The sequence below is a fragment of the Carcharhinus amblyrhynchos genome, chromosome 2 (assembly GCF_965287045.1).
Source record: "Carcharhinus amblyrhynchos chromosome 2, sCarAmb.v2.hapA, whole genome shotgun sequence".
Taxonomy (NCBI): domain Eukaryota; kingdom Metazoa; phylum Chordata; class Chondrichthyes; order Carcharhiniformes; family Carcharhinidae; genus Carcharhinus; species Carcharhinus amblyrhynchos.
The window spans coordinates 74,165,222-74,237,310 of record NC_137325.1 but is presented as its reverse complement, the minus strand read 5'-3'; the positions used below and the strand labels follow the sequence as shown (position 1 = coordinate 74,237,310).

At 39.8% G+C, this 72,089-nt stretch overlaps 1 protein-coding gene across 6 annotated transcripts; it reads left to right on the top strand.

Annotated features, from left to right (window-relative positions):
* Nucleotides 1-41,912: 41,912 nt before the first annotated feature.
* tmem106ba (transmembrane protein 106Ba) lies at nucleotides 41,913-67,620 on the top strand. Of its 6 annotated transcripts, none has more exons than XM_080207455.1 (9): nucleotides 41,913-41,951; nucleotides 45,033-45,073; nucleotides 45,832-46,064; nucleotides 51,486-51,549; nucleotides 55,052-55,211; nucleotides 56,716-56,856; nucleotides 57,295-57,344; nucleotides 62,435-62,488; nucleotides 65,545-67,620. In XM_080207455.1, exons 3-9 carry the CDS (start codon nucleotides 45,845-45,847, stop codon nucleotides 65,699-65,701), a joined length of 846 nt encoding a protein of 281 aa, XP_080063581.1. In that variant the 5' UTR covers nucleotides 41,913-41,951; nucleotides 45,033-45,073; nucleotides 45,832-45,844; the 3' UTR covers nucleotides 65,702-67,620. The 6 variants fall into 6 exon arrangements, with proteins under 6 accessions (XP_080063581.1, XP_080063589.1, XP_080063551.1 ...); XM_080207425.1 differs by lacking the exon at nucleotides 41,913-41,951 and adding an exon at nucleotides 41,959-42,093; XM_080207446.1 differs by lacking the exon at nucleotides 41,913-41,951 and adding an exon at nucleotides 41,959-42,093 and having other exon boundaries at nucleotides 44,980-45,073.
* The last annotated feature ends 4,469 nt before the right edge of the window (nucleotides 67,621-72,089 follow it).

The window sequence follows — 72,089 nt, the reverse complement described above, 5'->3', positions numbered from 1 at the left end:
AAGGCCAGGTGAGTTCGTTTGAAAAACAAGGATAAAAAAAAAAAAATTTTTCAAAACTACTACAGTGAATAATGGAGGGGCATGTGATGTGTGGTTTCTGTATGATGTGGGAACTGGTGGACCCCAGGGTCCATCCCAGTGACCATGTCTGTAGTAAGTGCAGGTTGCTGGAGGAGCTCCAGCTCAGGGTAAACGAGCTGGCCTCTGAGCTACAGACACTGAGGCTCATCAGGGGGAGAGAGGGTGCCATTGTCAATGGGGTGCAAGTGACATCCACCCCCCCTAGACTGGCTAACTCTAAGGGTCAGGGACAAGAGGGGGCTGCTGGGAGGAGGAAGGGGGGTGAGGAGCGGAGGCCTCAGCCTCTTAATCTGCATAACAGGTTTGAGGTTCTTGCTTCCAGGCTGGACGAGAACGAGGCAGGTGAGGTTGGTGAGCAAACTGCACACGGTACAGTGATGCAGCAGGACATAGGCAAAGAGAGGGGGAAAAGGAACGTAGTAGTGATTGGGGATAGTGGGGTGAAGGGTATTGACACTGTCCTTTGTCACAATGACAAAGTGCACAGAAGGGTGTGTTGTCTGCCTGGTGCTCGGGTACGGGATGTCGCAGCTGGGCTGCAGAGGAACCTGGAGTGGGAGGGTGAGAATCCGGTCGTTGTGGTACATGTGGGTGCCGGCGACGTAAGCAAAATGCAGACTGAGGATCTGGGGAGGGAGTATGAAAAGCTGGGAATGGAATTAAAAAGTAGAACCGACAAGGTGGTTATCTCTGGGCTACTGCCTGAACCGAGTGCAGACGGGTGTAGGGTTGACAGGATTAAGGAAGTGAATGGGTGGCTCAGGGATTGGTGTGGGAGGAATGGGTTTGAATTTATGGGGCATTGGCACCAGTATTGGGGTAGGTGGGACCTGTTCGGGCAGGATGGGGTTGGTCTGAACCGTGCTGGGACCAGAGTGCTGGTGAATCGAGTAAAGAGGACTGTAGACAGGGCTTTAAACTAATTGGGGGGGGGTAGGGTGCGAGGGTAGGTGACGTTACGAGGTCTAAAGTTAAGGAGAGGGTACAGGTAAGGGAAGAGGCCGAGGATGTCCCAATAATAGAGGGAGTAAGGGGCGTGAGTATGGTTGGTGGCGTTACGGCAAATAGGGTCCAGGTGAAGGCTGGGATGAAAGCGCTTTATCGATGGGTTTTTGATAAGAGAGGGGATTAAGGGTTATGGGGAGAAAGCGGGAAAGTGGAACTGAGCAGCGACAGATCAGCCATGATCTTTTTGAATGGCGGGGCAGGCTCGAAGGGCTAGATGGCCTACTCCTGCTCCTATTTCTTATGTTCTTATGTTCTTATATTGCAGTATTATTTAAAACACACACTATTTGGTCTCACAGCATGTTATTGAGGGCTGACACAAACTCACAATTCTCCACTATTTGTCTCAATCTTGCCACAAAGGCTGCTATTGTTTCTCCTGGGGCACTCCCCATTGAGGTGAAATTGTACTTTCGCAAAATTATCAAGTGCTTAAGATTATAATAACTAGGTCTACTAGCTTAGAAACATTTGGGTATCAGGGGCATCCAGGGATGTCAAACCTCTAATCAAATTACATGTCTGCATCCCACATTCAGTGAGCAATGTAATCTTCTTATCCTCCCCCTCCATCCCATTAGTTGGGAAAAAATATTGCAAACACTCCATATACTGTACCCAGTTTTAGGAATTTTCATACAATGGCTCTAATTTGTCAAAGATAGGCATGTTGCTGATTTCCTCTTTGCAGGTTAGACCTGAGTGGACTTATGCCAGACCGTTTCAAATGAGGTCTCCTTTGTACCCTTCACTAAGGTTTCAGGTACTTCCATTTTCCTCATCGTCGATATGATAATCGTAATGATTGGCACACACCATGTTAAGAACAACAGCTTCTTTTTAACTAGCTCAAGTTATGTACAGAACGCTTCAGTATGCATCTGCTCTATTCTGCTCAAGGATCAATTGTGATGGTAACCTGTGTTCAGCCTGGATTCGCGCACTCCCCCCCCATTGGGCATTCGGGTCACATGACCCTCGAGACACTCGTCCCATAAGAGGCTCATCAGTACACTCACCTTCTAAAATCCATGACTTCTATCATCTCGAAGACAAGAGCATCAGATGCATGGGAACACCATCACCTACAAATGTCACTCCAAGTCACTTGACTTGAAAATATCTTGCCATTCCTTCATTATTGCTGGATTACTCTCAACCTAACAGCACTGTGGGTATACTTACATCAGAGGGACTGCAGCATTCCAAGATGTTGGCTCACTACCACCTTCTCAAGTGCAGCTGTGATTGAGCAATAAGTGGTCACTTTGATAGCAATGGCCAGATCCCATGAATAATTAAAAATAATAAACCAGCAAAACTGTAAACCTAGCAACAATGCGTAAAAGAAAACGTCTTCTGATGCAACAAATTCTGTAAAAAAATAAGATCATGAACTATCCAAAGGTGTCAGGTTAGGTTGATTGGCTATGGTAAATTGTCCCTTAGTGTCAGGGGATTAATAGGGTAAATATGTGGGATTACGGGAATAGGGCCTGGGTGAGATTGTTGATGGTGCAGGCTTGATGGACCGAATGGTCTCTACTGCACTGTAAGGATTCTATGATTCTATCAATCTTTATCAGGCATGAAGATTCTGTCAAATTACTGAAATTTGGTTGTAACTATTAAACAACTTTGGAATACTTATAGATTTACAGATCATCCCAATACAAGTTCCCATTTGCAAATAAATGTTTGGGGTCAATTCTAACTTCTAACTATATCATTCTGATCCCGATCTGCAGTGATAAGAGACCTTCTATTTATCTTAGGCATGCATATCAGTTTGTCAGTAGTAGCACTCTGCCAAAATGTCATTGGCCTATCCTTCAGAGTTAATAGGGTGACAAGAGTAACCGGCTTGGCCGAGCTATGGAAATCAAAAGCGTTTTTAATGAGCATATATTTTTATCTTGCAAAGAGAAAAATATCCAAGGAACTGTCGTGAATGCAGAGATGTTACCTCAATAGACTACCACCAGTGGGTAAGTGATGCTCGTTATGACTTTCACATTTCATGCATCAAGCATGAAATATCTTCTACAACACTAAAACACCTCAGAATAGATAAGTAGATTAGTCACTGTTTAAATAAACTTCTAACCTCCATTTACTTTACCAATATATTTTGAACTATAGTTAAATAACTGGGAAAATGCTGAGAACTGTTCCAATCAGGTAAGTGCTATTTGTACAACACTGACACTGTGCAGTGTTGCAGTCAATGGTAGCTCCTTTAAATCACAAGAGAAATATGATCCTTACCATTTTCACAGTGAGTGATTGCAGCAAAGAAGGCTCTTCTTTCAGCTTGCAGTGATTCTCATTTAAGTCTTGGTGCCTTCTCGTATCAATCCATAGTCACTGGAACTGCTAGTGTTCGCCTATTTGCATAGTGATTTCTGGTCTTTACTGTATCTGCAATGCAGCTGTGCTTTTTTTTTCATGACAGGCATTTGATCAGGACCACAAAGCTAAAGGAATGGACAATCCACAAGTTTAAATTTAGATCTGTTCCACCCAATAAATGAAAACTCAGGGGGGTAACATAAGAAGCAATTGGTTCTTTAGTATAAAACAGTCTGCCAGTGCAATGCTACCACTGCAAAGGGCACAAACAACATTTAAATGTGTGGCGAACAAGAGCACATAAACTGTCACTGTTAACTACATGTGCAATGCCACGGGTTATGGAAGTCAGCTGGGTATTATGTTATAATTGTGTCACTACTTACCACTGGATATATAAGCTGCAGCTAAGAAGAGGTAATTTTAAGGCAGTTAGATTTTTAGAGAAACAAGCACACTCAGAGATCCTGTTGTGCTGCAGCTTAAGCTTACTTTGAGAAGAGCTGATCAAACGTTTATGACTGCTTAGGATTTGAGCCAAATAGGTTAGTTGAGGTTGATTGCAGTATACAAACTGCAGTGCTAAGTGCACAGAAAGACCAGTTGTGGGAAAAATCTATCTTTTAACATTAACTGGAAAAAAATATACTCTAGGTTACATGATTTGCCAAAAAACGGTTACAATACTTGAAATATCCTAATCTTCATTTAGAATTGCCTTAGAATACTGTTGTATTCAAAATGGATTTAAAAGTAACCTTTCTTAAAAAAACAAAAAAAATTCAGAAAATTTGCATATAAGCCCAGTGATTGGCATTAAAACTATTTTTAAATAATTTTCAAAGTGAAAATAAGGAATTAAAGTGTACTTTTTTTTAGAAAAATGTTACTGCAGCAGGTTACAGATTCTGTTCAAAGTGTGCATCAACATTTGGTCTGTCAGCTTGTCAATCAATATATTTTCAGCAAATGGTATTTATCTATTTCATGAAATAGATAAATACTGCCCTTTCCAAGACTAAGCAAAATATCTTAGTATGAATCTGAGTAAGATTCTCTGCTGCCTTCAGATTTAATTAGCTCTTGTTTTCCTTCAATGCCAAATCTTCGTGATTAACTACACTTGTCTGGGAAGTATGTGAACATTTATAACTAATCAGGCAGTGAGTTACATAGATTAAAAGCATGTCTGCTATACCAGTTCAATTACACTGTTAAATTTGAACAACTTCTCCCTGTTGACCCCTGCTCTTGGCATCTCCCCACATTAGTCTAGAGTCAGCTTCTCTTGTTCTGGATTTGATTTATTATTGTCACATGTATTAGTATACAGTGAAAAGTATTGTTTCTTGCGTGCTATACAGACAAAGCATACAGTTCATAGAGAATGAAACGAGAGAGTGCAGAATGTAGTGTTTCAGTCATAGCTAGGGCATAGAGAAAGATCAACTTAATTCAAGGGAGGTCCATTCAAAATCTGATGGCAGCCGGGAAGAATCTATTCTTGAGTCGATTGGTGCGGTTTCTCTCCAATTTGATTTTCAAGTTTGCTGACGACACCACCATAGTGGACTGGATCTCAAACAATGACAAGACAGAGTACAGGAAAGAGATAGAGAATCTGGTGAACTGGTGTGGCAACAATAATTTCTTCCTCAATGTCAACAAAACGAAGAGATTGTCATCGACTTCAGGAAGCATAAAGGAGAACATGCCCATGACTACATCCATGGGGATGAAGTAGAAAGGGTCAAGAGCTTCAAGTTCTTAGGTGTCCAGATCACTAACTACCTGTCAATATGATAATCGTAATGATTGGCACACACCATACCAACACTATAGTTTAAAAAGCCTACCGACGCCTCTACCTTTTCAGAAGACTAAGGGAATTTGGCATGTCAGATACGACTCTCACCATCTTTTATAGATGCATCATGGAAAGCATTTTTTCTGGTTGTATCACAGCTTGGTATGGCTCCTGCTCTGCCCAAGACCGCAAGAAACTACAAAAAGTTGTGAATGTAGGCCAATCCATCATGCAAACCAATCTCCCATTCACTGACTCTCTCTACACTTCCCACTGCCTCTGCAAAGCAGCCAGCATACTTAAGGACCCCATGCAACCTGGACATTCTCCCTTCCACCTCCTTCCTTCGGATAAAAGATATAAAAGTCTTGAGGTCACATACCAATCATCTCAAGAACAACTTCTTTCCTGCTGCTATCAGATTTTTGAATGGACTTACCTTGCATTAAGTTGATCTTTCTGTACACCCCAGCTATGTCTGTAACACTATGTTCTACATTCTCTCGATTCCTTCTCTATGAACGGTATGTTTTGTTTGTATAGTGCGCAAGAAACAATACTTTTCACTGTATGCTAATTCATGTGATAATAATAAATCAAATCAAATCAAATCAAACATGACCTCAGATTTTTGTATCATTTTCCTGATGGAAGAAGGTGGAAGAGACAATGTCTGCGGTGCGTAGGGTCCTTAATTATGCAGGCTGCTTTGCCAAGGCAGCAGGAAGTGCAGACAGAGTCAATGGATGGGAGGCTGGTTTGGGCTACATTCACAACCTTTTGTAGTTTCTTGCAGTCTCGGGCACAGCAGGAGCCATACCAAGCTATGATATAGACAGAAAGAATGCTTTCTGTGGTGCATCTGTAAACGTTGCTGAGATCATAGCTGACATGTCAAATTTCCTTAGTCTTCTGAGAAAGTAGAGATGTTGGTGGGCTTTCTTAACTATAGTGTTGGCATGGAGGGGACCAGGACAGGTCATTCATGATCTGGACACTTAAAAACTTGAAGCTTGAAATGACCTCATCGTCGAGGCATGGTGAATTTGAGATTGTTTGTAGCTTTCAACTCACCCCCTGATATCACTGTGTCAATATGTGGACCCTTTCTCTCCAGCCACATTTCAACCCAGGAACACCTGGTAGCACTGGAAGAAATATGAAAACTAATCCAATGATCAGGTTGAAAAGATCATTAATGCTTCCTACACACCAGCAGCATTTCTGCCAGCTACGAAAATGGATGAATGAACACTGCTCGACAATCACCAGGCAAGAGTGTTCTTTTCCTGTCGGGGAACACTTCAGTGGTCATGGGCATTTGGCCTCTGATCTTCAGGTGGGCGTTCTCCAAGGCAGCCTTCACGACACAAAGCAATACAGAGTCACTGAGCAAAGACTGATAGCTAAGTTCCGCACGCATGAGGACAGCCTCAACCAGGATCTTGGGTTCATGTCACACTATCTGTAACCCCCACGACTTGCCTGGGCTTGCAAAATCTCACTAACTGTCCAGGCTGGAGACAATACAGATCTCTTTAACCTACGCTAAACCCTCTCTCCACTCACACTGTCTGTACCTTTAAGACTTAACTACCTGTAAAGACTTGTATTCCAATCATTATTTTGTAAATTCAGTTTGTGTCTTTATACGCTCTGTTTGTGAACAGAACTCCCACTTACCTGATGAAGGAGCAGTGTTCTGAAAGCTTGTGGCTTGTGCTGCCAAATAAACCTGTTGGACTTTAATCTGGTGTTGTGAGACATCTTACAGCATTTATTGTCCATCCTTAGTTGATCTTGAGAAGGTACTGCTGAGCTGCCTTCTTGAATCACTGCTGTCCATGTTCTATGGGTTGACCCACAATGTGGTTAGGGACAGAATTCCAGGATTTTGACCCAGAGACATTTCCAAGTCAGGATGGTGAGTGGCTTGGAGCAAAGCTTGCAGGTGGTTGTGTTCCCATTTATCTACTGCCCTTGTCCTTCTAGATGGACATGATCGTGGGTTTGGAAAATGCTGTCTAACAGTATTTTAAGGTCATTGTTGCACTTAACGTTTATACCTCTAGATTTTTTCAGGGGTCAGTGAGTCTCCCAGTCAGCTGCACATAGCTGTGTCAAGCTAGTGGCTGACACTATGTCCAGGCAGATGAGCTCATTCATCCATTTCAGGGCAGATGTCAGATTGAATGGGCCAGAGGCTTCATTGCTATTGCAGGGTTCCCCACATCTAGGGTGCCACTGTAAAGGTGGCAGCATGAGGGTGTCTTTTTCAATAGGAAGGGGTTTCACTCTATGAATGTCCAAATTGTCTGTGAGGAAAGGACCCATATTCTACAGGCTTATGCAAGATACCCAAGCAAGCTCCGCAATGCCTACATACTGAGACACTCACGGGTGCCAAGGTTGTTCACAACTCCAGCTCATTTGATGGATGGTTGATTGGTGACAAGAGGTATCCCTTGAAAAGGTGCCTGATGATGCCTCTCAGGTACAGTAGAGGCAGAGGAAAGGTACAATCTCTACCATTTATCCACAAGGGCAGTAGTGGGGAGGATAATTGTCTTGATTTCAATGCCTGGAATGCTTCAGGGGCAGCTTGCAAAATCTGCCAGAGCAAATGTGCTCACCCTGGTTGTCTGCTGTGCATAATCTTGCTCTCTCTAACCAGGGGATCACTGGACCAGGAGGACACTGAGGCAGGTCCACCTGCCTCAGAGGAGGAATCCAATGTTGGCTTAGCCTGCAGATCTCAAACAGACAAATAGCGAGAACAAAGAGGCTGAAATGAGGAATCTTCAGGGAGGGAGAGTCATGAGGGATGCTTTGATTCTGTGTTCATTCAGCTAGGTTCCCAGGACTTGCCTTCTGTCTGAGACTAAAAACACGAATTTCTTTCCAAACCATGCCATAACCCCAATGTTGCATCACTGCCTCTGTAATAAAGTTTGCTACCCCAAATATCTTTCATCAGGCACTAATGATAGAAACACCCACTGAATACACAGGACACCTGGTGAGCAAAGAACTCATTTTTCTTTATGGCATTTAAGTGAAAAATACAGAAAACTTGCAATGTGAGCTGATTTATGTGATATTTACAAAAAAAACATAAGCTACCCACGCAAATCTATTGCTCTTTCGCTGACAGTGGCATTAGAGGCAGATGGCTGACTGTGGTGTCTTATTACTATAGATGGCGGTCGTCTTCCGGCTGGCAGGGCTTGAGTAAGGACACTGAGGCAGGTGCATCTGTCTCAGAGGAGGAATCCAATAATGACTTAGCCTGCAGATCCCAAACAAGCAAATGGAGAGAACAAAGAGGGTGAAGTGAAGAACTCCTAGATGGTGGTTGTCCTCTGGCTGGCAGGGCTTGAGTAAGCTCTGCCCGAGAGGGCGCACTCAGCGACATGGCTCGGCACTCCTCAATCATCACAAACTCTAAGGATGGTGCGGTGAATGGCAGAGAGGTGAAGGAGCTGCAGTCCTCAACTGAAGTGCTGAGTAAAGACTCACAGAGATGACAGCCAGCTTCTCTGCCTTTGTGAGTTGTGCCTGGACCTTCTTGCTCACCAATGATGGATGGGCACCAATCTGAGAGACTGGGTGCCGCATTCTTCTCCCACACTGTCAGTGAGCTCCTGAGATCAATGCCTGTGTGAGGATCTCCATGAAAGTCACCACTCTCTCAACAGATAAGGCTGTGTCCTCATGGTTCAGAATCAGCATAGCACTCATGCACCACATGGACTTATCCGTGGTAGAAACTATGGCATATAGATCCTCAGGGATCTATGCCAGATCGCCCTGCACATCCCACTGGACATCTAGCATTTTCTGTCTGATTATCTATTCAGAGGCTCATCATCTGCCTCAGATTCAGGTTCCTACACCTTTGAGTGAAATTAGAAACGGGCACCGTTCCTCAGTTCTCCACACTGGACAATGCCAACTCAGAACTCTTCTGCTGAGCGCAGAAGGTCGTTGAACCTTTTCAGGCATTATATCTACGTGTGTTGGAAGAGATGGTACCGTCTGACCTCAGTTATCACCTCTGCCCAGGTCTTTCTGGTTAGGTGGGGTGGCCTCATCCTCCCATTGGTATTGAGTTGCTTCTCCTGGCTTTACCACCCCCACAAGGACACATAGATAATAATCAGAAAATCTGGGAGCTTGTGACTCCTATGACTGCTGGTGCACTGAGCACTCCCTGCCTCCACTATCTGCTCAAGTGAGCATGATGCAACCTCATCACTGAGCACTACCAATTGGTCTGACATGTTGTTGCCCACTGATGTGCCAGTATCTGAGCTGCAAGAGGGTGTGCCACAGGCGTATCTACGATCAGTACTTCCTCTTTTGTCAATGGAGAGTTGCCAGCTTCCAGGCTGGCTCTGGTGAATGACTCATCTTAGAGATGAAAGCAATTAATTAGATAAATCACACAGAGTCAATGTCCATGATATGCAGCTGGGTGCAAATGGTATCAATGGCATGATAATGCTTTAGAGATTGGTGCATCACTAAAAGTCCTTATGAATGATGAGATACCCATACATTCTTTTCTTTCTCTGCCTGTCTCGCTTCTGCCCTTGCTTAGGGATACCAGCTGCCCTGTGACCTGAGGCCCTTCCTCCTCACTTGCATTCAAACTCCAGGGTTCCTAGCTCATGGCTGATGGGTATTGCCAGATTCGCCATCCCACCACTAGTGGCAGATCGCTCAATATTGTTATGGCTACATATCTCCTGTAAGTGCAAAGCTACATTGGGTACCCAACCCTCTACCTCCAGCACCATACCATACCATATCCCATTCCCCTTTACCTCCACAAAACATGTGAACCCCTTTATACACCTAATCCTTTTGACTGACTTCGGGTTTCAGATCTTCTCTCCAGCCTTAACACACTAGGTATAAGTGTGTTCTGAGACTTCCTGGTTCCTACATCTTTGAGTGAAATTAGAAACGGGCACTGTTCCTCAATTCTCCACTCTGGACAATGCCAACTCAGAACTCTTCTGCTGAGCGCAGAAGGTCATTGAACCTTTTCAGGCATTATATCCAATGTGCTAGAATAGGTGGTGCCGTCTGCCTTCAGCTATCACCCTTTTTGGTTAGATGGGGTGGCCTCCTCCTCCCATTGGCATTGGATTTTTCCTCCTGGCTTTACCACCCCCACAAGGACGCACAGACAATAATCAGAAAATCTGGGAACTTGTTACCCACTTGAAATGACAGCACATCTGGAATGTCTTTTTGGTGCTGTTGACACTGTGATGCAGACCTCTCTCTGCCTCTTTTGTTGTGTTTAGTGGTCTCTGGCAACCACCTGTAAACTTCATGCTGGACTGCCATGAGACCCAGCATACAACACACTCCTGTTGGCTCCGCTAACCCTCTTCCAACATGTTTCATGCTGGTTGGCATGTAAGTGCCAGCCAGTGTAATGATCTGATCTGGTCCAGAAAAAGTGACCACTTCTGGTCCTGCCTATCATGTGCACAGGTTGCACATAAAATTCTAGCTTATGTTAATAATAGAAAGAGCAAGTAGTAGGACAAATTAGTGCACAGCTATCAGGAGCACAATGAGGAGCTAGTATTGATTGTGGCTACTGATGGAATATCTTGTTCAGAAAATGGATAGTCAAACTGAGGTGCTCTTGCAGTGACACAAAGTTGCCATCACTTGAACAGAGCAGTTAGATTACTTGAGGAGAGAGAATTTGAACATTTGAACAATTGTGAGGCTCCTAACCCTCTGCTCTCTGCTTGCCACATTCCTCCAGGCAAAGGCAAACCCAGTAATAGTTATTGCTGTTTTTTTCAATCATGCTCTTGAACTAATAAGAACATAAGAACATAAGAAATAGGAGCAGGAGTAGGCCATCTAGCCCTTCGAGCCTGCCCCACCATTCAATAAGATCATGGCTGATCTGTCGTGGCTCAGTTCCACATTCCCACCCTCTCCCCATAACCCTTAATCCCCTCGCTTATCAAAAACCCATCAACCCGCGTCTTAAAAATATTAAGCGAGGCAGCCTCCACCACCTCAATGGGCAGAGAATTCCAGAGATTCACCACCCTTTGAATGAAGAAGTTCCTCCTCAACTCCGTTCTAAACCGCCCCCCCTTTATCTTGAGGCTGTGCCCCCTAGTCCTACTGTCCTTTCTGAGCGGGAAGAGTCTCTCCACCTCTATCCTATCCATCCCATTCATCATCTTATACGTCTCAATGAGATCTCCCCTCATTCTTCTAAACTCTAATGAGTACAAGCCTAGTTTATCCAGCCTCTCCTCATAGCTCAACCCCCTCAACTCCGGTATCAGCCTAGTAAACCTCCTCTGCACTCCCTCCAAGGCCAAAATATCCTTGCGTAAGTACGGCGACCAAAACTGCACACAGTACTCCAGCTGCGGCCTCACCAATGCCCTACACAGCCGCAGCAAGACCTCCCTACTTTTATATTCAATCCCCCTTGCTATGAAGGCCAGCATCCCATTAGCCTTCCTGACCACCTGCTGCACCTGCAGGCTGGGTTTTTGCGACTCATGCACAAGGACTCCGAGGTCCCTCTGCACCGTCGCCTGCTGCAGTTTTTCGCCACGTAAGTAATAGTCCTTCCTACCATTATTCCGACCAAAGTGGACCACCTCGCACTTGCCAACATTAAATTCCATTTGCCATTTTCTGGCCTATTCGCCCAGCCTATCTAGGTCCTTCTGCAGACTCTCCACACCCTCCGCGCAATTTGCCGTTCCACCAATCTTGGTGTCATCAGCAAATTTCGACACCATACACTCGGTTCCCTCCTCCAGATCATCTATATAAATGGTAAATAGCTGAGGCCCCAGCACCGACCCCTGGGGCACTCCACTAGTCACCAACTGCCAATCCGAATAGCACCCATTAACCCCCACTCTCTGCCTCCTATTTGACAACCAATCCTCTGTCCACGCTAACACCCTACCCTCAACTCCATGCCCCCTTACCTTCTGCAATAACCTCTTGTGAGTCACCTTGTCAAACGCCTTCTGAAAATCAAGAAAGACCACATCCACCGGCTCTCCTTTATCCACCGCCCTAGACACATCCTCATAGAACGCCAATAAATTTGTCAGACACAACTTCCCCTTAACGAAACCGTGCTGCGTCTGCTCTATCAAGCAATTCCCCTCAAGATGCCTCGCTATTTCCTCCTTGATGACGGATTCTAACATTTTACCTACAACAGACGTTAAACTAACCGGCTATAATTCCCTGCCTTTTGCCTGCCACCCTTCTTAAACAATGGCATAACATTAGCCATTTTCCAATCTTCCGGCACTTCCCCGGAATCCAGCGACGTTTGGAAAATAACCACCAAGGCATCCACTATCACCTCCGCCATTTCTTTCAGAACCCTCGGATGCATTCCATCCTGTCCTGGGGACTTGTCCACAATCAGTCCCTCCAGTCTGTCGAGCACCGCCTCTCTAGTAACAATAATGTCATTGAGACCCTCTAGTCCTACCACCTTTCCATCGCTAACACCCGGCAAATTATTCACGTCTTCCTCCGTGAAGACCGAAACAAAAAAGTTATTCAAGACCTCAGCCATTTCCCCATCCCCTACCACTAAGTCCCCCCTCTCATCCTCTAAGGGTCCAACGTTCACCCTAGCCAGCCTCTTCCTTTTTATATATTTATAAAAACTCTTGCTATCCTTTTTTATATTAAGCACTAGCCCAGCTTCATAGTTTCTCCTATCCTTCTTTATCAACTTCTTTTTTCAATCTTTGTTGACATTTAAACCTCTCCCAATCCTCTTCTCACCCACTACTCTTAGCTACTCTAAACGCCTCCGCTTTTAATAGCCTCCTCTTCACAGGGGCATCAAACTTGACTCTGAGCCAATTTGGGCCTTTTCTTTAAAAATTGTGTTGGGTTACGAATGCTGACACGATGTGGCATTAGGGTACAGAAATGATCCAACTGTGAGGTTCCGGAGCCCAGATTGAAAATTCAACTTCATATATTTAACATAAGTCACCCAAATTGCTTACAACATGGAGAAGTCAATTATAACAATATGAAATTATTCTCACAGGCTTCCCTTTGAATAAACCAATCTTGTGATAAGTTATCTAGAGAAAACAGGTAAAATGTCAAATTTCTCTTTGGTGCAGTGTCACTATTGTGTAACTGACAGAAGGTAAAAGTCTAAGTCAGTCAGATATAGAAATAAACCAAGAAATAAAACAATCAAAACTTAATTTTTGCCTAACAGTCCCTTCACTTGAAAATAAATATAATACCTGCACCCATTTCAAAGAACAAAGAACATTACAGTGCAAGATCAGGCCCTTCGGCCGTCCAAGCCTGCACCGACTATGCTGCCTGAATGAACTAAAACCCACTACCCTTTCTGGGACCATATTCCTCCATTCCTATCTTATTCATGTATTTGTCAAGATGCCCCTTAAAAGTCACTTTTGTATCTGCTTTCACTACCTCCCCTGGCATTGTGTTCCAGATACCCACCATCTTTTGTGTAAAAAAACTTGCCTCATATATCTCCTTTAAACTTTGCCCCTCGCACCTTAAACCAATGCCCCTTAGTAATTGACTCTTCCACCGTGGGAAAAAGCTTCTGATTATCCACTCTGATCGTGCTCCTCATAACCTCATACACTTCTATCAGGTCACACCTCAATGTCTGTCACTCCAGTGAGAACAAACCAAGTTTCTCCAACCTCTCCTCACAGCTAATGCCCTCCACAGCAGCCAACATCCTGGTAAATCTTTTCTGTACCCTCTCCAAAGCTTCCACATACTTCTGATAGTGTGGAGACCAGAATTGAACACTATATTCCAAGTGACCTAAGATTCCATAAAGCTGCAACATGACTTGCCAATTTTTAAACTCAATGTCCCAGCCAATGAAGACAAGCACACTGTATGCCTTCTTGACTATCTTCTCCACTTGCATTGCCACTTTCAGTGACCTACGTACCTGTACACCCAGATCCTTCTGACTATCAATACTCATAAGGGTTCTGCCATTTACTGTATATTTCCTATCTATATTAGACCTTCCAAAATGCATTACATCACATTTGTCTGGATTAAACTCCATCTGCTATCTCTCTACCCCAGTTTCCAACCGATCTATATGCTGTTGTATTCTCTGATGGTCCTCATTGCTATCTGCAAATCCACCAACCTTTGTGTCATCCACAAACTTACTAATCAAACCAGTTACATTTTCCTCCAAATCATTGATATATATATTACAAACAGCAAAAGTCCCAACACTGATCCCTGAGGAATACCACTTATCACAGCTCTCCATTCAGAAATGCACCTTCCACTACTAACCTCTGTCTTCTATGACAGAGCAAGTTCGGTATGCACCTTGCCAGCCCACCTCTGATCCCATGCAACTTCACATTCTGTACCAATCTGCCATGAGGGACCTTGTCAAAGGCCTTACTGAAATCTATGTGGACAACATCCACTGCCCTATCCTCATCAATCACCTTTATCACTTCCTTGAAAAACTCGATCAAGTTAGTGAGACACGACCTCCCCTTCACAAAACCACATTGCCTCTCGCTAATACATCCACTTATTTCCAAGTGGGACTAAATACTGTCTCGAAGAATCCTCTCCAATAATTTCCCTACCACTAACATAAGGCTCACCGGCCTGTAATTACCTGGATTATTCTTGCTACCCTTCTTAAACAAAGGAACAATTCTCCAAGCCTCCGGGACCTCTCGTATAGTAAGAAGTCTCACAACACCAGGTTAAAGTCCAACAGGTTTATTTGTAGCAAACGCCACTAGCCTTCGGAACAGGCTGTTCCTTCATCAGGTGGGTGGGAGTAGAACATATAACATAGAACGTTACAGCACAGTACAGGCCCTTTGGTCCTCGATGTTGCGCCGACCAGTGGAACGAATCTAATGACCCTCTAACCTAAATATTCCAATGTTATCCATATGCCTATCCACTGACCATTTGAACGCCCTTAAAGTTGGTGAGTCCACAACTGCTGCAGGCAGTGGGACAACCCTCTGCCTGGCTACCGTTTTGCTGTTTGTATATGTTAAAAACCTTGGGATTTCCCTTAATCCTGCTGGCCAATGATTTTTTTGTGATCCCTTTTAGCCCTTCTTACTCCTTGCTTAAGTTTCTTTCTACTTTGCTTGTATTCCACATTTCTTTCATGTGTTCCCAGCCTCCTAGCCTTGACAAATGTTTCCTTTTTCTCTGTAATTAGGCTCACAATATCTCTCGTTAACCAAGGTTCCCAAAACTTGCCATACCTATCCTTCACCTTTACAGGAATGTGCCAGTCCTGAATACCTATCAACTTACACTTGAAAGCCTCCCACATGCCAGATGTGATTTGCCCTCAAACATCTAACCCCAATCTACATTCTTCAGTTCTTGCCTAATATTGTTGTAGCACCTTAACTTGAGGACAACACTTATCTTTATCTATCAGTAACTTAAAGCTTACTGAATTGTGGTCACTGTTCCACTGTGATGAATATTAATAAAGTAGACTTCTAAAGAGATGATTCCATGAACGGATATTGTCAATAGAAAGCAAGAATTAAATAAAGAACACGTTGTAAAATTGCTAATGCACGTGCCCTCATGTTTTTCAATTTTGTACACATCAGGGAGGTGTTCTTATCATCTCTGTGCTAAGGCATTCCAAATTGCTCAAAGGAATATTTATTGCCACTGAAGCCAAGAGACTATCAAAGGCAAAACCCTTAGTATGTAACAGCCTTTATTGCTAAGCATGTTATTACACATAGAAATGAAATTGCTCTATTGTAAATGTTATTCTTTGCTTAAGGTAGTGTTTGTACAATCCAAATTCAGGAATTGAATCTGGGGATTCATATTTACTGACTGGTTGCACCTCATAAATGTCACAATTGACATCATAACTAACTTACAAAGAAGAATGAACTTCTGCATTTCTCATCCTCAGGGAATCCCAACATTCTTCACAATCAATTAATTACATTTGCCAGTGTAGTCAATGTTATTTTTACAGCCAAGCTTGGCAGCTAATTAGTATGAAGTGAGATACCGCAAACAACAATCGATAGATTAATCTCTTTAACGTGTTGAGTAAAGGGTTAACGTCAGAAGCATAGATGATGCTGGTATAATTATGATGTAATATCACATGACTGAGAAGTAAGCGAGATCTGGAAAGGTGAGAACCTCCAACCACATACAGAGGTCCAAATGTGTAAATACTTATTGTAAGTAAAGACTGAGGATGGAATTTTCCCACCCCACCCGTTGCAGGAATCATAGCAGGCAGACAAGAAATTCGGTGAATTATGCAAAGGCCTGTTGACCTTGGCTGGGAATTTCCAGCCTTGGAGCAAGTATGGCCAGAAAATTCCACCCGAATAGTCTTGACAATCTGTAAACTCGAGCAGTATACTTTCAGAGTACAGACCATCCCCAAATCCCTGACTAGACTCTGATCACATAATAAAACATGGCGACAATGAGTACAAGACCCAGCTGATCTTAAAAAGATTCTGAACTCACAAGAAAAATGATCCTCAAAGGAGGGACAAAAAAAAATTAAGGCTCATCATGACAGTGGGATATCACATTAACAGCTGATGCAAGTTGAATCACAGATCTGAGGACCAAACAACAATAAGCACAAGCCTAAAACAGCAAGTAGCAGCACAGAAGCAGGAACATTTCCAGGGCTCAGCAGAAGCATAAAATCCTCACTATCACCCCCAGAACCACTTTAGAGTGCAGAAGGCCCACAACAGACCCAGAACAGAGATAACTGGAGAAAAGGGTTCAAACCATATAAAAGGGTTAAAAATCACACAAGTTTAAACATCACATAAGCTGCAAGCTGAACCTCAGTCATACAAGGAAAACTATGTGATTCAAGTAAGCCCAGATAAGGCTCAAGGACGATCTAATCAAATGATGTGCAGCTGCAGTTCATGTCTGCCCATTAGAATAAGGAACAATGGAAAGGGAGGCGGAGATATCATTGGTCAGAAATATAGCTGTCATTTCTTGATGATATAACATGCACAAGTTTTAATTGGACATTACGTATGCATGATGTAACCATAACTATGATTGGATAGAGATAACTCCTATTCTGTTATTGCTATATGTTCATTACTCATAGTCAAAGCTGAGATTCTAATTGCCTACCTATTTCTGAATTTTTCACTCTGAATGGATATTCGGAGTCCTGTAAATCATAGAAATCATAGAAACCCTACAGTACAGAAAGAGGCCATTCGGCTCATCGAGCCTGCACCAACCACAATCCCACCCAGGCCTTACCCCCATATCTAACCACTAATCCCTCTAACCTACACATTTCAGGAACTAAGGACAATTTCTAGCATGGCCAATCAACCTAACCCGCACATCTTTGGACTGTGGGAGGGAACCAGAGCACCCGCAGGAAACCCACACAGACACAAGGAGAATGTGCAAACTCCAGACAGTGACCCAAGCTGTGACTGTAACTGGCTATAGTTTATTAAAATCATCTTGATATTACTCTATTACTTTGTATGGCTACTTGAGCGGAACAATAGTTTTTAAAAACAAGAAAAGCATCGTAACAGTCTCTGGCAACATACATAACTGCTTCAGAATTACACATAAAAGATCAAAATCACCCGGTTAGTATACTAGATTCTACTGCAAAAAGTATCATTGATGATATGAAAGTCAGGGTTGATGAGACTTCAAGTTCTTTTGAAGAAGTCCTACAAGCTGTCAATGCTGATTTCAATGTCCGTTGGAATTTAATGATATTGGACAAAATTAAATGGCACAGATAACATTGCTGAGGGCAGCACAGTGGCACAATGGCTAGTACTGCTGCCTCACAGTGCCAGAGACCCAGGTTCAATTCCGGCCTTGGTCACTGCCTGCGTGGAGGTTGCACTTTCTCCCCAAGTCTACATGGGTCTCTTCCAGGTGCTCCGATTTCCTCCCACGGTCCAAAAATGTGCAGGTTAGGTGGATTGGCCATGCTAAATGATCCTAGTGTCAGGGGGATTATCAGAGTAAATGTGTGGGGTTATGAGAATAGGGCCTGGGTGGGATTGTGGTCAGTACAGACTCAATGGGCTGAATAGCCTCCGTCTGTACTGCAGGGATTCTATGATTGCAACCCTCATGTATCAAATTACAAAATCCTGGTGGGACAACTTTAAAAGACAAAAGCCAATTCATGACAAAACTGAAATATAAAGACCAATAAATTATCAAACCTCTCTTAGCCTTAGGCTAAGGGTGGCAGATTTAACAGAGAAATGAGGAGGAATTACTTCATTCAAAGGGTCATGAATCTGTGGAACTCTCTACCCCAGAGAGCAGTGGAAACTGGCACACTGAACAAATTTAAAGAGGAGATAGGTTTTTAATTAGTAGTGGAATGAAGGGTTATGAGGAGTAAACAGGAAGGTGGAGATGAGATCAGCAAGCATCGTGTTGAATGGCACAGCAGGCTCTAGGGACTCAATTGCCTAGTTCTGCTCCTAATTTTATGTTCTTATCATTCTAGGTTGTCTATTAGTTGCTCCCTACGCATAATGAGGTGTGACATTCCCAACTGAGGAGAGAATTACTTTGGTCTGGAGAAAAAGGCCAGCTTAAAAATTTTGAAAATTAGCTCTAAGCATAGTGTTTTAATATATACAATGTCAGGTTTCTTCTCATATTGGAGGAACTCAACACTACAAATAAAGAGTAATGGTATTGAGAAACTTCAGATTTAAGTGGTCTACATTGGAAGAATAGACAGTATCCAATGTAGGAATATATGCATATTCATTCTCCAAATTACAAATTCTGGCATATCAGTTGGTTGGGCTGTGTGGATAAACATAGAAAGTAGGGACAGGAGTAGGCCATTCGACCCTTCAAGCCTGCTCCATCATTCTTCCTGAACGTGGCTGATCATCCAACTCAATACCTAATCCTGCCTTCCCCTCAAATGCTTTGATCTGCTTTGCCTCAAGAGTTACATCTAACTTCTTCTTGAAAACACACAATGTTTTGGCCTCAAATACTTTCTGTGGTAGTGAATTGCAGAGGCTTACCACTCTTTTGGTGAGGAAATTTTTCCTCATCTCAGTCCTAGAAGCTTTATCCTATATCCTTAGACTATGACCCCTGGTTCTGGGCACCCCACCATTGGGAAAACCTTCCTGCATCTATCCTATCTAGTCCTGTTAAAATTTTATAGGTTTCTATGAGATCCATCCAGCCCCATTCTTCTAAACTTCAGTGACTTTAACTGAATTTTTAGAATCTCTCCTCATATATTTATCCCACCATCCCAAGAATCAGTCTGGCAAACCTTCTCTGCAGTTCCTCCAAAACAAGAACGTCCTTCGTCAGATAAAGAGAACAAAACTGCACACAAAATTCTAGGTGTGGCCTCACCAAGACCCTATATACTGCAGCAAGACATCCCTGCTCCTATACTTAAATCCTCTCGCTATGAAGATCAACATACCATTTGCCTTCTTTCCCACCAGCTGCAACTGCATACTTACTTTTAGTGACCAGTGTATGAGGACATCCAGGTTTCATTGCACATTCCACTCTCTTAATTTATGGCTATTCGGATAATAATCTGTCTTCCTGTTTTTGCTACCAAAGTGGATAACCCCACACTTATCTACATTACAGTACATCTGCCATGCATTTCCCACTCACTCAGCTTGTCCAAATCATACTGAAGCATCTCTGCATCTTCCTCTCAGCTCACTCTTCTATCCAGCTTTTTCTCATCTGCAAATTTGGACATATTACATTTAGTTCCCTCATCTAAATCACTTAGCTCATGCAGGGATACCCCTACATGCAACTTTCTACTAACAGAACACTGTGCAAGCTCTAAAGAACCAGCTACTGAGGGGAATATTTAGTAAGTAGCACTAGGCCACTGTAACACCATTACTGCTGAAGTCAATTTCTAACCCGGACAGGCAGAACATGCAACAAGACTTAGAAAAAAAAATCTTACAGCAAACAAAACCTAGCAGTGAAGCAAAGTCTATTTACACAGTTGATTTAAAAGTGGTCTTCAAACTGCAGGTGCATAAAATCAATCAAAGTCACTTACAGCAGTGTGGCAAGATTGATGGGAGAATAACTCAATCATTGCCATTCTGGACTGGAACAGTGATGTCATTATATGCAGTCAAGTAGTTGTGCCAAGGAGATAAGTATTCAGTACAATCTGATTGACCACATTCACCATGTTGCTCCAACTCCATCTACAGGTCTGAAACATTCAACATTCAAGCAATCATTCCATTCACCCTAACCGGCTGAGTATTTCCAGCATTTTTTATTTAAGCATTCACATCCTACATTACAGATTTCCTTGGCATATCTTCTTTCATGATGTACAATTAAAACATAAAATACTGTAAAGGTGATGTTAATTCTACCATATCATGAGTGGCTGAGACTATGTTTGGACCCAAAACCTGACGCACATAAGTTAGGGCAAGAACACCAGAATTAGAAGCAGCAATATGCCATTTGGCCCCTCAAGCCTGGTCTGCCATTCTTTAAGTTCATGGTTGATTTGATTGTAGCCTCAGCTCCACTTCCCCACCTGTCATACCTCACTTTCCACAACCCTTGGTTCCTTTGCTGATCAAAAATCTACCTAACTTAGCCTTCAACATATTCAATAACCTACCCTCTGCTGCTCTTTGGGAAAGAGAATTCCAGGTTTTAATTTGCGAGAAAAAAGTTCTTGGCAGGAATCTCAGATCTCATTTATACCCACGTTGCTGCCAGCGAGAATGGGGCACTCAACCAAAACTCTATTCATTGCAGCAGCACCACAGGATCCCAGCCATGGATGAGGTTGGAGGTTTTTGGTGCTTATCTCAGTCTCAAATGGGAGATCCCTAATTTATAAATTTATAAACTAGACTCTTCCACAAAGGGAAACAACCACTCTCCCTGTCAAGCCCCCTCAAGTCTTACATATTTCAATCAGATCACCTCTAAGTGGTACACCTGCTCAAACTATCGCTATAAGATAACCCCGTCATCCCAGGAATCAGTTGAGTGAAGCTTTATAGGAATGGTAGCATTTATACCTAAGCTGATTTGAAACTCATACAGCACGGTGGCACAATGGTTAGAACTGCTGCCTCCCACCACCAGGGTCTCAGCTTCAATTCCAGCCTCAGGTCACTGTCAGTGTAGAGTTTGCACATTCTCCCTGTGGCTGCATGGATTTCTTCCAGGCGTCCAGTTTCCTCCCACACTCCACAAACGTGTGCAAGTTTGGCTAACTGGCCAAGCTAAATTGCCCCTTAGTATCAGGAGAACCAGCAGGGTAAATGGAGATAGGGCTTGGGTGGGATTGTTGTTAGTGCAGGCTCAATGGGCTGAATAGCCTCCTTCTGCACTGTAGAGATTCTGTGATTCTCAAACTGTCTTAGAAAAAAATAACTTCATTAAGTTTCAGAATGAATCCAACATCTGTTTGTCATTATAATAGTGTTAAAGATTTCTTCCAATAAAGACACACAATTAGCATGGCAAGTACAGAACTAAAGTGGAATATTTTTCAAAAGCACAAGAAATTACTAAAACACAAGGGGACATCAATTGCAGTTAAGATATCATAGTGAAGGAACTTTATCAATCACTGTAACAAGGTGGCCTTCATGACACATGACAACACAGAATCGCTGAGCAGAGACTGATAGCCAAGTTCTACACACATGAGGACGGCCTCAACTGGGATCTTGGGTTCACGTCACGCTACCTATAACCCCCATGACTTGCCTGGGCTTGCAAAATCTCATTAACTGTCCCGGCCGGAAACACATCTCTTCAACCTGTGCTTAACGCTCTCTCCACTCACATTGTCTGTTACTTTGAGACTTGATTACTCATAAAGACTAGCATTACAATCATTACTTTGTAAATTGAGTTTGTGTCTTTATCTGCCCTGTTTGTGAACACATCTCCCGCTCACCTGACGAAGATGTAGTGAGTGCTCCGAAAGCTAGTGGCTTTTGCTACCAAATAAACCTGTTGGACTTTAAGCTGGTGTTGTGAGGTTTCTTACTGTGTTTACCACAGTCCAACACTAGCATCTCCACATCAGAAAGTTTTAGCCATGGTGTCAATGCTTTTCATCTTGTACTCATCAGGAAAGGTGCAATTAATGATGCTGCCATGATTAGTAAATCAGTCTGCTAATATCCTTTTGGCTGTCAGAGTAATGACTGTACTCAACTTGCCTGTGTTGCAAAACTCAGAATATACTGTGCAACATTAGATGTGATTCCTTGATTGGACTACTTACTAAACAATCCAGATTGTGCTAAGAATTAAACAACTGCTCATTTGAAACTAAGAGTCATGTTTGCAATGTGGCTCACTTAGGCCTGCTGGAAACTACATATATGTCCTGTCCTTTGCAAATAGAGTCATGTCCAGGCATTCAGCCCTTCTCAATCAACAGAATACCCCACTGCTGTTGTCAGCGAGAATTGAGAATTTGGCACTCAACTGGCGCATTTTCCCATTGGCACAGCAAGAAATCATGCATGAGCAGTTGGTCCTTCATCTACATCTCATTAGCAGGATGCAAATGAGTTTCATACCAGCCTCCAGTGGATTTCCCGATTCGTCCTGGCAAGTATCAGTGGAAGGTCCCACTGTAAATTTACTTTGGCATAAAACCAATTTTGGGCCTTCCGTTGAATTTGAATCCACTGGCGGGGGCTTTAAAGAATTCCACCCATTATCTCTGCCTCCCATTTTGCTTTATTTTCTTTGCTTGTTTTGATATTGCTTTTGTTTCTTTCAGTTAGCAGCACACTACTATTGGCACATCATCTGTTTCTTTGTTTCTTTTCTTGCACCATCATCATTCCTTTAGGCCTGCGAAGACTTGGACCAGGATTTTCCTTTCAGCCTAGCTCTTCTGTCATACAATCTCTCCAACTTTTCATCCTATCACAGACCTTCCTTTTATTTTTGTCCCGTGCACCCACTCCTACTCAAAACTAACTTTTCTCAGTTCTGATGAAAGGTCACAGACCTGAAACAATGGCCTAAAGTATCCACAAAAGCAGGATCTCCCTTGCTTGGGGGCAACTGTGGGCTACAGTGGGATCAGTTGATTTGGAAAAACAGCCATATGGGCTGCCAGGTGTAGAGGCTGATTGTTTAAAAGACCTGGCTTGGTGCAGTGGGATTTCGTCCCAGTTAAAATGAAAACACAAAGGTCCTCCAGCACTCACCCCTCACACTCACTCACTTTTCAAACATTCCACATGCTCATCTGTGTCATCTCATATCCCATCAACCCCTTCAGCTTCTCATGCCCTCATGCCAAGCAATGCCCTTCTAGTTACCCTAGGGTCCCTTATGCCAAGTTATGCACTTCCATCCACTCACTTTGTCCCTTCAAGCCCCCAATGTCAAGCTATGGTGCTTTCATGACCCATTAACCCACTATGCATTGTACAGAATGAAAGAAGTCTATAATGACAATAGGATCTCTAGGGAAAAGAAGCTTTAAAAAGGTAATTAATGCACAACTTCCTACTGTGTTAAAAAAAAGTCATTTCACTAAAGAAACAATAAAAGTGTCAAACATCACCCTTTAAAGTATCAATACCAAAAATACAAACCCTTGAAACCACTTAACCTCGTGAAAATAAACATTGTGATATTGACAGCAGAGATCAAAGAGCCTGAGCTGTCAATCAAGCAATGCTTTCTGGACACAGCTGTTTCAACAAGCATAATGGATGTCTGGGTTCTCAGTCAATTTTGGAATGAGCCAACACCCTTAAAGGCATTGCTGAAATTTAGACAACACAGGAATGGGGTCCAGTTTCCTTGAATCAGGACATGCCCCCATGTTTAAAGGAGTCGAAATCCATCCTGACTCAGTGAAAACCCATCCAGTTAATACTGTTTCTCTCTCCACAAATACTGTCAGACCTGCTGAGAAAAAAGCCTGAAAGTTTAATTGAAAATATATGGGCAGGAAGAAGAGAAAAAGTTGTTCTTTTCATTATTTCTTTCTAATGATGATATTTTTGTTAAAGACATTAAAGAAAAAATATTTTTACTTACATATAAATTACTCTGGAAATTTTGGTCATATGTGTTTTAGTTGTCATTACAAAAATACAAACACAGGAGGGGAGTAGCCTGTGATTAGAGGTGCAGTTTCTTAAGAATCTTCCACTGCACTTATGCCATTTTGAAAACTTCCTTCAAGGAACATACTGGGGTACTTTTCAGGCCAAACTTGGTAGACAAGCCTGATGTTTTTGCTCTAGTGTGGGTTGTCCATAAGTCAAGTACCTAGGTATGCTCAGAATGTGCAACTTTCTCTGACTCCATTGTCAGCTGCTCTGTCACCAGTGAAGGACCTGTGGATGATCAAAGACATGTGTTAGTACTGACACTGAGAAAGGGCACCAACGCATCACAGTGTACATCATAAGATACAGAAGCAGAATTAGACCATTTGCCCCAATGAGTCTGCTCCACCATTCTATCATAGCTGATAAGTTTTACAACCCTATTATCCCACCTTTTCCTCATAACCTTTGATCCCCTTATGAATCAAGAACCTATCTATTTCTGTCTTAAATGCACTCAATGACCTGGATTTCACAGCCTTATGTGGCAATGAATTCCACAGATTCAACACCCTCTGGCAGAAGAAATCCCTCTCCATCTAGGTTCTGAAGGGTCATCCCTTTACTCTGAGGCTGTGCCCTCGTATCCTGGTCTCTCCTATTAATGGAAGCATCTTCCCCATGTCCACTCTATCCATGCCTTTCAGTATTCTGTAGCTTTCAATGTGATCCCCCCCTTATCCTTCTAAACTCCTTTGAGGAAAGGCCCAGAGTCCTCAAACACTCCTCATTTCATTCCCAGGATTATTCTCATGAATCTCTTCTGGACCCTCTTCAGGTCCAGCACATCCTTCCTTAGATACAGAGTCCAAATTGGCTCACAATATTCCAAATGTGGTCTGACCAGAGTCTTATAAAGCCTCAGGAGTACATTCCTGCTTTTGTATTCTAGTCCTCTCTAAATGAATGCAAACATCGCTTTTGCCTTCCTAACTACAAACTCAACCTGCAAGTTAACTTTAAGAGAATTCTGGACTCGAATGACAGATCAATTATTGGGGTATAAATTCAACATGAGTGACAGTTAGATCCAACTGGCAATGTGATATCTAATAATGTCATCTGATCTGAATCATCCCCATCTCTCCATCGCTAATGCCCAGTACTTGTGTCACAGCATTATTCCTCCACGCATAAATGGTGAGGTTTAAGAAATTCAGGATTTTCTTTTCCTTATTTGATGTTAAGATTGATTTTCCATGAAACAGCCAGCAAATTTGCAGCAGGAACCTGAAGAAAGTATTTAGCTCCTTACAGAAACTCCAAAGTATATTAATGAGTTAGCCTAGACCTTAACTTTTACTTTTGATTTTGGCATTAGGATGAGCGTAAGGTGTTTTGTTCCAGGTATGATTCAATTGATCCACAAGAAAGCTTTCATCAAAGAAAACCTTATTTAAGAAAATAGTTAGAATAAACAAAAAGAATTAGCATCACTTCTATCAATTAAAATATTTAAACACGACAAAGTAAAGTTCTTAATATATATTCATCTCCATTGTTCCAATTTAGCTGCATCTTCATAGATATAAATGCCTTCTTTTGAACCAGTTAGCACCAAAACCCATATGCTCATGTGGATGCTAGATTTCCAGTTTTTTAGCACCTCTGAACAGAGATCCAGATGGCAGTTTCCAGAAAAGGATATTTTCTCAAACAGCAGAATTTCAGAGAAATAAACTTAGTCTCTGATAGATCCCAGTTTCTAGACTTTAGATACTCAGAGCTACTCCTTCTTTCCATAGCTCCCAAAAACCAACTGAGCTCATTTCCTTTGAGTAAGCCTAGCTCTACCCATTCACATGATTTGTTCCCTGTCAATTATCCTAATCAAGTCCTACTCTACAAAACGCCAAGGAAACACTATGAACAACAAAACAGCATTAGTCCAAATTAAAACATTCAAGCAATTATGCTGCTGCATTTAACAATAGAGGATGCCAGTTATAGATCCAGTGGCACTGATAAAATAGAAGGGACTGCTAAAAAAATCTTCACAGAAACATGACAAATACGTTTCTTAAAGGTACTGTATCATCACACTATGCAAATGGTCTAACGTCTGCTTCTTAAAATATACCACTACCTTTCTTTACCCATTTTGGTGAGTGGCACACTTCTAGTCATATGTATGCACATGCTATAAGATCAGGGGGCATAGGTTTAAGATGAGAAGTAAGTAGTTTAGAGGAGATCTGAGGAAACTTTTTTTTACCCAGAAGGTGGTGGAAATATGGAACGTGCTGCCTAAGAGGATGGTGGAGGCAGGTACTCTCACAACATTTAAGAAAATTCTAGGCGAGCACTTAAATCATCAAGGCATAGTAGACTGTAGACCAAGTGCTAATTAATCAGCTTGTTATAATTTTGTTTTTGACGGTGAACCAAAAGGCCTGTTTGTGTGGTATATGACTCTATTTCCTGCCTTAAGTTTGATGACTTTGGAGGTAGTGCAACTGTCTAAAAATCAGGCACTACACAGTACAATCTAATTCCCATAAGTACAAAACTTGCTTCTGCTATCTATTTCTGTAGACTACAGGAAATACTCACATGAGACTGGTTGATATGCATGAATTTATTGCTGCCAATGCCCTTGGATGGGGTCCCATCTAATGGGTCACTCAAACTGATTGCAACTGATCAATAGGTCAGGCCATTCTATTCAATTTCAAGCATCTTGCAGGGCTGCTTACATGCTTGTTTGGCAGTTTTATTTGTGTGTGTCAATTCAATGTAGCCTTGAATCCTTTAAATGGCTGGCCACCTAAATAATGGAATTTAGAACTATATTTTGGGCTACAATATAATGAGACAATAGTCAGTTTAAAGACAGCAGAGATAAGAAGCTGAGTAAGCACCCATGTGTTGGCACACAGCCAATTACAAAATAAACTGTTTCACAGATCAGTTCTTTAAGTTGTTCCTGAAAATGTACTTTCTATACTGAACAAAGATCACTTCCCTATTTCATGTTAAATACATTAATCTGGCACTAAAGTTCAAATCTGTGTTACACTGAACTTAAAAATTTAATTAATACATGTCATTAAAAACAATCAAATGAAGGATAATGCCATTTTGTTAATTTTACAAACTTATAAAGCACTAACTGCTGAGGATTAAGATCCTGGTATTGGAATATCTTCCAAAGAATATTTTAATTTGGACTTGAGAACTAAATGCTGTTCCAAGAACACTATGAAGAAGCCATTCAGAAACTTGAAAGAGCCACAATTTATAATACCTGTAACAACATTGAGGAGGGTCGCAGATTTTGCACAAATTGATAAATATATGTTAAAAACCAAACTACTCAGCCAATTTGATTACTAAGAGAAGTGTCATATTATTTGAGATTTTTTTTATACAGAGTTCCAACTTCTTGGCATCATTTATTGCTTACAAATCTGATCCATTATTTGACATGTTGGGGCTGGATTTTCAGTCCAGGGTGGGGAACTTGATGGCTGGGTCACTTTTGGATCTTGGTCCAACATTGTGTCAGCATCAGCATCAATAATGCATTTCAAATTTGAAATCTAAAGAGCCGAACAGACACAGGGGTGACAAGCGATGTGCCTCAGGGAACAGTGCTAGGTCCACTGTTATTTGTCATTTATATTAATGATTTGGATGAGAACATAGGAAGCATGGTTAGTAAGTTTGCAGATGACACCAAGATTGGTGGCACAGTGGACAGTGAAGAAAGTTATCTCCGGTTACAACGGGATCTTGATCAATTGGGCCAGTGGGCTGACGAATGGCAGATGGAGTTTAATTTAGACAAATGTCAGGTGATGCATTCTGGTAGATTGAACCAGGGCAGGACTTACTCAGTTAATGATAGGGTGTTGGGGAGAGTTACAGAACAAAAAGATCTAGGGGTACATATTCATTGCTCCTTGAAAGTGGAGTCACAGGTGGACAGAGTGATGAACAAGGCATTCAGCATGCTTGGTTTCATTGGTCAGAACATTGAATACAGGAGTTGCGACATCTTATTGAAGTTGTACAAGACATTGGTAAGGCCACACATGGAATACTGTGTACAGTTCTAGTCACCCTATTGTAGAAAGGATATTATTAAACTAGAAAGAGTGCAGAAAAGATTTACTAGGATGCTACCGGGACTTGATGGTTTGAGTAATAAGGAGAAGCTGGAAAGACTAGGACTTTTTTCTCTGGAGCGTAGGAGACTGAGGGATGGCCTTATGGAGGTCTATAACATAATGAGGGGTGCAGATCAGCTAGATAGTCATTATCTTTTCCAAAGGTAGAGAAGTCTAAAACTAGAGCGCATAGGTTTAAGGTGAGAGGGGAGAGATACAGAAGTTTCCAGAGGGTGGTGAGTGTCTGGAACAAGCTGCCAGAGGTAGTAGTAGAGATGGGTGCAATTTTGTCTTTTAAAAAGCATTTTAATAGTTATATGGATAAGTTGGGTCTAGAAGGATATGGGTCAAATGTGGGCAATTGGGATTAATTTAGGGGTTTAAAGAAAAGGGTGGAATGGATAAGTTGGGCCAAAGGGCCTGTTTCCATGCTAAAAACTCCAAGACTTTAAAAGGGAATAGATGGAGGAGGTCAGCAACTGGGGAGTCAGAATGGGATATGGGCCAAGTGCAGAGAGCTCTTCAATGACCTGATAAAATCTGGAAATGAGTGGCATGTTACACTCAAGTGACAGGCCTCTAACTCTGCCTACATCAGCATGCAACAAGGTGAGAAGGCTAAATGCCCATAATTCCCCTTAACTTTGTCAGATCAAGTGACCAGTTGTCTCACTGAGATGTGAACCATCTTCACAATTGAGGCACAAATGAACACAGGGCTTCACTAAAGAAAGCAAAATCTTAGGTGGATGTCCTGCTAGAATAAGTGAGGGGAGTTAGGCTGCATATATACCATTCTCTCTTTGTCCTGTCATAGAAGTGAAAAATTCAAGAGAAATGTCTCTGGTGATGGACCAACGCTCCATTTGCTGGCCATGATTGAGAAGACTAATGGGGATCACAAGGGTACCATGGATGATAGCAAAACATAAGGTGATAAACAGCAAAGGTAACTGACATCTCATTTGTTTCTGAAATTATCAAGTGGGATCGACAACTCATTTTAGTTGTACTATCATGCCATTTCTTACACAGCTGCACACACATCATTGTCAATAAATGCTGTGACACCTTCAGGGATGATCTTCTCCAGTTGTGAATTGGATTTAATCTATTAGATGATCCCCAATGTGGACTGATTCTGCCCCTGGATTTTCAGCACTGTTTGAAGACAAACCACTTCAGGAACACATAATTGCAATTGAGCTTGGGAGATCGAAGAAGCCCAACAAAAACCCTGTGGCAGAGAAGGCAGTATGGGAACTTGGGGGGAGGACTTCTAAACCGCAAAACCACATGGAAGCACTATCACACTTTGGTCCTTCATCGATCATCATTGTATGATTTAACTCCCACCTTTATTCCCAATTTCTGTGAGAGAATTATGGGCACGTGGTGACCAGTTCAGTAATGTAGCTTTCCCTGTCCGACAACAAAGTTATTAAGACTCAACATCAGTTCCATCCAGGTCAATCATGCGTATAGTTAGAATTCCAAAGCCTCCTTATGAGTGCAGCCAACACTCACCTCAGTTGATTTTGGTGATCTAATGTACTTTCATGCTAATTGCAACAAGTCACAGGTCCACCAATACTACTCAGTTACATCTATTGATTACTGCTGGTGCAATATTTGTAAGTTCATTTGTCTCCAGCTACATATCGCAACTTACTCAATCAAGAAATATGAATGTTACAAGGTTCCTTCCTTCTGCACTGGCTCTATAATCTGCATCATTTCTGGCTAGTGCTGCCGGCTATAATGAACACTCATCACCAGTCAGGTCTGTTCCTCTAAACCCAAGCAAACTGACTGAGCTGCCTACACCTTCCAGTACTATCAATCACTGAATCAACTATGCAAATTCCACACATACAACAGGCCCCTTGGTCCTGTTTGCATCACTGACTGCAAAACAGATCCATGAGCTGTCCCCGTCAATATGGAGATGTTAATGCTGATTCACATTACCTTGTCCTGAATTGCAGGCCCCAGACCTGATGCAGCCATCTGATCTGTTCTTGCAGCACCCAGCTCAGGGCTCCAGTTGTATGGCATCAGCTTTCAGCATATCTCACCAGCCATCTACATGTACCACTAGCCCTGTTCCGTTTGGTGTCTGCTTTGATGTGTCTGAATTGATAGTGACTCCTCCCAAGATATCAAACAGGTTTTATACTTGAGGATTTATGCCAATATCCAGGTGCAGAATAAATGCCAGTCCATGCGATTGTATATCCAGTATGCATACCATTTGTTGTGATTCCTATGTGTGTGTGTTTAGGTTGCCTTTTGCCAAGAAAATGTTGTTTGTTGGGCACGAATGTTACCTGAAATTTCATTTTGATGCAAAGAAGCTGTTTGTATATGTTCAGCTTGGTTAGTTTTTATTTTTTCTGCAATTGGTATTTGATACAAGAAGAAAATTTGATGAATGAGGAATAGCAAATAAAAGTCATGTCATTCATTACATGTTATCCCTGTCTCGTGGCTGGGAATCCAGTACACGTGGCTACTTGTTATTGCCTTTTATACAGCTCAGTTTTCTGATTGCACTAAAGTTCAATGTTTTCGCCTAATCACTGTTAATACTGGGATTCAGTTTATGTGCCAATTTGAAGGTAAACACAGCCTACTGGCACTCTTCAAGTACTTAACCAACTACCTTCTATCAGTATCCATGGACTCTGATTCCACCATTCTTTCTGGTAGTATAATCCAGATCTTAACTAACCTGTAGATGTGCTGTGTTTCCAAAGACTGACAAACAAGGACATGTAACAAACAATTGTTTATTCACTAACAGAGCAGCTATTACATGCTTGTGCTCTGCCTATGCTCTGGGTGAAATGTGCTTCTGTCACATGACCTGTTAAGTAACCACATCATCACGTGACCACTTGGCCTACATAACCTATGCATTAAAATGTTTTGCTTTATTTCCCCCTGGTTCTTTAGCCAATTGTTTTAAATCGAGGATCTTTGTACCGGCCAACTTGTCAGAAGGAACAGTTTCTTCCTATGTGCTTTATCAAAGTTTCCCATTAATGTTGAATACTTCAATAAGGTTATTTGTTAACCTCTTCCCTGAAAGAGAATAAACCCATCTTCTCCAATCTCTCTTGCCGTGCCCATAAGACATGAAAGAGATGATGTACTATTAAATTAAACCTTACCTTCTGTTTATTTAAAAATGGATTTTTATGGAGCAAAAAAAAAGGCTGATACAGATATATAAGTTGGCTGCAGTTCTGGAAACTTAACAATACTTATAGGACAAAACTCAAACCTCATCCTTGTGGAATCTCACACCTTTTATTGAGTCGACCCATTATAATCAACAAGAGAGCAGCAATTGGTCTGTCTCCCTAGCCTGGACAAATAACAAAGAAAGAGCCACCAAAACTCATTATATCTATGGAGGCACAAATAATCACCATCCAAATCCTAAGGTGAACAATAAATTTTTACCAGAAACAAAGAAACTGATTGTTACCTTGAAACTGACTCATCAAACCCCACATGACCTAAGCTCCTTAGGCAACTAGAAAGTCTTAATCTGACACTCCTGGACTCCAAGGTCAGTTAATGGTTAAGTCATAGCCTCTCAACACCAAAACCTGGCTTCAGGTGGATAATAAAGCCCATCTCTAATCCTCCTCAAAGTTTGGTTCTTTGGAAGATTCCTGCCATCATCTGCAAAGCAGACCAAGTTTCTGTATACCAACCTCACCTTGATGATCATCACCAACTCCCTCCCCTGTCCGTAACATTCAACATAACTGAAGTCCCTCATCACTGGCACCCTCTCCAAGACTTTGACATACTTCCTAAAGTCTGACGTCCAGAGGTATAAACAATTTTCCTGGTGAGGCCAAACCAGTAATTTCTGAAGATTTAAGATAACTTTGTTGTTGCATTCATTATCCCTATTTACCAAAGCCAAGTATCCCATATATTTTCTGATCTTCCACCTTCAAAGATTTGTGAATATGCATCAGTGTGCAGTTGCAATCCCTCAAGATAGTACTATTTAGATTAACCGCTCCATGTTATTGTTTACGAAGTGCATTATTTCATATTCAACCACATTCAATTATGTCTGCCACTGTCTACCTATTTCACCAGTATCTATGTCCTCCTGATATCTGCATTCAATAGTTACAACATTGTCATATCTTGTATTATCCACAAAATTGGAGAGTGTTTTTTTTCCTGCACCCAAGTACAGATCATTTGCCCTCTTCTCAAATTCTTGGCCGAAGGCAAACCAGCCAGATTGTCTTCGACTTCTGGAAGCGTAGTGGAGAACATGCCTTTGTCTACATCAATGAGGGTGAAGTAGAAATGGTCGAAAGCTTCAACTTTTTAGGTGTCCAGAACACCAACAATCTGTCTTGGTACCCCCCCATGCCAACAGTATAATTAAGAAAACCCACCAATGCCACTACTTTCTTAGAAGGCTAAGGAAATCTGGCATGTCGGTTACGAATCTCACCAATTTTTACAGATGCATCATAGAAAACATTCTTTTTGATTGTATCACAGGTTGGTATGGCTCCTGCTTTGTCCAAGACTGCAAGAAACCACAAAATGTTGTGAATGTAGTCCAATCCATCACACAAACCAACCTCCCATCCATTGACTCTATCTGTACTTCTTGCTGCCTTGGCAAAGCAGCCAACATAATTAATGACCCTGGACTCTCTTTCCACCTTCTTCCGTCGGGAAAAAGGTACAAACATCCGAGGTCACATACCAACCAATTTAAGAACAGCTTCTTCCCTGCTGCCATCAGACTTTTGAACAGACCTATCTTGCATTAAGCTAATCTTTCTCTACACATTAGCTATGACCGCAACACTATATTCTGCACTCTGTCATTTCCTTCTCTATGAACAGAATGCTTTGTCTGTATAGCAGGCAAGAAATAATACTTTTCACTGTAAATTAATCCATGTGACAATATTAAATCAAGTCAAAAATCAAATCAAAAAGGCAAATCTGACCTGCACTACTATGATTGCCGCTAAAGCAAGGAGGCTGGTCCTGAATGTATCCCTATGCTATAGGTACCAATTTGGTGCATGGTGGTCATTAAGCCAAGTGAACCAATCAGCAATTCCCAAGCAGTCATAGCTTTTGTATGCATTTTGTAACCTAGTGCTATGGATTGTGATGGCAAAGGCTCCAATTGTTTTCCACTGCATGGATGTTTGATGACAATACTGATACTTGCTCTTAACCCCCGCCACTGCCATATGTTGGAAGGATTTACAAGTTTACAAGGATTTACAAGATTTACAACTTGTTTAGCCGCATTATGAGCGCATCCTCTTTGGCCATCTTGTCCTGAATGAGACTTGAACTTGAAGCTTCCTACACAGAGGCAGGGACACTAACACAGCACCGCAAGACCTCCAGGTCATTTATACCTGAGATGAAAAGCAATGATCCTAATACAAATCCTTGGAAGATGCCACTCCATACATCACTGGGAAAGCAGTGGCGTAATAATATTGTCACTGGACTAGTAATCTAGAAACTCAGAGTAATGCTTTGGGAACACAGGTTTGAATCCCACCATGGCAGATGGTGGAATTTGAATTCAATAAAATTCTGGAATTAAAAGTCTAAAGATGACCGTGTAACCATTGCTGATTGTTGTAAAAACCAATCTGGTTCACTAATACACTTTGGAAATCTGTCACCCTTACTTCGCCTACATGCGACTCCAAACACACAGTGATGTGGTTGACTCTTAAATACCACCTGAAATGGCCTAGCAAGCCACTCAGTTCAAGGGCAATTAGGGATAGGCAACATAGTCTTGCCATGCTCTCAATGCACACATCTCATGAAAGAATTTTTAAAAGTCTTTAATCAGAAAATCATCTGTTTGTTGATTGAGACTGATTTCTTATTCTATCTTGTTTCATTACTTTAAACACCACAATGGAGAAACATAAGTTGTAACCATTGCTGATTGTTGTAAAAACCAATCTGGTTCACTAATACACTTTGGAAATCTGTCACCCTTACCTCGCCTACATGCGACTCCAAACACACAGTGATGTGGTTGACTCTTAAATACCACCTGAAATGGCCTAGCAAGCCACTCAGTTCAAGGGCAATTAGGGATAGGCAACACAGTCTTGCCATGCTCTCAATGCACACATCTCATGAAAGAATTTTTAAAACTCTTTAATCAGAAAATCATCCGTTTGTTGATTGAGACTGATTTCTTATTCTATCTTGTTTCATTACTTTAAACACCACAATGGAGAAACATAAGTTGTAACAAGCATAGAACCAGGTTTTTAATAAGGTCATATTAACATGATCCAACCCAGTTAAATTACACTACGTTATTTTATTATGATTACATAATTCTTATTATTGAGTTCATAATTCACTCTAAGAACTCACATACATCACACTTCATAATTCCAGCATAAAAGCAGCATACAAAATCATATCAAATATACTTCTGAACTCTGCATTTCATGTATGCTAATACTAAATCTCAATGCATAAAAGGCACACAATGCAGACATCAAATTAACATGGAACTATGCAGATATCTTTGTGCACGTTTAGTCTCATCATATGAACCTGCACCATGGCTATATGATCCAGTTAAACTTTTTAATCACTTTATTAGAACAAACAATGACCAGAAGAACATGGGTGAATAATTCACACATTCATTCAGCTCCGCAGCCTTGTCTTAGGCCTTTTACATAAATTTACTGTTCAGTACACAAAAAACTGTTTTAACTCATGATGTACTAATGTACACATTACCACCATCCATTTAATCCTGTGAATTTCCATTTTCTGGATAAATTTGCTATATGGTACTTTATCAAATGTTGAAATTTTGAAAGTTCATATTTTAAAAGTGCATCTACTGCACTATTTGCATCAACCCTTTCCTACGATTTCAAAAGAACTCTTTTAGCTTAGGCAGATAAAACTTACCTTTAATAAATCCATGTTGCTGGTTCCTTATACCCCATGTTTCTCCAAGTGAAAATTAATTTCATTCTTGGCAATTATTTCTAATAGTTTTCTCATCTGGTCAAGCTGGTCTGATGTTAGACTGACCAGCTTTTTGTTACAAGGTTCATTCCCATCCCTTTTTCATAGGAGTGTAAAGTTGTAATTTTCTAGTTTTTGGCACAACTCTAATATTGAAGGATGATTGAAAGATTGTGGTTAGGGCCCCTGCTTTCCCCACCCTTAAACCTAGGATGGATCTCACCTGGACTGAATGACTCATGAAGTTAGAGTGATGACGCTTAATTAGCATCTCTCCACATATTTTAATTTTGTCCAATATCTCTTCTGTGACATTAACTTTTGCGAAGACAGATGTAAAGTGCTCATTTGGTACCTCAGTCATGCGCTATGCCTCCATAAGGTTTCCCCTATGGCCTCGAATCAGTCAACCTTTTTATCTCCTTTTACATTTTATATGTTTATATAAGATTCTTGTGTTCCATTTTATATTATCTGCTCATCTATTTTCATATTTTTTGCTCTTCTTATTTGTTTTAATTTTCTTCTGAACTCTCTGCATTCTGCTTGGATTGCTATTGTATTCTGCATTTGCCATAAGCCGCCTTCCTTTCTGTTTATTTTAATCTCTATTTTTTGTTGTCCAGGGAGCTCTAACTTTGTATGTCCTGTATTTCCACCTTAAGGGAAAATGTTTGGTTTGCACTAACTTACTATTGCTTTGAAGGTCTCATTTATCGTTTTCTTGGCCTTCATTGATTTATTAAACACCAGTGCTAGATCCCTGCTCAAAATCACTGAAATTGGCTCCCTTTCAGTTGAGTATTTTCACAATTGATTTTTCATTGCACTTTTCCATAATTACTTTAAACCTGTTAAGTCATGGCATTCTGGCATTGTCCAGAGACTTCAGATTTTGTTAGAAACAAAAGGCATTCATTGAAAGAGAAACCAGGTACAGCTCTGAGCTTCCTTGGAGTTGTGTTCTTGTCTTTATGATGACGTTAACTACATGGCTGCTAGAAGATTCTGCCTGAGAGAGGTCTCTGCCCTCTGGGATTATCACTCATTTTCATCTCCCAATGGTCCCTCAAGTCAGCTAACCTACTTCTGCTGTACTGTCCTAAAGAGACAGATACCATATATACAACAAAATCTAATTACATTATGATTATATCACCCAGATATTCTCCCTTTAAAACACATTCTACTGACCCAATATTACTCCTCTAAACAAAATTCAGCACTGCTTTTCTTCAGTGGGTTAGAAACATATGTTAAAAAAAGTTCTTCTGCACATGTTTTGGGTGTTGTTGGGTGCAGGAGTGGTGGTGTTGGAAACAGAAGCTAGAATTGTTTCCAGGTCTTGCACCCAGCCCCAGGGCGAAAATAGTCACTTTTTGCTATGCGTGATGTCACTTTTACTTTTGATTTTTCTGTCTGACCAAGGCTCACAACACCTTATATAGTCACTCCTGAAGGCCTCTCATGACATTTTGCCAAGACTATTGTCTCCATCTCCTTTCACGCAAAGGCTAGTAGATGTTTGGGACTCAATGGTAGCTGGCACTAGGTCAATTGTTAATTTTAAATCTGAGATTGATAGATTTTTGTTAACTACAGATAATAAGAAATATAGGAAAAGGGGGGCATATGTAAGGCTGCCAACTGTGTTTAAATATATTTCTGGAGGTTTCATCGCATGACTTGCTGCTAGGCTCCAGACATCTGTAGTACTTGTGACATCCCGCCTTCCTACGCCAATTAGAAAGCAAAAGACTAAACACGCAATTGTCTGACTGTCTGCAAAACAGCTGTTTTCCTCATTTTCAATATTTTTATAATTGGTGAAGAGAAATATTCAAAGAAAATGTCAAAAAAATTTAATGTCTGTATGAATTTCTCAATTCGAGATGTGCCCTCGAATTGTTCCTCAATTCCTGAAGACCCAAGGCCAATCCTGGAGAACTGGCAATTCTAGGCATATGGAGTTAAGCCACAGAACAGCTATGTTGCCTTTGAGTAGTGACACAAGCTCTCCTATTCCTATACTACATAGTCACTCTTTCGGCCTCTGAAGAATAGTTGTAAATATGATCACCTTTTCATTACTTACAGAAAACATATTAACTTTAAAAATGTTAGTTATATGTTTGACTCATAAGACATCAATGAATATTTTTAATTTCATTTTCTTTTTATGATCGTGTAAATAAAAATGTCAAATACATACCTTCTGTTGAAGCTTGTTATTGCATAAATTAATATACATCTCATATAGTTCATAATGGAACCCTACAGTTCACTCAGGGAGTCTGAGTTGCTGTGTCATAGACTCATAGAGCTTTACACAGGAAAAGGCCATTCAGTCCATAATGTCCGGCAAGCACATATCTATTCTCATTCCATTTTCCAGCACTCGGTCCATAGCCTTGTATGCTGTGGAATTGCAAGAGCTCATCTAAATGCTTCGTAAATGTTGTGAGGGTTCCTGCCTCTACAACCCTTGCAGGCAGTGAGTTCCAGATTCCCACCACCATCTTTGTGAAAAAGGTTTTCCTCAAGTCCCCTCTAAATCTCCTGTGTCAACCTCAAATCTATGCCCTCTGGCTTTTGGTCCCTCTACTATCTATCCTATTTATGTCCCTCATTTGTTTTATGTCCCTCAGCCTTCCCTGCTCTAAGGAAAATAATGCCAGCCTAATCAGCTTTCTTCGTAGTTGAAACAATGTGTTGCTGAATCAGTTAAATTTATTTGGTATTTCATGTTGTAGTTGGCACGTCAGAAACATCAAATGAATGGCTTTTATTAAAATGTTATCAATCATAAACTTTTCTTTTTATTTATGGGTATAAATAAAGAGTTAAATATTTATCTCAGGGCTTGGTGGTACTGAAACACTCAAGAAGGTAATGCAGTAATATTTGCAAACATGTGGTCAAATGTCACATGATTAAACACTTCCTGAGCACATGACTGAACGCTATATGATCAAATGTCTTAAGAAATAGGAGCAGGAGTTTTCCATATGACCCTTTAGCCTTAACCTTCTAATTAATCTTCTGAGTTAACCATAACATGAGTTTGGTGTGAGTTATTTTTAAATTGGATCACACAAACTGAGGGGAGCTATGCCACAGCCTACTTTGAAAATAATTCAAAAACATCTTTGCTTATAAGCATATGGGGGAAGAATAAAGATGTTCAGTTTCTCTTTCAATTTCTTTCTCTCCTATCCAAAGCACTAATATTACCCTTACCTGTCTCTTGATAGCTATAGTTGTATCATTTTTCCAGTGGAGTTTTAGTTCTCAAGGGAGTTTATGTTTATTTATAATTGATGTATTTCTTTAAATATTTGTCAAAATTTACTCTTTTATCATTTAATCTATTTCTTGAACTATTTTAAGCAATTCACCTCTCAGACCTCTGTAACTGACTTTGCTAAAATTTAAGGCTTAGTTTGACTTTAGCCAGATCACTCTCAAACATTCAACAATAACAACAACTTGAATTTATACAGTGCCTTAAAGTTATAAAACATTTCACAAAAACATTATAAGCCAAAATTTAGCACAAAGCTACTCAAGGAGATATGAAATAGGTTATCAAAAGCTTGGTCAAAGAGGTAGGTTTTAAGAAGCATCTTAGAGGAGGAAAGAGAGGTAAAGGGAATGAGAGTTTTAACAAGTAATTTCAGAGTTTAGGGCCTTCATAGTTGAAGGCCTAATCACCATGCTGAATCACTTAAAACCTGAGATGCTGAAGAGGCCGGAATTAAAGGGGCAAAACTCTCTTAGAGGCTGGAGATTATTGACAGGAGGAGGGAGTGAGCTCCTGGAGGGCTTTGAAAATAAGGACGGAAATGTTAAAATTGAAAAATTGGTTAACCTGGAGCTAATGTACATGTAACAGGCACAGGACTTGGTGAGAATAAGGACACAGCAGAGTTTTTGATATTGTGATCCGTTGTCCCCAAAGAATCATTTAATTCAAGATTACTAATGAACAGTCTCGTAACAGAATACTAAATCTAAAATAACCTGTTCTCTGGTTGGCGGCTTAATATATTATTAAAGAAAACTGTCTTATTTCATTAACTTGTCCTCCAAGTTCCTTGCATACATTTATTTTGTTTTGTCTACATGAAGATTAAAAATCTCCCATCCCCCAACTTGTTATATGATTCTACCTGATTTAAACTTTGTTCAGCACTACAAATACTGTTAGGCAGCCTATAAACCACCAGATATTTCTGCCTTTTGATATTTCTTCGCTTAACCCATAATGTGTCTACATTCTAATTTTCTGGATTATGATCTTTTCTCATTACTATCTTTATCTCATCCTTTATTACCAAGTCTGTGTCACCTTTTTTTCCACTTTGCCTATCTTTTCAAAAAGTACTCTGAAATATTAGTTCCCAACTTTAATCACTCTGCAACCATATCTCAGGACTCTCTAGCATACCAAGCACATTGGTCTTGTCATGCTTTATGCATTCAGATATATCACCTCTCATTTAAACATTTGACTATTTTCTCTGATGTGGTCTTAGTTAATAATGCTTTACTACTACTGTTGTTAAGCTCTCTGTCTCATCCTGATACAATCTGTTTGATTTTATCCAAATTTATCTTCTGCTCCAGGGCCTTGACTTTTTAGATTTATAAATTCACATTTAGCTGAACCATCCTTCTATGTCATAGATGATTAAATCACTCGAAATGTTTAAAACTGGAACTGGCAATCCTATTGTGAATTAAGGCATCACAGTAACACAGTGGTTCGCACTGCTGTCTCATAGTGCCAAGGCATGTATTCGATTCCTGGCTTGGGTCACTGTCTGTGCAGAGTTTGCACATTCTCCCCATATCTGCGAGGATTTCCTTTGGGTGCTTCAGTTTCCTCCCAATCCGAAAGACATACTGGTTAGGTGCATTGGCCATGCTAAATTCTCCCTCAGTGCACCTGAACAGGTTCCAGAATGTAGTAAAGAGGAAATTTTCACAGTAATTTCATTGCAGTGTTAATGTAAGCCTTCTTGTGACACTAATAAACTTAAACTGATATTGTATTTTTATTTTCTTAGCGTGCATCATGTTCACCTATACCTTGCATAATTCTTATAAATGAGGCAAAATCACTGCACTTTTGGAGAGTGTGTATTCTGGACTTTAGGTTAAGCTTTTAGTAAGGCAACTGGAAATGGATAACAAACAACCCTGATGAAGGGTCATCCTGGCTCTACTCTTTCCCCATAGATGAATCATGGAATCACAGAATCCCTACACTGCAGAAGGCAGCCATTTGGCCCATTGAGTTTGCACTGACAACAATCCCATCTAGGCCCTATCCCCATAACCCCACTAATTCCTTTAATCTATGCATCCCTATTAGCATCACAAGTATGCTTACATGAACACTAGAATGAAGTTCATAGAAATCACAGAAACCCTACAGTGCAGAAAGAGGCCATTCGGCCCACTGAGTCTGCACAACCACAATCCAACCCAGGCCCTACCTCCATATCTCTACACATTTTACCCTCTAATCACTAAGCTACGCATGTCAGGACACTAAGGGGCAATCAACCTAACCCACACATTTTTGTTGTGAAATTCCCTGCCTGTTCAGGTTAAAGCACCTAACCAGCATGCCTTTCAGATGGTGGGAAAAAACCAGAGCAACCAAGGTAACCTATGCAGAGATAGGGAGAATGTGCAAACTCCACACAGGCAGTGACCCAAGCTGGGAATCGAATGAAGGATGATAGAGTTGTGAGGTAGCAGTGCTAACCACTGTGCCATCCCCAGGGCATTAAGGAGCAATTCTGCATTGCCAATGCACCTAACCTGCACATCTTTGGACTGTGTGACGACAGCAAAGCACCTGGAGGAATTCACACAGACACGTGGAGAACACGCAAACTCCACATAGACAGTGACCCAAGCCAGGAATCGAAACCAGGTCCCTTCTCAAACCTGCTGAGTTTTTTTTCCAGCATTTTCTATTTTTGTAGTAAACAAAACACTGATCTGTTTCAACTGCGGTACTGGATTTAACAAATGCCATTGCAAAATCTCATTTTCAGCCCTTTTTTTAAAAAAAGAAACAAAAAGCTACAGGTCATCATCACACCCAGTCCACGACATATAAACTTTGAATTTCAAGCAACGGTGCATCGAAACAGATATGATTCAGGCATGCAGTAAGTGCACGGCACTGATGGGAGGGATGTCCCTGTGTTAATCTGAGCGAGGAACGCGCTGACGTAATCCCAGCAGCCCGTGCTGCCGTTGATTGGGGACGTGGAGAGAAAGGTAAACACAGTGGGCGGCGGCGGAGGGGGATGAGTTTGTTAAAAAAATAAATGAACTTACCCGGCGGTGGAATCCCATCTCCTTTTGGACAAGGGAACCAGTAAGCAAGCCGCTGGTGTGGCGGAGCCGAGGGAAAGGTCAGGTGAGAGGTAGTTTGACACGGGGTTAAAGGGACGGCGTCGCGTGTCGCCTCCGGCCCCCCCGACCGTTGCTCACCTCTCGCCGCGAGGCAGAGCGGCGAGCTTTTCTAGAACAGTGTCCGCGCGAGTCTGGCCCGCTCGGTACAAGTGCATCGCCCCAGAGCAGCCACTCTCTTCGCCCGCTGCAAAGGATGCGCACGACTGCACGCGTGAGGAGCATGCAATATGACAGAGAGGGGAAAACATCTCTGTTAATGCATTATTATTATTTTTCTGACCTGTGCGGTGCATAAATATTCCACTGGACACCTTTTATGAAGTTCATTTACGGGAGACTTGCGACGTGCTGTTTTCATGTTTCCCCAGTAAACTTTGAAAGGCTTCTAGATTTTAGGGTTGATACTTAAATCCTATTTTCCAGCTTCCAATTTTAATGGGGCAATTTTTAGTATTGAATAGTGGCTTACCTGTTTACATTTGTGTTGTGTCCTTTGGTTCCGTAACCTGATGAGTGCGCTCAGTTTACACAATGATATATTTGCTGATGCAACAGGAAATAATGTGGGTGTCTTTTGTCAGTTACACTTGAGTTACTGCTTCATGCACATTTGCCCCTTTCTGTAATTGCTGAACATTTAAAATTATCCCAAAAACAATAAATACTTTATGGATCCAGAAGTCAATGTTCCCAACCTTAAATTGAGCCTGGAAGTTAGTTTTTAATTGCAACCTGAAAATGCCACTCAACTTGTAATTTAGATTCAGTATTTCAGAATAATAGTTTGCTCATAAAGAACATACACTCTTCTTGATTTGCTCAGCTATTTTCTAGCTGTATTAATGTTACCCTAATTAACATACTGGTCCACTGGCTGGGAGTTGTCTTCTGGCAATCTGACTGGTCAAAAGGATATGACCCATGTCTCCAAGTAGCTTCTTGCAGTATTAGCTGGATCAATACTTCAATTGCTTGAAGTTACCTGAAATCTCATTTCTTCAACTAACTATGCTTTGGTTTTTCTTTTACAATATAAAATATTTTTATTACATTTTTATTTGATTCTTCTTAGTTTTGGACTCTGACTATAATTCACAATCAGACTATTTTAGCTCTTTCATTTCATCTTATTTTCAGCATTACCCTTCTAAAGTTTTAAAGTACAGACATCTATACAATTGAGTATATGTGTTATCCTGAACTTCTGTTTGGAATGTTTTGCACAATATTGTGATTGAACTTATGTGGACAACCATTATAGAAAACTCAACCAGTTTTTGAATCTAATTTTACTGGATTTTAAAGTTTCTAGTTGATTTTACTTTAAAATCCAGTCTTTTCCTAAATCAGCTCTCTCCTGTCAAAAGACATTTAAAATATGTTTATTTGTATTTTCCCTATATGTACTCTTCTGTTGCGATGACCATTTTAAGGGATTATCAAGTTTATGTTCTGTTAAAGGTCACAGACTTGAGGCAGTCATCAGAATTTTGCTGTCTCGCCTGCCAAGAAATCAGAGCAGGCGATGGGCGGACAATGGAAATGCCCGTTGACCTAGAATCATAGAATAGAGTCCCTACACTGCAGAAGGAGACTATTTGGCGGCATCGACAACAATTCCACCCAGGTCCTATCATTGTAACTGCATTAATTTACATTGCTAATCTCTGACACTAAGGGGCAGTTTAGTATTGCCAGCTAATCTAACCATACATCTTGAGTCTGGGAAGAAACCGAAGCACACAGAGGAAACCTATGCAGACAGAGAAAGAACGTGCATACTCCACACAGTCACCCAAGGCTAAAATTGAACCTGGAGCTGTGAGGCAGTGACTAGCCACTGTGCCACCATGTTGACCTCTGGCGGGAATTTCCAGTCTGCAAAGCTGTGAAATCCCACCTGGTAACACACTTTCACTCTCCACAGATGTGCCATAATCTGAGTGTTTCCAGCATTTTCTGATTTTATCAATTTTATTTAGCTTTATTTGACTTTTTTCGCAGACCTAAATACCCTGGTATTTTAGGAAGAGATTTTCATTGGCTTTCATGATGGGGAAAGGGCAGAAAGGAGGCAGCAGATCAGCTTTTGAGTTTGTGTTAATATTGCAGTTTGAGGATGAGAGAGAGAGGTTAAGCCCTTGGTATGTATTTCCTCCAGAAAATAATAGATTTTCGTTATTGGCTTAATTGAAACACACTAATGAGTTGCAATTACCATTCAAAATCGCAACATATAATTCTTGAATGTTTAACATCTATGTGAAAATGCTCTTTTTGTTGGTCAAACACAGTCCACGGTATAGTTGAGTTTTACGATTATTATCGTACTGCCAGCACAAATTAGCACAACCTTGCTTGCAAAGTGTTCTGTTTATGTTTTGTTACCTTCAGAAATGTTGAGACAATAAATTGGATTTTGCTGTCGGATGATTTGAATCTCTCAAGTAGTGTTCACTATTCAAACAAAGAAATTCCTTTTACATTAAGGTAATTTGCAATTAGCAATACAGATGGCAAATACATTCCCAAAATCTGAAATAAAAGCAGAATGGTGCCTAAAGAAAAGAGGAAAAACAGAGTTAACAAATGAGATTCATGGCTTTTCATCAAAGTTCTAATGAAGATCATTAAACTGAAAGATTAATCCTGGTCAGACAGCATCTGTAGAGTGTTTTCAGTATTTTCTGTTGTTATAACATGCAGTATCACTGTTCCTTTCAAGTTGAGAATTCATTTCAGCTGCTCATAAACAATTCAAATTTAATGTTATGGATTTCTATACAAACCTCTTCAAAGGTACGACTACCTGCTTGCACCCACCTCCTTCCGTGGTTACTTATGTGGAAACTTCTGTTTAATTATTTTGCCATTTTCAACTCTTACCTAGATTGGCTTATGAACACCCTGATTTTGAAATTTTCATCTTTTAAATTCCTCCAGGGCCTTACCCTTCCGATCCCTCCAGCCTGCAATCCTTCAAGGTATGTGTTCTTTCCATTATTGAGGCAATGCCTTTGTCTGGCTGGACATTAAGATCTGGAAATCCCTTTTTGATATTTTTCAACTTCTGTACCTTGTTTTCCTCCTTCAATTCCCTCCTTCAAACCTACCTCTTTGACCTCTTTTGGTCATTTGATCTAATATCACCTTATGTGGCTCAGTATCATACTTTATTTGATAATGCTAATTTAAAGTGCTCTGGTTCGAGGCAAATTTCATAGAAAACCTTGAACTAAATTCAGAAGCGAATTGGTCCAGGATTTGGGGGCATCTCAACATATTAATTATTGAACTTAATTGTTTTAGTTTAGAAAATGTGTATTTTAATTTAAAGCAACTAATTATGTTAAGACTTGGAATTTGCCTGCTGCTTGGCTATTTGCACAAAATGTATCACAATACTAAAGTGCTTAAGCAAACCTCTAGCCTGAAAGTTGGCTTCAAGAGTGACAGTCAAGTATTTTGGGCTGCAATGTGAACCTAATTTGCCAATAGCTGATGTCTTAAACTTGAATAATGTCACCTGACACAGATGTCCTAATGGTTTTCAGTCATAGTAAAGCTCCTGTGTTATTGTGTTTTTATAAATTTGTCCTCATGGGGCATTAATTATGCTTCATTTAGAAGATCAATTTTAACGATGCAAATTAAGATTTTATTTGCTACTGGATTTATAGGTGAAGCTTCTGGCTTACATGTATATGTAAATTTACTTGTTTTCATCCTTTTTCCTTTAAAGTGATTATTGAACCATGGGGAAACATCTATCTCGTTTATCACTGCACAAACCCGTAAGCGAAGGCAGTGAGTCCTGCGCGTCAATAACTGACAGGGATAAACTGGATATTTCAACCAATCAGGATGAAGACTCTGGTAGAAATGGGGATGTCTCTCAGTTTCCCTATGTGGAATTCACAGGTCGTGACAGTGTTACCTGTCCAACGTGTCAAGGGACAGGAAGAATTCCAAGAGGTGATTATTTCTGAATGTTCTTGCTGATAATTCTGAGACTTTTATGGCTGTGGAATTTGGGGATTGGCATATAATGTACGAGTATTTTATGAAGTGAAACTGTTCTTATTAACAGTAATTAAGAGCTTTATTTGTTCTCCTTGGCCATTGTCAAGGCATAGCTGTCTGCAGAACATAATATACAACTGAATTTGTAGAATTAAGTTTCAAAAACTACAGGCTTAGATAGAATTGAACATCTCAGCATGCTGTCTTGGCATTTATTTGTCATACTTCAGTGACTGTTATTGTGAGCTTAATTTTCAAAAATGTTCTAAACTTTGAAATCTAGTGGCAGTCCTGAAAAATGTTATGTTATAATATATCTTTTACACTGTACTTAAGGTGTCCTTCACAGATTTTATAATTGGATATGTTCCTAAACTGTTGTTGGTGTGTACAAATTCAATGCATTTTATTAAATTTTGATTTAATATGAGATTTTCTTAGTGTAAAAATGTCAATTTAAAGATGTTTTCCAATTTATTCTCCTCTGGCTGGAAAATTAACAACCTCAGTGGATAAAATGCACACAGATAAAACAGATCTGAAATTTTGTTCCTAAAGAAACCTGATTCTGTAATAGAGGGTCAGGCCACATGTGTTTTGACTTTCACTGACCTTTATCAGACTTTGGTGAATATCACCAGCAATGTAAGAAATAGGAGCAGGAATATACTTAAAAGCCCCTTGAGCCTGCGGTGTTATTGAATAATATGACTTGATCTGATCTTGAACTCGGCTTTACTTCCCTGCCTGTTTCTCATGCTGTCAGATATCCTATAGTTCAAAAATCTGTCTTTAAACTTGAATATATTCAGTGATTTGGCAGTCATGTTATAGTTCGCTTTAAAGTCACTCAGGTGGGAAATCCATTTCAAGCTTCAGAAATCTGTTTTTAAATTTTCTTTGCAAGTAGCTGTCATTTATACAACACCTTTTGCTTCCTAAAGGGCTTCATAACTAACAAATTACTTTCAAGATATAGTCATTGCATCAAGCATTTTGTACATGGCAATATTCCACATAAGTGAATGATAAGAGATGGCCAGTTAATCTTTTTTGGTGGTGCTGATTGAAGGATGAGTCTTGGCCTGGATGCTGAAAACTCCCTTCTCATCTTTGAATTGTGCAATGAAATCTTTATGCCCACCTGACCAAGCAGTGTGGCCAAGGTTTATCATCAAAAATAGCATCTTTGATAATTTAGCACTAAATTGAAAAAGTCAGCTTAGATTATGTGCTTAAGCCTCTGGAGTAGGACGTGAACCGACAACATTCTGATTTAGAGGCAAGATGCTGTGCTGTGAAGGGAACCAATGAGATTGCCTCTCATTCTTCTTAACTTGAGGGAATATAAGCCCAATTTACTGACCCTCTCATCCAGAGACCAATTTAGTGAACCTTTGCTGAATTGCCTCCAATTCAAGTATGTACTTTCTTAAATGTGGAGACCAAAATTGCATACAGTATTCCAGGTGCAGTCTCATCAAAACCTTATACAACTGTTGCAAGCCTTCTTTTATTTTTGTGTTCCAATCCCATTGTAATAAAGATCAATTGGCAATTTGCCTTCTAATTGCTTGCAGTATGCTAACTTGCTGTGTTCCTTGTACCAGCATACCAAGTCTCTTTGAACATCGACACTTAACAGGATTCACCTTCTTAAATTTTTTTATTCTTATGACCAAAGTGAATAATTTCACGCTTCCTTGTATTAAACTACATTGCCATCGTGTTGACAATTCGCCTAACTTGTCTGTATCTCTTTGCCGTATTCTGCGTCCTTCCCACGGCTTACACTTCCACCTAGGTTGGTATCATCAGCAAACCTAGACACATTATTCTCTGCCTCTGCATCTAAGTCATTAGTTTAGATTGAAAATAGCTGAGAATCCCATCACTGATCCTTGAGGCACTTCCATAAACATTCAGTCCTTCCACCGACAAACAGTGGCAGCCTTGTGTATCATCTACAAGATGCACTGCAACAATTCACCAAGGTTCCTTAAGCAGCACCTTCCAATCCCATGATCGCTATTTTCTAAAAGGAAACAAAAAGCAACAAATACCTGGGAACACTACCACCTGGATGTTCCCCTTCAAGCCACTTAGCATCCTGACTTGGAAATATATCACTGTTCCTTATTGTCACAGACAATAAGGGTTCCAAAATCCTGGAACCCTTTCAAACAGCACTATGGGGACTTGCAGTGGTTCAAGAAGGTAGCTCACCACCAACTTCTGAAGGACAGCAAGGATGGGCAATAACTGTTGGTCTAGCCAATGATACCCACATCCTGTAAATGAACTTTTAAAAAAACTATTCACTGCCTACCAACTTGAAAAAAGCTCTTTGTGTCCGCTCTGCTGTCTATCTATTAACCACTCCGCTATCCAGAATTTCTGTTTTGTAAAACCACACTGATTTATCCTAATTGTACCATGTTTTTCAGAGTGCATTGTTATGACTTCCTTAGTAATAGATTCCAGCATGTTCTTAACAACTGTTGTGAGACTAACTGGCCTGAAGTTCACTGTTTTCTACCCTCCTTCCTTAAAGTGGTGTAACATCTGACAATTTCCAATCTAATGGAACTATTCCTGAATCTCTAAGGAATTTTGGAAAATCATAGCACATCCACTATCTCTGCAGCTAACTCAGTGCAGTAGGGTGTAGACTATCAAATCGTTTGGATTTGTTCAATTTCAATTCCTTAAGTTTCTCCAATTCTTTACTTCTGCTTATATTTGTGTCCTCATTTTATCCTCCAGGATATTGTCTTTTCTGGTGTGGTGCTACTGTGAAGCAGACCACAACTATTTGTTAAAAATCCCTGCCACTTCCTTGTTCTCTTTCCTGTCTCTGCTTCTTGGGACTAGTGCTTATTTTAGTTACACTCTTCCTTGTATGCCTATAAATCTCTTGCAATCTGTTTTTATACTTCTGAGCAGTTCATTCGTAGTTTTTCTCTTTTTTTATGAATTTTTTTGGTGGCTTTTTGGTTTCTAAATACTCCAAACCTTCAGACTTCCTGCTGTTTTTGCAACATTATAAGCCTCTTTTAATCCAATACTGTGCCGTCGTGGGGTGCCATGGCACAGTGGTTAACACTGCTGCTTCACAGCACCAAGGACCTGGGTTCAATTCTGGCCTTGGGTGATTATTTGTGTGGAGTTTGCACATTCTCCCCATGTCTGCATGGATTTCCTCCCACAGTCCAAGAATGTGCAAGTTAGGTGAATTGGCCATGCTAAATTGCTCCTTAGTGTTCCAGGATATGTAGGTTAGATGGATTAGCCATGTGAAATGTGTGGGGTTACAGGGATAGGTCAGGGGGAGGGTATGGGTAAGATACTCTGTCAGAGAGTCGATGGGCTGAATGACTTCTTCTGCACTGTAGGAATTCAATCCTTAACTTCCTGAGTGATTAACTGGTCCTTGCTGAGTTTTGTTTTTAATGGAATGTATTTTAGTTGAACATTTTGAATTGTTTATTCCAATATTTCCTACTGTACCTTTTAGTCTCCATACCTTTTAGTCTACTTATTCAGTTAACCTTAGTGCTTTCTCCCCTTGTGCCTATGTTTGGCTTTGTTTAAGTTTGAAGATTTTTGTGTGCAATTGGTGTATGTTACTTGCAAACTTCACAGAATTGAATGGTATTATGGTCATAATTTCCCAATAAATCTTTTACTATTATATTCCTCCAACTCTACTTCATTGCACAATTCTAGATCTAAGATAACTTTATCTCTGGTCTGCTCCAGTATATACTGCTCCAAGGAAGTGTTGCAAACATTCTACAAACTCAGCTTCTAGACCATTATTGCCAATTTGATTATTCCAATCTGTATGAAGATTAAACTCCCCCACAATTATTTCATTTCCTTTGTCACAGGCTCCAATAACTGTTTAGTGCTCTTCCCAGCTGGATAGCTGCTGTTAAGGGCCTCACTCACTTGTGGTCTGGGCTCCTTGGCGATCCTAGGCCTCTTATGAGAGACTTGCTGGTAGTTGCCACTGTTCTCACTGGCAGTCCTGTAATGGAGAGCTGCCAGCCTCTGACCAATGAGATTTCAGCCACTGGGGTCCTAGATCCTGGGTAAGGCTGGTTGCTGGCCAGTTAAATTAGAGGCACTTAATTTGACGGCCCTTCTCAACAGAGGTAACAAGGGGCTCTCTTTGGATTTCCAGCTGGCAGGCAAGACCTACTTCACTTGGATTAAATTGCCCAGTTTTTCATTTGTGATTTTTTTCAACAGATTTATAATATCAACAATATTTTGTTTTTACTACAATGTTTGGTTATTCAGGAGTATTATTTTCAAAGTCAGTTAAACTACATCTAGCCACTTAATTAAACATGTTTAATTATTTTCCTTTGAACCCAAAAGATTGAGTATAATTTTAATTGAGTATAATTTCCTACTGAAGCTTAAGATGTATTTTTGTCAATCAGACAGATAAAATGAATAAACCATCACCTTTACAGGCTAAGAGATTGAATTATTATGTGAACCTGCTATTAGCATTCTAAAATGCCATATTAAACTTGTTATGGAAACACAGGCCACCCATGGTGAAATCTGACTATATTTGGGAGTAACAGTGGACAGATGGATCTCTGCCTGCCTACCTGTGCAATCACCAATCAATTTTGGCTGATGTTGGTTTGTATGTATCTTCACCCAACATTTGAGGAATGTACTAGCCAGCAGTAACCAATTACTGCTTGTGCCAATAGTTACTACACTTCAGAGGTAATCCCTTGGTTTTTGGACTGCTTTGTAATGTCTCAGATCACTAAAGTGCTTCTTAATTTTTAATTCTTGGTATGTGTGAAGTATGGTAAGATTATATATGCTGTCCATCCCTGGGGGCATTAAGATTTTTCTTCTGGTAGTAGAGTTGCAATTACAGCTGATTAGACATGGCATACGCATTCCTGAAGGACACTAGTGAGTTACTTGGGTTTTCACAGACTTTGTGGTAATTTACTAGTGTAGACCCACAGATCTACTTAAGTTTACTATGTTTCTATACGTGTTGTAGTAAAGGAGCTGAATTCAAAGTTCTGGATGATCTAATGCTGCACATTTCAAAATACAATCCTTTGTGCTGAGCCTGATCTAAGATTTTTTAGTCACTGATTTATATTAACTGTTCTCAGTTTGGGCACTTCCAGATTGCATTCAAGTAGTGTTTTTTAAAAAAAATGCTGCTGCTAGTTAGAAATATCATCTTTAAAATATAATAAATTTTACATGGTTATGGAAACACTAACGATTGTTTTCTCCTTTGAATAACTCATTGGTTTTGAGCAAAAATTACCTTATTCTAATTCTGCCCTGAATTAAATCATCTTTCTTCATTTTTAGATCAAGAAAACCAGCTTGTGGCCTTGATTCCTTATAGTGATCAAAGACTGAGACCAAGGCGAACGTAGGTTCTCTCCAAATATTTAGGAAATAGTATATGCATGGCTATTATGAATTTGTGTGGCTATTTGTGTAAAGTTCTGTTTTGAATTGTAAGTTACCGAATAGGAATTTAAAGTTGTGAGCGACATCAATGTCTTCTGAAGTTCATGCAGTCTTGTCAAGTTCCCTCATTAAGGAAAATACTGATGTTGTTGATCAATTGGACTTAAGCATTTTTATTTATGTCTTTGTCCACAAAATACAATGATCTATATCCCAATAAATGTCTGAGTAGAATCACCAGGAGTTTGGCTGACACATTGTGACTTGAAATGAATAAGGTAATTTCCTTTTGCCTCCATGGACCTTTTTTTAATTGGGGTGCTGTTACATTGAATAATAGTTTATGGTACAGCAAGAGGCCACTTGGCCTATCGTGTCTGCACCGGCTTGAGATTGAGCCACCCAGCCCAATCCCACTTTCCCGTACTTGGACCATAGCCCTGCTAGTTATAGATTTGAGGTGCATATCCAGGTACCTTTTAAATTAGTTGAGAGTTTCTGCTTCTGCTCCTCCTCCCCTTTCAGGCAGTGAGTTCCAGACGCCCATACACAAGTGCCAATTGCCCATAATCTTTCCAAAGTGGCAGCATTCTTGTTTTAACATGAGTGTTGGTAGGCTGTTCCCAAATGGGGAATCATTGTTACTTCCAGCATGATTTACTTTTGTCATAATCTTGTGAGAAAAGTGAATAAACTAAAACCAATCAATTTTACTGCAGATTTGGTCGAGATCAGCAGATTCAATTTGAAACCAAGTAAAGCAAAACATTTTGTGAAATTCATAACTTTTTCTGGGAGGAATCCAAATTACATGAATTGTATGTTAATAACTTGTTCTGAGTTCATTGAATCAGTCTAATCAGCTAGACATATAATAGAAAGCTGCTACTTTTAAGTCTTTGTCATGTGGAAAGTAGCAATTGTGGCTCATTTTAACCTTTAATAATTGCAACAAATTTGAGAGTAGATGCAGAATTGCTTTGTATAATCACAGATTATTAATTGCAGTTGATTAAACAAGATAAATAATTCCAATGGAATTTGAGTATGAATTTATATTGAAATAACAGATCTCTCTAGTCTAGTTTTTCTATAGCTAAAACTGTTGAAAAAACACAAATATCAGAGCTTATAATCATGGAACTGCTTTCTGTTATGAACTAAATTATCAATTCTAAAGTGTTCTAAGTCAAATGTCTTCTGACTGCTGTGAACTGCTAATCTGTCTTTATATCAACACTGGATTTTCTGCGTTTTTCCTGTATTTTATCCTTTGTATTATTATACCACTTTTTTTAAATGTATAACTACAAAATGATTCACAAAAGTAAAATTGGATGCTGAGTACCAGTAGGAAATGAGAGTGGATTGAAGGCATGGTCAGTGAAGTACATTTTGAATGATCTGTTGGGAGGGAGAGTAGGAGGAAGATGTGGAATTTTAAAACATGGAACTAGAACAACCTGAAGGCTATATCTCAAGATGGAGAAACATATGATGGCATGGTATTGACCAAACAGTTGACAGATTGGTAAGTGACAGGAAATTGTAGTACCCTTGATGGGCTTTACCCTATCCAATATTAGCTATTCCCTTATTCCTGGATAATGGGTCGTTTTTCTTTACAGTGCTTTCCTTTTTTCATATAAATGTAGAAAATAGGTACAGGAATAAGCCATTTGGTCCTTCAAGTCTGTACCACCATTCAACATGATCATGATTTATCATGCACTTTCAATATCCCATTCCTGCTGTCTCCCCATACCCCTTGATCACTTTAGCCACAATGGCAAGGATCACGTCTAGCTCTCTCTTGAATGTATCTAACAAACTGGCCACAACAGTTTTCTGTTGTAAAGAATTCCACAAGTTCACAACTGTGAGTGAAGAAGTTCTTCCTCATCTCAGTCCTGAATGGCTTACCCCTTTTCTTAAACTTGCATTCAAGGAGAGGCATTTTAATTCCTTTTTGGTGTTCTGCAGTTATTTTGGAGTTTAAATAACAATAGTCAGACCTGAATGTTGCAACAGTAGAGTAGAAGTTTCTACAGATTCTTTGGATTCGAGTTAGGTTGCCTATCTTATTGTAATGGTTTCAGATTATGTTCCCTGAAGTTGTAGGACATAATGCTCTAGATGGCTGTGAAGTTTCTATTGCTGTAGCTATTCTTCAGAACACAAAAGACTGGTCAACTGAGGAAAGCGGTTACTGGAGTCTGAATTCTCCAATGAGACTTAGGCTAAGCTTTTTTTTCCAGAGGCTAGAGCACTTGAAAGCAGCGTTCCCATTGTATCCATGAGGGGGATAAGATTTTGGACTTTTAAGCACTTGATGGTCCTGTAGGTGATTGGATGGTGAGAGAAGATAAAAGTCAATAGGGTTATTAGAAGGATCTTGATAGGTGATTGCTTTTGGCAGTAGTATCCACATTCAAAATTGGCTGGAAAGGGTTGGGGCGAGGCCTTGTTATTGATTACTGCCACACTGGTGCATCAGCCATTGGAGTTTTTAGTTGCATACCTGTTGGTAACTGAGGTCTATGTTACTGTGGGGAATTTAGGGATAGTGGGCACATTTAGGTGGTGCATTTTGTGATTTTCTTTTGCCTTTCTGAAGTGAGGTTTTTTGAGGAGCACTGGCGTACTCAGTTTGTGATTTAAGCATCATCTGATGTCTGTCTGGAGCTGTTACTACTGGATTTGTCTTAATGTATTTTGCTTGGAGTTGAATAAATGGACAGTTTAATTGAAGTGCTGCCTCTCTCCTGTTGAAAGTGTGATTGAGTCAGGTCCAATCTAGCAGCAATTTAAAAAGTTGGAAATGATTTTAGGTTGTTGCTACTGATGCAATGACTTCCCATTATGTTGCCCTGGTTAAACTGGAGAACGTTGTCACTCTTATCCCTTTTGAACTTGTTTGCTGCTCTCTCCTGCTTTTATCTCCATTTCATCTCTGCTGTTTTTCTCTGTAAATCATTTCATCTTTGTTTGTTCTGTTCTACTTATCTATTTTGGTGAATGGTGTGGTAGTGCAAGTTGCATTTGAGGTTAATTTATGTCCCTTTTACTTAAAATGGTTTACATCAGTGAGCATAAGAGTTCACTTGCTAAAAGTTTTTTTTGTTTGTAATTTTTTTCTGAAGACTTTTCAGCAGTTTGTGGGAATTCAGTGACCAGTTTGTGGGATTACAGATTAACAGTTGCTGCAGGTTCTTTGATATTTAATTGAAACCAAATGTAATATATAATAGATTTATAGATAAATGCATGGAACAAAGCATGGGTCAACAAATCAACAATTGAACACTGACAACATGATAGAATGACAGCACCTGCAAATAAGTTAGATCCATCAGTAATCAACTAATCAGAGAATACTGAACTTTCACTTAATTTAGCTTAACCAATGAACATCACAATGTTATACGCTGTTTTAAAATATTTCAATAATTGTTTTGCAGAAAACTGTATGTGACATCATCAGTTGTTCTTTGTTTGCTGCTTTCTGGATTGGCAGTATTTTTCCTCTTCCCACGCTCTATTGATGTGAGTTATGTTGGTGTGAAGTCAATTTATGTCAGTTATGACCAAGTCAACCGGGTAGTTTATCTCAACATCACGGTAAGCCCTCAGCTGTTAAATTTGTGAAAATTGACACTTCTTTAAAAAAGAAAAATACAGTAAATGAATACTTTGCAATTGTTGTTATACTAATGCTGTAATTCTTTAAGAGTCTCTTGACTCATCCACACTATTTCAAGAAAGGATCCTCTTGATCAAGCAGTTACTGCTTGCACTTAAATTTCAATCTGATTTCTTATTAGATAATAGCTTGATATTCTGAATATATGCCAAAACATTTTGCTCCCACTCTCTTTTAATCCTTTAATTGAGAACAGGAGAGCCTGTCTGCAGTCCTTCTTTATTTCCTTAGTGCAGGAAAATAATTCAGCTCAATTGATGAGATCTCTATCCTTTTGTATTGTAGGTTGGCAGAATGAGCACTTAATGACTGTCATGCTTTTTCTTCAGATCTTACCCTTTGACTTGGGAAGCCCTGGTGATTTGAATTTCTAGAGCATTTTCTTTCACGTTCAGGGTAAAAGTGTTGTTTTTCTATTCTAAAATTGTTACCTTGGTCAAGAATTGACCACAAACATTTGCTGCAACTTCCTTGGCTGGCAGTTGTTTCAAAACATGTCTTTAATTTGTCAACAGGACATTGTCATGAGTGGGAGGGTGGTGGTGGAGGAGGATTTATGGCATATTTCCTATCTGTAGCATTGGGTTTTTTTTTACATTATCCCTGGAATTACTTTGCAACCTGAGTGTTGCTGAAGTCCTTATACTCACTCAGTCCTATCTACTGGGATTAAGCTTGCTTTTACACATGCATCAAATCAGAACTACTAACTCTGAGTCAATAGTTTTTCATCTTTTCCTGAGCTGAAGAATACCAAGTTCTGTAAGAAGAGGTTCAGAGATCAGATAATAAATTTAATCCAAGGAGACGTGTGATGCAGTGGTATCCGGGTAATTTATTAAGCAAACAAAAAACTTAACAAAAGAAGGCAGTCAGTGTTCAAGTTCAAATAGATCTTGCCTTCCACTGACTCTAGTGGTGACTGGAAGTTCTAACCTCTTGTCCCCTCACTCAGAAATCTGTGTAAAGAACTTCTCCCAAATCTGTGTTTTATCTGCTGCAACCAGAGTCTTTTTAAAAATGCATATGTAAAGGTTCCACCCCACACAAACGTACAAGAAAAAATATTAAAAGGTACAAACAGTATAAAAAGGTTCACAACATATCCCCACATGCTTGCATGTGTAATTTAACTCTGGACCTTGTTAATGATGTGAATTTGCACAATCATTACATGGCATATTTATCCAGCAAGCCATTGGAAATTCTTGTGCCTCTACTACTTTTTGCCTCACTGAATTACAACTCCATGATCAAAGCTGCGTAATTCACAATTTCATCCTATGAAAAGTTGAAACTGAAGACAAAATTCTAATTGTCATTTTCTATCATGAAAGTGCAAGTTGTACGTTGCAATAGTTTTGTATAAGACGATATGTTGGAATTCAGTTGTTTCTCATTCTAATTATTTTGTCTCTGCAGAGCATTTTAAACATTACTAATAACAACTTCTATTCAGTGAATGTGGCAAACATTAGTGCTCAAGTGCAGTTTTCGAAAACAGTTATTGGGAAATCACGGATAAGCAATATTACAAAAATTGGGCCTCTAGACATGAAGCAGGTAATCTTCACTAATAATGGGCCATTCCTTTTTTGAAATTCGTTTCATCCTATTCTTTTCTGGAACAAGAAATGAAAGAAATAGAATTGATTTGTGTTATCATTTTCCTAAAATGAGATGTGACTTTACTGGTATATAAGGGATTTTCAACAATCTATTGCATGCATGTGCTGAATGGTAATTGTTTTGCATGCCAATAAAAATGGTGACTATCCTTGCTCTACAAAACATTTCACATATACTGCTTTATTAAGAATATTACATTAGTGAGGTGGAATCTGTTGCTGTACTGTGAATCCATTGTTGAAAGTAATCTTCCAATTTGAGGCTCTGTTCTCAAATTATGCCAGAATATTTTTCATTCTGTAGCAAGCATAATGAAAAAGAGCTTTATGCTATATCTAACCTATATTTTCACTAATTTACTTTCCTTTACAGATTGACTACTCTGTTCATACTGTAATTGGAGACCAAATGAACTACATGTAGTAAGTAGCATTGCATGTAAATAGTAATGAAAACTTGTCTGTTTAACACTTCCATAAAGTTAATTTAATGTAAATTGGCAAACAAACATTAGACACTTCTTGGACTAAAGTCTGAATGAGTTTTGAGTGTTGTGTACTTGAAGCATTGATTTATAGGTAAAATTCATATAAAGCCAAGTGCGTTATGAAGAAAATTGCTTTTATATTGCTGAAAAAAGAGAACTGCTATCGAAGATTTTCATCATGCGCTCATTAGGATAGATACAAAAGTGCCAAATTTTCACCATGACAATGTCCTGACCGTTCAGCCAACTTGCTAACGAATAAGCACCGTTTTCTCACGCAGTATAAATTGTTGTTTACTTTGAAATTTGGCATTTTTGCAACTATCGTAATGCGCAAGTTGGAAAGTTTCAACCGCATATTTATTTCAACAATACTCAAGTTCTGTAACATCCCAGTCAGTTGATGATTTTCAAAATGTTAATTTAATTAAAGGAATTTGGAGTATGGTTAGGAATGTCGTTTCCTAGAGTACTTATTTTTCTTGATTTGGCTTGCAAGCTAATAGAATTCTTAATGTTTAAAGTTTTAATGTTTGTTTATTGGTGTCACAAGTAGGCTTACACCAACATTGCAATGAAGTTTCTGTGGAAATCGCCTAGTCTTCACAGTCCGGCACCTGTTTAGGTACACTGAGGGAAAGTCTTTTAGCACGGCCAGTGCACCTAACCGGCACATCTTTCAGACTGAGAGGGGAAACCGGAGCATCGGGAGGAAACCCGTGCAGACTCTGGGCACACACTGACCCAAGCCAAGAATTGAACCTGGGTCCCTGGCTCTGTGAGGCAGTGATGCTTGCCAGTGTGCTGCCATTAACCCTGGAATCCATTGTGTTGAGCCATGTCTACATGAAGAATAATTTCCTCTTATTGATCCTAATTTGCCATTTAATAGTTTTAAAGCTGTAACCTCTAATCCTACTTGCAGTTCAGTCATCTGCTGAGTTAACTTCTTACGAATAATCGTCATCTCTTGGATGTTACCTTTATAGATTGGAAAATGCAAGTCTCTTTGACCTTTCCTGATAGCTAAGACCCTGACACCTAATGATCAGCCTCATGACTCTTGAAAGTCTCTCTTGTTTCCTAGCAACCAAAACTGAATATGATATTCACAGTATTATCTGACTAGATCATTATACAGCGTGATCACAATTTAACCTTGACTTGTATTCTACTGTTTTGATTGTATGATTAACCAATCTAAGGGCTTTGGGTTTTTTTTTCTGTAGTAACAGATGGGCTGAATGGCCACCTGGAGTGTAGGGATTTTATGAGTAAGCAGACAGTGAGTCTACAAAGACTTCTAGGTTTCTTTCAATTTGGAATTTACACAAGTGTTGTTCAAAACGAAAACTTGCTGTCGAAGCTTTCTGTCTTGCACTTGTCAGGACAGATCGTCAGGTTACCAACAATTTATACTGCATGGAAAGTGTGTGCTGATTGTCTACTTGATAAATATTGGTAGAGGCATTGCATGGGCAAGTGTAGCAAGGAACAATTAATTGCCAAGCTATTGCTCAAGTTCAAACCAGGCAAGCCCTTCCTTGGGGAATAAACCACATTCTGCAATATTTTGTTTCGTTGATAAAGCTACAAAATCTCTCCTGTCTGCAAAGAGTGAGGCCAAGTGTGTGCTAAATGAGCCATTCTACAAGCTTGATTGATATTTTAAATTGGTTTTCAGTGTAATTCTTAGCATAATCAAGACTGTTTGGCAAATATTATCTAATCACAGTCACATCTGATGTTCATTGCTGTTTTGAGTTTTGCAAACATGGGCTGGTTGGGTGCAGTTGGTACTTTAAAAGTAAATTTTATTTATTAGTCACAAGTAGGCTTACATTTACACTGCAGTGAAGTTACTTAAGCAGCCAAATGTACATGCTTTTGATACGAACTGCCAGTCATTGGGATGTACAGCTTGCGTAGTTGCCATCATATCAGCATTGACATTCGTATATCAGATAAGTTTGTATGATAGGCAGAATATCTTTTTTGGTTTGATGCCGGCATCCTTTCAGTGGAGAATAGTATTCGTGTTGCTACAGCATAGTAGCATGAAACTAGTTGCTGAACTTTTGAGATATCTTGCCCTTCCACGGCAATCTACCATAGACTGGATACTTTTCAAGATTGAAAATGGTAGCCTTCAGTCAGCTTGAGTTTTCACATTACATAGGGAGCAACGATCTGATCACAACAGCCTCTATCCTGCAACCTGTAGACTTTGCACCCTGTTTCAGCACCAAGCTTGCATGGTGAGCAAATGGCTCGTGCCATTTGAGGTTGCTGATGAGGTCCAACATCTAGCGTGTGAACTGTAGTTATCTCAGCATGTCTGACTAGTGAAGGTTGATTTCTGGTAGATAGGAGTAAAACCATTGACAGATTTCTAACCTCACATGTCAAAGAAAAGGAGTTCATTTGACTGCTCCATTTTGAAGATGAATTTGAGCACAGAATAGAGCCTATTAAGGTATATAAAATGTTCTTGCATGCTTGGCAGTTAACTGTTTCCTGCTGTGCTCTCCATAGTAATGCCTCTACCAATTAGAGCCCATTTTCCAACCAGTCGGCATTCTCTTCTCATACAGTATAAATTGTTGTTCTGTGGCCTGCCCTGGTGAGTACAAGATGGAAGGCTTAGGCAACATGTGTCTCTTTTTCAGCTACGCACCACCAAGCTATTGTATTTTTTTATGGGTAATGTAAAAACTGGCTATTCAGTCCAAATATGTCAGCAGTTGCCTTCCACAACAGCTAACAATCTCAATTAGTTGAATTTCCTAGTTCTCCTTCGCCTTATTCTCTTTTTTTTTTGCTCCTTCCAATCTCTAATTCTGAATGCTTCAACTTCTAACTTTGGAACTGAGTTGCACCCATCTCAAATCTCAAAGATGTTTATTTTCCTCCCAGATCTAAATCGCTTGCCTTTGTGTATCAGTGGCTCCTTAATCTCGGCATGGCAACTGTTGGAAAAGTCTATTTCTATCTATCTTATCCTTTCTTAATTATATACACCCAGATTTGCATTGTCTATTTTTTTTAGAACAAAGTTGCAGAATTTCTTGTCTGTCATATTATTTTCTCATTACCAGGGAGCATTTGTTTCCATCTGCATTGCCCCCTAACTAATGTCTCAATGTTCTATGTGTGGACCACAAGTGAATTTAAAATTCTAATTCGGGTCTAGATTTTTTTAAAGGCTTGGCATTACTTTTTGCCTTTTATATTCTATAAACTCTTGTGATAAAACAAGACATGTTGCTTTTTTTTTAAACAGCCTTTTCAAATAACATAGAACAGTATTTGGCCTATTGTAGTGGCTGTTTATTTTTAAAAAATACATATCAGTCCTGCCTTTTTCCCTTGGCTCTGCAATTTTTTTCCTCCAAATGTTTATTCAATTCTGTCTTGAAAATTATCATGTAAATCTGCTTATGTTGCTTTTTCCAGCAGTGCATTCTAAATCATAATATGTAGATTTTACTTTCTTCCTCATGTTACCTCTGCTTCTTTTGCTAATTGCCTTAAAGCTAGTCATCAGGTTACTGACATTTCTGTCACTGGAAATGTTCTCCTTCGTTGACACTATCTGAACTCAGGATTTTGAACACCTGGACACGAGCCTGAGCCTTGGATTATTAGTCTAGTGGCATTACCATTACAGTAACGTCTCCCTGAGAGTCTCTGTTCCTGCACCCCTTTAAAATTGTATCATTTACTTTGTTTTCTCTGTTTCTTATCAAAATCAGTCACTTCAGATTACTTTGTTCAATTCTGTGTGTCTGCTCATTTCACCTGACTTTCCTGTCCACCTGAAGCCTGTTGTTATCCACTTCACTGTTGATTGCATTTTCAGAGTTTCATACCATCTGGAAATTAAGTCCTGTATACTTAAGACCCTGTCATTGAGAGATCTGCATTCCCAACACTGAACCCTGGGGTTTCAGTGCCCACTTGACTATAGTTTGAAAACAACCATTCATTCCATCTCTGCTTTTTGCCCTCCCAATTTTGGAGCCATGGCTCCTTTAATCAAATAGCTTCATTTTGCTAACAGCCCTATTTCATCATCTTGCTGCCATTTACTTTGCTGTTAAATTATTTGCTGAGTTTTGATAAGTAAATCAGCTGACGTCTGGATGTTGTCCAGACCTTGCTGCATGCAGAAATAGGTTGCATTTCTGCAAACAATCCACTCCATGTAGAATAGACAACAGCAGCTATTTACTGCTGAGTATGTAGCCAAAAATCCTTAATATACACAAATTTATATTATAAACTTGCAGGCAGATGCAATAAGTAGTGCAATGTTGCTTATAAGCAATATGGTACCCTTGACATTTAAACAGTGAAATTACTTGGGAATGCTTGGTGTTAATTTTAAATTCAGCAAAAACTTTTTCTTTCATTTAATCTGGTTGTTTGTTTAGCCATGACATGGATAGCTTGTGTTTTGTAGCTCCATTTACTGGAAAACAATCCTAACTTGATTAGGTGTTTTGCTTTTGGGCGAAGTATATTAGCAGTGGGTTTTCATTTTAAAAACAAGTCTAGCTAATATTAGCTTACATTCTGTATCAGGTTTGTCAGTTGGAATATAAATATCATATGCAAGCTTGGGAAGAATGTTCAGTAATTCATTTCAGGCTCACAAAGTTCGAGGTGTGTTAATGAGGAATTGATTCATGCTGGGTTATATTGCATCTAAATCATTTGTGAATAAAATAGTACTAATCATCAACAACCCCAAATCAATACATAGAATTTGAGCTCCAGTGCTAACTACTGATGAAATGCAAAACTATAACTACAGCTCTAACTGAAAGCCATTGAAGCTGATCCCTCTGAGACAAGTGGATGTAAATAGTCTTAAATGTCGATGAGGGAGAACAGCCTGACCAAATGTGCATGATTTGATTGCAGTGTTTTCCAACAGAATAACAATTGTGTTTTAGTTGAAAATATCTTTTAAATTGAGATTGTTTACTATCTTGAAGTGTTATTTCGTTGTTATTACAGTGACTATTGTACACTGACATCGATCAAGGTACATAACATCGTGATTATGATGCAGTAAGTATGTTGCATAGAATGCTAAATATTAAATGTGAGTTTGATGTAAAATACTTCGTAAATGTGCAAACAAAATCCATGTTGTGTAAATTCAGAAATTGGGAATTTGTGAATTAGTGTGGTGGGATGAGTGAGGCTTGCCCCAATTGAGACCCTTAAGCAGCCAATTAATGACCACTTAAGGGCCATTTCTCACCCAGCTTCAATTTTTAGCCTTGTGGGCGGAGTTCACGGCAATGGGAAAGTCCAGAAAGTAACCTTGCTTGGGCCTCAGGGGAGGGGGGGTGTGGTGTGTGGGTGTGCAGTACCTCCATGTTCCATCCCTTCTCTGAGACTGCCCAGCTTACTTGGTCCTGGACTCCCAGAAATTAGACCCTGGAGACTGTTGCAGTCCCAGACCTGTTCTCTGCAGCTTCTGGCACTAGGACTAACTCCTCTGAGGAGTCTGACTCTGACTAAGGTGTGTTTAAATACTCCTGGCAGGAATGTGTTAGCCACTGACTCTTTAAATAAGCTTTAATTTTACTTTTTAGTCCAAGTAGGCTTACATTAATACTGCAATGAAGTTGCTGTGAAATACCCCTAGTTGCCACACTTCGGCGCCTGTTTGGGTCAATGCACATAATCAGCATGTCTTTCAGACTGGAAGGAAACCAGAACGCCCAGAGGAACCCCCTGCCGACACGGAGAACGTGCAAGCCCTATACAGACAGTGACCCAAGCCAGGAATCGAACCCGGGTCCCTGGCACTGAGGCAGCAGTGCTAACCACTGTGCCAAGTGGCAAGAAGGAAAACCCTGTCATCCTAAAAATTCTTGCCAGTGTCTTATATAGTATCACCTCACTCCTAAATTGAAGTGTCAGCATGGATTGTGTACTGAAATCTTTAGTTGGATTTGAGGCCACAACTGTATGATTGTTCAAGCATATTACCATAATTGTTATACAAGAATGTAGAATGAGGCCGTTTGGCCCTTTGAGTCTGATCTGCCATTTGATAAGAGCAGCACTGATCTGGTTGTGATGTCAACTCCACATTCAAGTCTTTCTCTTCTCTCTCAGTCCCACCCATAATCTCTGACTCCTTTGCCTTTCAAAAATCTAATTTAACCTTGAATAAATTCTGTGATCCATTTCCAGTAACTTTTTGGGGAAGAAAATTCCACAGATTAATGACCCTTATGGATTCCCCTCCTCTGTCTTAAAATTGGAGACTTAATTTTCTTAAACAGTGCCCCCTATTTCTATTCTATGCCCACAAAAGAAAGCATTTTTGCAGCATTCAATCAAACATAAAAATTAGCAGGAGTAGCTCCTTGTTAGTCAAGACTATATCTACCTCTCCCTTTAAAAATATTCATTGACCCTACTTCCACTGGTTTCTGGGGAAGAGAGTTCCAAAGATTCACAGGCTTCTAGTTCCCATTTTAAATGGGAGATCTCTAATTTTTAAATTATGTCCCCTAGTTCTAGTCTCCCACAAAGGGAAACATCCCATCTGTATCCACCCTGATCTCCATAGATCTGTAACCTTTTTAAAAAGATTTAAGTTTTCAGTTGATAGCTGAAGAAATAACAGAACAAGATTTCATGTTTTTAAAATTTTTACTGCAACAAATGATTAAAAACACTTGGCTAAGAACACTTTATATGCAACTTGTATTTTAAACAACAGATAGGGACTTTTCCCTTGTGTGCATATCACACATTATGCTTCCCAGAATTACAGTCCACAGCTGCTCCCAGCTTTCGTTGGTTTCCTATGTTCGCTTTTTACTAAGTAGTAACTTTGTGTGACCTTCTTCACCAGATACATTCCTCGGCTTTCAAAGAGCTACTTAAATTCACCACCAGTAGTTAAAGCTTGTTTCAGTGATTCATTCTTTGCCCAGGCCAGCAAGAATATCCCAAAATCCTTAATCACAGTGTATGTCTTTTTGCACTTTTGAGAGCATCTCTCAAATTGAAATGTGGTAATTCATAATGCCAAGCAGCTTCGTCTCTTGGCTGACCATATGGAGCTCTGTTGGGGTATTTATTGACTTGTAGGGAAGCTTGTAACTTAATCACAGAAATGGCTTTCTCTGCCCTTTTTCATATGACAGTGTGAAAGATATTTAACCTTGTATCCAGGTAGAAATAGTAATTGGCAATCCTTGATCTATAATCCCTTTTCACCTTAGAAGTAAATTGACAATTTACAGCACCCCAGTGCCTACACCTTCCTGGGACTTGGTGGGAGACTGTTGCCACTAAGTCCAAGTGTCAATACCTTTTACCTTCCTTCCTGTAAAATGATCCAAACCATCCTTTGACCTCAGACACTCGAACCACCCAGGGGTTTGTCAGGCAATCTGCTGAACAGGTCAGACTTTTTTACTGTAAAGATATAATCCCAAAATAAATCTCATTGAAGCATCATGCCAAGCCTCATACTAAAAGAGATAAAATGGATGTAATAATTAAAACTTTTACCAGGATTACAGGAAGTAGGTTTTATTTAATAGATACTCCCATTCACATTTAAGCAACGAAGGTAAAGCCCAAGCTAGCTGTTCTGATAAATGCTAATTATCCACCTTGATAACTTGATTTGCAGATATGTATGCAGGTCCATACTGCTTATTTCTGAAGGTGGTTGTGACTGTGGAACAATAAAGAGAGGTACAAGGCTGTCAAGTTGAAACGTTCATTCGTTGCACATTTTAGGCTATCAATATATTGCTTTCCATCATGGTTCAATTAAACCAGAATCTCTAATTTGCAACAATGAGATGTATGTAACTTGCCTACTGTTTTAACATTGAGTTCAACCTGGAAGCCCAGAAATAATTTTCACACTCCACATTTGTGCTGTCATACCTATTCTTTAATGAATTGTGTTCTTGTGCAATGATTCACTTTTAAAAAGGTGTAAAGAAACTATGTGCCACGCAAAACAAGGAAATGAAGAGAAAAGTCGTCTTTTGACGTTATTAGGATCCATGTACATTTAAAATTGGTATAAATTACATATTTTTAGAGGTTGTTTCACCACGATTTATCTTCCTTTTCAGAGCAACTGTTACTACATCTTACTTCGGGCATACAGAACAGGTTTCACTTGAAAGATATCAATATGTGGATTGTGGCAGAAACACCAGCTATCATTACAAAAAATCAGAAGAACTTAACCTTGCACAGCTACATAATTCACCTTCTCTGAGTGCTTAGAATATAAAAGCTGTCAGTAACTAACAAATTGCTAGTACAATAATCAGGCGCACTAGGTGTTCTAAATTATACGTGTGAAGTGAATTGATTTATTACTGAAAACTAATGACTAACTGTACAAATGGCTGCATGATGTTTTGGTATAAACTGGTTATTTTATTCTCCACATTCATATGGTTGTTCAAGGAAATATTTAAACAGATTTTTATCAGGTGAGCTATACATTTCTGTATCGGTGCTTATTTTGTTGAATGAACTCTCTATTGACAGATTATTTAAGTTAGCACATTAAAGGTTATTAGAAGAATAAGTTTGAGCTGCTTCTGCAGTGGTTTAATTCTGTGCATAATGGATGGGGGTGCAAACTATATCACATTTTCACAAATCTAACAGAAGAGTTATCCTAAAACTCATTCTGCATGCACTATTTGTCACTTGTTCTTAAGAAATGTGGTCATGTTATGATTGAGGGAAATTTTACCTTAAAGTAGTAAAAACATGGATTCCATGCAAGACTGATCAGCATCAAACGTTTAGATTGTTCTTTTGGCAAATGTGATTTGATACCTTAAATATTAGGTGAAAATTAGAGTCATTCTTAGAATGATTATACAAGGGTTCATTGTGCAAAGTCATGCATCAGTCGTTTAATTCATGGCTTAACCAACTATTTCATTTAGTCATCAAACAGAAAAGTCCATTGTTCTAGTATTTTAATTGAGATATTTGCTTGAACTTGCCTACAATTAATTGAACAGTCATCTTGTACAGTTAAATGAAAATTGTAATTTCTATGAAACGTCTTCAAACATTTTTTGTCAATGGAAGTTAGCTTGCTTGCCTTGTTTTAATAATGTAATGAAAGCACATTCCCGTGGTTTGTAACAACTGAGCATGCAGTTGAGTCTGATCATTGAATCCCATTGTTTAACTGACATTTGTTATTTCTAAGTACAGTAACTGATGTCCATTGACATTTCACCATTATGCACTTTAATGTTTAGAACTTTGTCAGATTCTGGGAAGAACTGAAAATTAAGTCTGAATAGCAGAAATTATAGAGGTTTGGCTGGTATCTGTGGTACATCTGACAAAACTTGTTATTGATGTTTAGATGACAAAAAAAACAGCCATCTTAGTGGCATGGTGAATTAGATTTACTTGTGGACAGATAAATGTAATAATGAATACAGGTACAGTTACATTGTCCTTCCACCTCCAACTTTTATCTTCAAACAAATTAGGGCGTTGAGACAAACTTGCCATAGTGGATCAAGTGCCGATTATATGTTACCTGATTTTTTTCCTTTCTATTAATTGCAATAGAACGAAAATATGAGGTGTGTATGAAAAGCTACCAGCCTGTTTTACTGAAATCAAAAATTGCCCCTTTTTTCCTGAATTGCAGTATTAAGAATTATGCTAAATCTTTTCATTGGTAATTGTTTTGTTGTAGACCATGCCTGCAAATTGAAGTATTTATGATCTTTGTATGTTAATTATGATATCCATCAGTCTTATTATTGTGGTTACATATTTGGTTTTGATAACTGAAGTCTAAACTTATTTACAGGAAAATGCTTAATCTGAATTAACAAATTATTTTAATTTCAGATAAAATCTCTTGTAATTAAATTTAAATATAGTCTGATTTATGATTAAACCCCTTAGCTTACATGTATCTCATTGTTCTGGGCACTTTGGGTCTTTGCACAGTTTTTTTGTGCAGCTTAGTGTTGATATTGCAAATGCTTGCAGATAGCCCCTGAACTTCTAATGTTTTGTTAATGCCTCAGGTCTAATACTTTGAACTGAAAATATTTATGCTAATATAAATTTATTAATTTGTTTAAGATTTCTGAATTAGAAATTGGGACATTTTACTTTCTAACTCCAAATAAACTGTTTTTAAAGGCTGACTCAACTTCACTGACCATCCTTAAACTTTAATATTAAATTTAACTGCAATATTGAGGCTTATGGTATTTTGATTTCATTGTACTAGTGTAAGGGGATTTTCTTGGGGGTCCCTCTGTGGGGTCTTGTATTTAGCTGATCACAGCTAACACACTTGCAAAAGACAGGTGTGCAGTTAACAACTTCTTTATTTGACCAACACACATTGGGAGAGAGATAGATAATTCCAACTTCTCTCTGATATTACATCACATGAGCACAAACATACATTTCCAAAGATTTGATCCTCCTGGCCAACCTGTCATCCAAGCTGGATGGTCTAATTGCATTAATACACTTTGGCCAATAGCATTCTACTTTGAGCAGAATTAAGACTTCATTGGTCAATCAAACCAAGAGGTTCCCCCCCCTCCCCTCACTGCCTTACCTATGCAAATCCGAAATGGAGGCTGAATATGTTTATTCATTGCAGCTAGAAAATAAATCTTTTTATTCATTTCAAAAACTTTTGTTGCTTGTGGCTGTCTGGCCTACCCCCTTATAATAGGCTGTGTGCTGTGTGCTTCATTGTTCCAAAATAATGTGGTCTGTCTAATTAAGCTTATTACCCAGCTAAGGGGTAAATTGCTTGTTGGCCAAAGCACTCAAGACAAAAATACAGTTTAAATCTATAATGTTCAAAAATTATGTATCCACTTAGACTACCTTCAAATAATATACAGTGCGGCCCCATTTTAACGCGATGGGTTGGGGTCCATAAAATGTTATCGCGAGAAAAGCAGGGTCGCGCTAAATAAGGGTTGTAAAAGCGTGTGTGGTGAACGAAATAAAGCGAGAGAAATAGATTGAGAAGGGGTGAGATAAAATGGTCAAATAAAAAGTACTATTTATTCTTTTATTGTTTTAATCATCCAACACTCTAATTCTGAAGGAATGAAACTTCATGCTTACCAAATTTTAAAGAAAGGAACTTATCACGTCATTAAAAATTAACTTACACCCGAATACACAAGCTCTAACCGTTTTCGGGCACATTTAGTAGGAACTAGGGGATATGTTCATTACTTTCAATTCCAAGCCCAGTCTGATCCTCGACGTCGTAGTGTAGTGCAGCTTGTAAATGAACCGCCTAAATTCTACTGTAATTTCATAATTGCATGTGTGTGGACTCCAGAAGTCGTTGTCCAATTTATTCCATAATAACGAAGAGCACTGTAGGTACCCCCACCGCCCCTCCATTCTCAGTGCAAGATGCATGTCAAATTTTACAATGGAACCTGCTCACATAAACTTGTTTCTATAAAAGACACCATTCTGTCAGTGGCATAGCATTTCCACTGACAAGACAGTAATAATTAATACATTACAAGTTTTCACGCTGAGTTCAACTTTATAAGCGCTGGCATTGAATGCCAAAAAGGTTGAAGAAAAAAATGTTTGTTTTTATTGCATGTGTGTCTATCTGTCCCACAATAATTTCTGAATTTTCCTTCCAGCAGTGTATACAGTGATAACGGAATACGTAAAGCTAAGGGTTTTCCCAGCTTCTGTCTTCAAGTTTAGCCTGTGTGCTTGCAGTAATCCCATTGTGTATCCACCTTTTTGGATTTCACCAGGAGTGAAAATGTAACGAGAGATTGGTATTTGTTACCTGAGTGGTATCCTGTATTCCTTGCCTCCCTATCTGTGTGGGTGTATGTTTGTGCTCTGCCATTGAGGCGTGGAGACCTGGCACTGGGAAAAAGTCTTTCTCAATTGTAAATCCCAAGTGATGGCGATCGCGCAATACTTACCTCTTCCGTATAATCCGAACATACTCAGGCGAAGAAAAGGCCGCTTGTTCTTGTCTGTGCACATAGACTTGTACACTAAAAATAGATAAACGGTGTCCTGGAAAGAGCAAAATAATTCATCGTGTTATATCCGAATTCATACTAAATCGGGGCGAGTAAAATCGGGGTTTCACTGTATAAGGCACATTATGATACCTTTAATATATATTTATATATAGAAGGCACACTGGTCCCTATTTTAAACTAATCTATTTTGTTTTAATAGTCTCAAAGCAGGGGTTCCTTTATCCCCTGCTACAATCCCCTCTTACCCTTGGCTAGATGTGGCCCAATAAATGGTCTTGGATCCCAAGGGATAACTTGGTTTCCGGTATCCTTTCTTCTTTGCCCTGACTGCCATTACTGATGTTGTACATTCTGTGAACTTTGCAAGTTGTGCACAGCCACATTTAATCAAGTTTATGATTACCAGCAAAGCCAAGACTACAATGAAAAATAACAATCCCTCGCAGGATTGATGTTCCCAAAGAGTCTAGCCAGCCTGAGAGCCAACCACCTAGCGTAAATAGTTCAGGGTCTGAGTTTCTCCACATCTTGATGTTCAACCAGATTAGTTATGTTTTCTAAACTATCTAGTATGTAATACCCTGATCAAATTACTGCACATGTTCCACCCCTTACTGCTAAGACATAATCCAATACCAATCTGTGTTGAAGTACATGGCTGTCATCTCATCATTGTAAAGGCAGTGGTTGTATTATTGGCATCTTGTTCCAAAATAAAGTGTAGCATCAATTTCTTGCATTGTTTTAGCTACTCTAATGGGGAAACAATATGTCTAATTGAGTGGAGTAGTATCTCACTGGTCTTAATTTATCTCCACGTCACAATCACTATAGCTGCTTGGATCCCATCATTTTCCTGACCATGTGGAAAGGTTTCGTGAGATCTGGCAATCTCAAGGCTGGCACTTTCATGTGGGCAGCACAGTGGTTAGCACTGCTGCCTCACAGCGCCAAGGAACCTGGTCTCAGTTCACTGTCTGTGGAGTTTGCACAGTCTTACGTCTGCGTGGGTTTCCCCCCGGGTGCTCCGGTTTCCTCCCACAGTCCAAAAACGAGCAGATTAGGCTAACTGGCCATGCTAAATTAACCCTAGTTTCAGGGGGAATTAGCAAGGTAAATAAGAGGTTATGGGAATAGGGCCTGGATGGGATTGAGGTTGGTGCAGACTCAATGAGTCAAATGGCCTCCTTCTGAACAGTAGGGATTCTGGATATCGTGTTTTAAATGAGAAAGTTTGTGCTGCCGACTCCCCCCATTCTATCTTAGTTTTGCTGGCCTTTCTTCCTTGTATTAAATCATGTCAGCACTTCACCAATGCAAAATTTCTACAATAATTGAAAAGTCCCAATACTTGCCTCACTCCTTTTACAGTATGTGGTCTCTGCATACAAAGCATAGCTTTCTTCCAATCTGCAGGAATCTCTTTCTTACCCTGGGATATGATATATCCCAAGTAAGTCACTTACTCATGTCCTAATTGAGCCCAGCTTAATGAATTGCCTGAAGTATCCTGCAGAGGGCTAGACAATGCAACACTGAACGGAATACGTAGAGGCTATCAAAATGTCATCTACGTACTGTAGGATAGTCGTTTCTACACATCGTAATGGATCATTTTTTGAGCCATTTATTTGTGAAATATGGCCAGACTTCCGTGAAATTCCTGTGGCAATCAGGTCCAAATGTACTACTGGTTCCTGATGGTGAACACAAATTTATACTGGTGGTGCTTCGTTACACGAATTGACCAAAATCCATTAGCTATGTGTAGCACTGTGAATATCATCTGTTTAGACCCAATATTACTCAGGATAGTGGCGGGATTGGCCACGACAGCGTGCTCTTGAGTTGTGTAGCGATTTAAGACTGTATAGTCGATAGTCAATCGATAACTGTTGTCTGGTTTCTTAACTGGCCAGATCTGTGAATTAGTCTGAGTAGGTTTTAGTCACTATTTGTTGCTTTTCTAAGTCTGCAATAATGATTTTAACTGCTACCATCACTTTTGGCTTAATAGGATACTGTTTAACGGGAGGTGAGTTTCCTTGGGAATCTTTACTGGAAAAATGGCCAAATCTGCACGATCTTGTTTATGCACAGTCCAAACCTGGGAGTACTGTAAAGCCAAGTTTCTCCACATCATTCCATCCAATTAGTTTGGAGAGTTGCTGTCCAAGCATTTGTACCTTTTCTGCTTCCGACCCCACCGATTTCGCGCTTAGAGCTTACACCACGTTATAGCACTTGCCTTAGCATTGATTGTAGCTCCCACCTATTCTAACACTTCCTTCTCCTGTTAACCATATCCAAATCTGAACCAATTCTTCCTAACCTTCTATCTCTAATGTAATATCCCTGGAATGAAGAGCTTGTTGTATGAGGAACAGTTGAGGACTCTGGGTTTGTACTAGTTGGAGTTTAGAAGGATGTGGGGGGGGGGGGGGAGATCTTATTGAAACTTAGAGGATACTGAGAGGCCTGGATAGAGTGGACATGGGGAGGATGTTTTCACTTTTACGAAGAACTAGAACCAGAGTGTGCAACGTCAGGCTAAAGAACTGTTCCTTTGAACAGATGCAGAAGAATTTCTTCAGCCAGAAAGTGATGAATCT

Coding starts and splice junctions, on each gene's coding strand:
- tmem106ba (XM_080207463.1), top strand. CDS start 45,845: ATGGGGAAACATCTATCTCGTTTATCACTGCACAAACCCGTAAGCGAA. Junction 55,212..56,715: donor TAGTTTATCTCAACATCACG/GTAAGCCCTCAG, acceptor TTGTCTCTGCAG/AGCATTTTAAACATTACTAA. Junction 62,489..65,544: donor AACATCGTGATTATGATGCA/GTAAGTATGTTG, acceptor CTTCCTTTTCAG/AGCAACTGTTACTACATCTT.